The sequence below is a fragment of the Ovis aries genome, chromosome 10 (genome assembly GCF_016772045.2).
Source record: "Ovis aries strain OAR_USU_Benz2616 breed Rambouillet chromosome 10, ARS-UI_Ramb_v3.0, whole genome shotgun sequence".
Lineage (NCBI taxonomy): Eukaryota > Metazoa > Chordata > Mammalia > Artiodactyla > Bovidae > Ovis > Ovis aries.
Window position 1 is genome coordinate 24,587,705 of NC_056063.1, and position 72,089 is coordinate 24,659,793.

Genomic DNA, 72,089 nt, shown 5'->3' on the forward strand with positions numbered 1-72,089 from the left:
CTAATATTTCCAAAGTAGCATTTTAATTAGTTTCCACTTAGTAAGAACATTATTTATTCTCAGTTTTTGTCATCTTCCTCTTCATGGGATATTAAAATACAACACAAATGAATCACTACCCTTACCCGTTTTGCCAGTGCTCTTGTGTCCTCCTCTGAAAGTTTATTTTGGTTTCCATTTTTATTCTGAGTTATTTAATCAATAGTCATTAAAGTTAAAAAAAGTCAGTTTCAATTAAAAAAATCAAACTGTGAATCCAACACAAAAAGAGAATTGCCATATTTCACCACTTCTAAGAGGCACATATTCTTCACATTTTAACTTCCCTGAAATTCTGAAATCAAAGCACAGTTTGTAACTACTGGTGCCTTATAGACACTATCACTCAGGCAGCCCTTATGATAAAATTGTTGCTGCTTCATGTCTCACGTGTGTGACATTTATCACTCCTCATTTGAACCGCTTTGTGCTACAGACATTTCATATAATTTCCATTTAAATGTTTTCAAAGTATTACATTTATCTTTTGTCTTGTTTGGGTCTAGGAAGCAGAGAGGAAAAAAATTTGACATTGAGACAAATACCACTGTGGGAGAACTAGTGATAATTCAATATTTTTGTAAAACAAAAGTTTGTTGAGGATTCTAAATGAGGAAAATACCCTCAGTTAGAATCTTCACTAAATTCTAATTGAAAACAAAAGCAAGAGAAAGTGTCAAATTTCTGAGAGAGGTATATTGACTGCAAAGTTAACAAATGCTAAGCTGCAGGGTCTTTCTTTTGACTGCCTGTGTGCTCTGTGGCTTAGTCGTGTCTGACTTTTCATGATTCTATGTATTACAGTCCCCCTAGGCTCCTGTCCATGGGATTTCCCAGGCAAGAATACTGGAATGGGCTGCCATTTCCTTTCAGAACATCTTCCCAACTCAGGGATCAAACCCAAGTCTCTTGCATTGGCAGGCAGTTTCTTTACCACTGAACCACAAGAGAAGCCCTTCCTTTGTCTTTTGTTCAGTCGCTCAGTCATGTCCAACTCCTTGTAACCCCATAGACTGCAGCACATCAGGCTTCCCAGTCCTTCACCATCTTCCAGAGCTTGCTCAAACTCATGTCCATCAAGTCAGTGATGCCATCCAACCATCTCATCCTCTGCCGTCCCCTTCTCCTCCCACCTTCAATCTTTCCCAGCATCAGGGTCTTTTCCAATGAGTCAGTTCTTTGCATCAGGGGCCCAAACTATTGGAGCTTCAGCTTCAACATCAGTCCTAGTGAATATTCCAATGAATATTCCTCTGTCTACTACATCTACATGTCTAATCAGAGTGTACAAAAACACAGTCCTTAGCCCTGTGAGCTAAACTGGAAAGCTGTAGAATTCACTCTTTAGCCTAGAATCCATCTAGTTATCTAGACAATAACGAGACATTGAAAGATTTTACACAAGGAAGGTGAATAAGATCCACTTAAAGGTCACATTCTCTTGGAACTTTTGTCTGGCTCTTAAGTCATTCTTGGTTCCCTTGGTAATACTCCCATAGCAGATGCTTTACTATAATTACAGATGAACATGGGCATATTTTGAGACATTACTCTTTGTTAATTGTAATTATACATACATGTACACAGAATAAACAAAAACCAAATTCTTTCAGACCTAGAGAAAGAAAAGGGGTCAAGGATGGTTTTAATCCCCAAAACCTGTGAATATGTAACCTGACATGGCAAAAGGCATTTGACAAGTGTGACAAAGTTATGGGTTTTGAGATGGGAGATGACCCTAGATTATTATGACAGACTCAATATAATCACAGAGATTCTTGTAAGAGAAAGCCAAGAGGGTAAGTGTGAGAGGCTGTCCGTGACATTAGAAACAGGGGTCACTGAAACGTGGAGCCACAGGCCAAGGAATGCAGGTGGTATCTAGAAGGTGGAAAAGGTAAGGAAAAGATTCGCCTAGAATCTCTGGAGGAACTCTGATCTCTAGAACTATAAGAGGATACATTTGTATTGCTTTAAGAAAGCTGAGTGCCGAAGAATTGATGCTTTTGAACTGTGGTGTTGGAGAAGACTCTTGAGAGTCCCTTGGACTGCAAGGAGATCCAACCAGTCCATTCTGAAGGAGATCAGCCCTGGGATTTCTTTGGAAGGAATGATGCTAAAGCTGAAACTCCAGTACTTTGGCCCCCTCATGCGAAGAGTTGACTCATTGGAAAAGACTCTGATGCTGGGAGGGATTGGGGGCAGGAGGAGAAGGGGACGAAAGGATGAGATGGCTGGATGGCATCACGGACTCGATGGACGTGAGTCTGAGTGAACTCCGGGAGTTGGTGATGGACAGGGAGGCCTGGCATGCTGTGATTCATGGGGTCGCAAAGAGCTGGACACGACTGAGCAACCGAACCGAACTGAACTGAAGCCACTAAATTTGTGATACTTTGTAATAATGGCAGTAAGTATCCAATATACAGACCTTGATAAAATAAAAGGGTAAGTTACAAGGGGAGATAGCAGATGTAAACTATATGGGGTGGGGGTGTGAAGTCCATTTAAGTGGATGAAAGAAAAAAAAAACTAGGACAAACATTTGGAAAAACAAGATCATGAGGTCCTTTTTAATCACAGGAGAGACTGAGGTATGTTCAAAGGTGGGATGGAAAAGTGGAGAGGGAATTATCAAAGGTTATGAAGAGAAACTGTGTGAAGGGATGAATTTCCATGGCAACAGGAGAGAATACTATAATAAGCACAGTCATCATTGACTCAATGGACTTGAGTTTGAGGAAACTCCAGGAGATAGTGAAGGACAGGGAAGCCTGGTGTGCTGCAGTTCATGGGTTGCAAAGAGACATGACTTAGTGGCTAAACAACAACCATGTGCTTGCTCTACGACAGTCCTGTCAGTCAAAGTCCTTTCTACTTTATAGAAGCAACTTAACAAGTCCTAGAGTGCCTCATTTATTGATTAGGTAATTATGGTTGAGGGTGGATAAATAATTTGCTCAGACTATACATGTTATAAATTGCAGAGCAGGACCTGAATCCAAGTCTGCCTGATAACAAAGGCCAGCCCCTCAACCCTCAGAAGAGAGAGGAAACGTTACCAGGGCTCTCAAGCCCTGACTCCCAGCCCTTTGAGATGGGAGGGGACAGAATAAAAATGAAAGAAATTAATGTGCTTTCTATATAAAAGCAGAAAGATAAAAATGTACTTCATAAGATAAGTTTAATGTTTTTTATGAGCCAACTTTTAAAGCATGAGGTCAATATCAAAATATTTTTCACTGAATCACAATATTCAATCAATGTGTGACTGTTTTTATGCCCAGTTTTAACAACTACATGGTTGAGAGTCTTCAGTTCATAAAAATTTTTTATGTTTTTGCCATATATGAGCAAAAATTAAGTTAGGAATAAAATTAACATACCAGGGTATTCAGGTTGAATCTAAATCAAAATAAATTGTATTTCTGCTGAGTTTCAAAAGTAAGAGCTATTTTCCCACATCGCTGAGTGATGAATTTTACTCAGTGAGAACGTACAAATTACTTTGCAGAACACAGTGTAAATTGACTTATCTGAATGGTATTTTGTGTTTCTAATTTGGAAAGGTGCTTGGTTTAACCATTTGCATCCAAAAAAGGAAGAGAGACTACGATAACAATTGGGTAAGTACACAGAATCAGTTGTCGGTATGCAGATATTTTCACCTAGTATTTTCTTACTGTTGGGGCTTCCCAGGTGGCTCAACGGTAAAGAATTCACCAGCCATGCAGGAGATGCAGGAGGCGTGGATTGGATCCCTGGACTGGGAAGATCCCCTGGAGGAGGGCATGGCAAACCACTCCAATATTCTTGCCTGGAGAACTCCATGGACAGCGGAGCCTGGAGGGGCTACAGTTCCTCCCTGGGGGAGTCACAAAGAGTCAGAGATCACTGAGCCCCAGCACACACAAAATCTATACTTTCTTAAAAATCCAGGGCTCATCCTAAATTTTACACAGTTAGATCTGATTTATTGAATGAAAGTGAAAGTGAAGTCACTCAGTCGTGTCCAACTCTTTGCGACCCCATGGACTGTAGCCTACTACTCTCCTCCGTCCATGGGATTTTCCAGGCAAGAGTACTGGAGTGGATTGCCATTTCCTTCTCCAGAGGATCTTCCTGACCCAGGGATCGAACCCAGGTCTCCCTCACTGTAGGGAGACGCTTTACCGTCTGAGCCACCAGGGAAGTTTATTGAATAGTTGACTGGATTTGGGCTAATTTTGAGGACAATTTCAAAATGCAAATTGATAAAAACAATATAAGTTGAAAAAGTATTTCAAGTGAATGGGCCAGTTTGGACAGTTCATAGATGCAATAATAAAGATAAATTAAGGATTTCAAGGAAACTATTGCATAGTAGGAAAAAAATTTGGACTGAAATAGAATAGACTGTTATTTTGAAGAAATAAGACTGTGATGTAGAAAATAAGTATAAAATGATATACAAGACTTATACAAAAAGGGAAAAAAGCCCAAAATCAATAATATAAATGGAGGATGGAAAATGGAAGTGCAAACTAAGAATGACAGTGCTCCTGTAGGAAAACAGAGCAACTGAACCAGACTCAATAATTAACATACAGTGCAGAAAACATGCCCAAGTTTAAAAAACAGTACCTAAGCACAAAGATTAAGGTATTGTATTATATTCTAGGGGAAGGGCAATGAAAAAGATTCCATCAAATGACACACATCTTGGAAAACAGTCTATCAATAAGATTGAAAGTACACCTCCAAGCATCTATACAGAAACTGAACTTGCAAAAAATATGAGGATCTATTAAAGAACAAGGGCTTCCCTGATGACTCAGATGGTAAAGAATCTACCTGCAATGCAGGAGACCAGGGTTTGATCCCTGGGTAGGGATGATCCCTTGGAGAAGGGAATGGCTACCCATTCCAGTACTCTTGCCTGGAAAATTCCACAGACAGTGGAGCCTGGTGAGTTACAGTCCACAGGGTCACAAAGAGTCTAACACGACTGAGACTAACACTCTCACTTTCACTTTAATGCCTTGTCTCAACTGCAGCCTGGTTTATCTGGAGTGCTCTCATTTATTTTGCTTACAATCTGGCTCTCTCCTACTCTGGTCTTATTCTAGCCAAAGGCTGTCTGCTGGCATAAGTGGCAGGATTAAGTCTGTGCTGGTGAAGATGCAGGTTAGAACTCTTCACTTCAAGCCCTCTGTCTTCCTACAGCACCTGTATTTCTCCACCAGAGGACTTATAATAGTGAAGTACAGTATCTATTTAAAATGTTTGAATAAATGAATGGTAAGGAGTTGCTAGCCAGACATTATTTTAAATTTCGTTTATAGTTGACCGAGCCTTCAATAGTTTGAGTGCTATTTATTATAGAATTTATGCATCTGTTGCTCTTCATATAGTAATATTAAGCAATGTCCTAATTTGTGGGGCCACTTATGACCACTTTGTTACTAAAATTTATTTACACAGAGAGCCTTTCCTTTTTATTAAAAAATATTATATTCCTCATATAACTGACCCCTCTATGTGTCTCTTACATGCAGTATTAAAGTTATATATTAATAGTAGGGGTTTCCCAGGTGGCGCTAGTGGGAAAGAACCTACATGCCAGTGCAGGTAGACATAAGAGATGTGGGTTCGATCCCTGGGTGGGGAAGATTCCCTGGAGAAAGGCAGGGCAACTCACTCCAGTATTCTTGCCTGGAGAATCCCATGGGCAGAGGAGCCTGGCGGGCTACAGTAGATAGGGTCACAGAGAGTCAGACACAACTGAGTGACTAAGCCTGTACACAAAGTTTTGGTGACTTAATCCTGACCATGTTAAACGTAAAGGATGGGGGCACAATTAATAGATCATGATCGGTGTACAGAAGAAAGTAGACAGAGTTAGGAGTAGGCTAGTGCTGGCAGATATCAGCTTGGGAGAACCCACTGTTTCATTTTCAGGAATTTTAAGTGTTGGTTGTTAAAAATAGGCAGCAACAAAAATAAACTGTACAAACCCACAATTAAATAAGTTGCATTAAAAACAATGACAGTAAATAACCCAAACTCATCATTTTCTAATTCTTTATTACACTGTACAATTATCTGTACCTTTGAGTTTATTTGTATCTTTCCAACTCTTCACTGCCACCCACCCTTCTCTTGGTTCACATATTCAGCACTCATATATTGATTTCCATCATATTAACTTGAAGTTCATTTTTTTAGTCAATGTGGCTATTCACAACAAGATCTCAATTCACGGCTGAGTTTTTACTTGGTATCACCTCTATTGCACAGAACACATAATAAAGGCTGTTAGGCTTTCTTCTCCATAGGTATCAGTGAGGACTAAAACATCTCAGTATCTCTGAAGACTAAAATATCTTGAGTTCCTGTTCAGTAACAAGGAACAAAATATCCTGCTGAGCATAAAGACTCTGGTATTTGAAGTTTATGCTTCTTCACTATAGAGACTGCTCAAGCCCACCACTATTTTCTTGGTGGTTGATCCTGCTATGGTCTGAGATTTCCCAATTAGCCTGAAAAATCATATGAGGAAGAACTACAATAAAGAACTAAGAAAAGTGAGAAGCAAAGGACCACCCCTGGGAGGGATGTAACATGAGTATAACAAGGTGACTTGAAACAGGAACAGCAAATTAGAGCCTTAAAAAAGGGAGCTGGGAAAGGAACATACATTTTTAAATATACACATACCTCCAGAATGGGTCATTGGCTTTTCCACAAAAAGGAAGAGTGTTGTGTGCATCACTTCTACTTAAGCCACTGCTTTCTAACTCCCAAGCCTAAGCCAGTTACAGTAGGCTATCTCTTATCTCTTACTTTCATGACATTAAAACACATCTTGGCTCATGGCCTTCTTTTTATCTAAAATTTTACATATCTAACTTCGCTCCTATGGGTAGAATTTTTTTCTGTTCTTCAAGTTTTCCAAGTTTCTTCTCATTCTTTTCTAAGGCATCACACAGACCTTTGATTAATTTAGTCAGCAATCTGAATCATCCTTGCTCATCACCAAATAAAAAAATAGAATCTTACTACTTGTTGTAAGCTGACTAAGAGACACTGAAATTAAAACCAATTGGGTTTAGGCAAAAAGAATCAAATACCACAGATGCGTTTATAATTTGTTTATAATTTTAACATAATTTGAAAACAAAATATTCTCACAGTAAGAGTCTATGGATTGGTGGGCCATGGGCATCTTTGTATAATCTGGAAGGATGGAGAAGTTTTCTGTCTGCACAGGCTGAAGCCACTATATGAAATTCTGATATAAAAATCAGAAAAAAAGAAACTGCCTCTTGTCATTTTCTCACAGGAATATTTTTGTGAACTAAAGTCAGAGCTATTGGATTTTTTTCCATGTGAGTTGTGTTGGATTTTTCCCTCACTTCAACTTTTGCTTGCAACAGCCTGTACCTGGGATATTCTCTTTGCTTATGGAATGCCATATGTAGTATGCTTCAGATCTTGATAAACAGAGAATACTGCCAAGGTTGCATGTTGTCCACCAGCAATTAAATTTTAATTTACTGAGAACCAACTACGTGTTCAGCAGCGGCGGTAGGCATTCCAGGATAATATTAATAAGATACAGTCTTTAGTCTCAAGATGATTACATCAGGGAAGAGAAAACCATGTGCCAAACAGAAACTTTAAGTGAAATTGAAATATTTGGCAGAGAAAGAAAGTCTTTTGGGGTCTTAAAATTAACACAAAACTGTGAATATAAATTTTCTGTCATGATACATAGCTAGGGGGAGAGTTAAGGGAGCAAAAGAAAAAAAAAGACATCAGTGATTTGGTCACATAAGGCTCTGAGTTTTCTGCTCTCTGTGTTAAAAATGATATATTAAAGCAAAGAATTGGAAGTGATTCTTCCCAAGCACTGCTCGCTGCCAAGTACAAACTGTGTAGAAAGTCCGAAACTGAAAGGGGCGTCATCAGACAGAAAGGAACATGAGAAACAAGAAACAACACAGAATTTCCATGCTTACCACTCTATCCTAAGAAGAGGTGATAGTGGTTAAATAAGCCTAGAAAAAAAACATTTACCTACACCTCTTTAGATTTGGCAATTCCACCTTAACTTAAGAAAAAAAGTAAGTGGGCTGGAAGTCTAACCCTTTCATTTTTTTTCTCACAGTTTATCGTTTGTTTACAATTATCTTTAAAGGATATTTCACTCCAAACACTTTTCAAAATAGGTTATGTGTATTATTAAAATAGGGCTTCCCCAGTGGCTCAACAGTAAAGAATCCCATCCGCCTGAAATGCAGGAGACCAGGGTTCAATCCCTGGGTCAGGAAGATCCCCTGGAGAAGGAAATGGCAGACAACTCCAGTGTTCTTGCCTGGAAAATTCCATGGACAGAGAAGCCTCGTGGGCTACAGTCCATGGGGTCACAAAAGAGTCAGACATGACTGAGCTACTAAGCACCAATGAACTAAATAAAAAATCTCTCTAAGAATTAATTGTGCATTGGGGTTTTTTCAGATTTCGTTCTGTTATGTATAGTATAATGTTAGAGAATGTTGATTCATCAAATTTTAGGGAATCTGAAGAAATTTAAGAAAATTTTTAAAGAAGCATTTAACATGTTTACAACATTACAAATATTTTTACTAAAATGAGGAGGAAAAACTTGACATTATCACTTATTTATTCCTAAAGAAACCAAGAGAAAACATAAGGTTTGCTACATATAAAATAATACTTGTTTTTTACTTGGAGCTTAAGTAATGGGCTGGAATTCTGTAATGTTACTTTTTATATTTGATTACCGAAAAGTCAAGTGTTACTGAGAATTTTCCCTGGACAAGGAAAAAGCAACCCACTCTGGTACTCTTGCCTGGAGAATCCCATGGACAGAGAAGCCTGGCAGGCTACCGTCCGTAGGGTCGCAAGAGTCGGACATAACTTAGTGACTAAACCACCATCACCACTGGGAATTAGGTCTGTGTCAACATACTCTTAAATTTACTAAAAAGACAATCTGAACTTTGCGAGAGGTAATAATATTCACAGTGAGTAGAACTTTCTGTCCATGTTCAGTGTCTGACTATAATATCCCAAAAGAGTAAGACAAAAAGTGAATGAATAACCATTAACATCAATTTTGTTCTTGAAAGATAAATAGTATTCTTTATGGATTGAATTATTTCTGTAAGTATGTTTTATGCAATTTTCACATGTTTTTTAGTTAAGAAGAAAGCCTGAAGCAGTGAATATTAAAAGTTCTACTTTGATTCAGGATGTAGGCCCTAAATTAGCTATGAAGTTCTTTGTTAGTCATGTCCCTCCCTCAGATGTAGGCCGTGTTTTGAAACTTAGCTATCAAAATTTTCTGGAAAATGTATGATTCAGAGAGGAATTTTCTTAGATCATAGTGTCCTTACATACTTTAAAAGAAAACAATATCAGTTTAATAATCCTATTTTGTTTCAGGCTAGATGAAGTTAATGGAAGAGATACTAGAGAAAATAAACATTAAATATAGCTTGTTTTTCCTTAGTAGTAACAAGATGAAAGGGAATACTTTGATAAATAATCAGACAGTAACACAGTATTCAAATACTGTTCAGATGCTTGAAAATGTGTGACAGGCTACAATCTAAACTAAAGACAAAATCCTAATTTTTAAAACGTAAGAAGAATTCTATTTCGTAGATGTAATAGCCATGTTAACATACTAGAAAATAGAGGCACAGTTGGGTATAACACTATGGAAAGCTAAAATTGATAATTCAGATACAAATTAGATATGCAATAATTAGTTATAAATCTAACAAAGTGTGTATCAGACTTGTATACTGAAAACTATTGAGGAAACAAATACAGATAAAAGACATCAAAAAAGATATAAATAGACATACTATGTTGATTTCAACATAGTAAAATGTCAATTCACTTCATTGATGTACAGTCTGATGCAGCTTTTATCAAAATCCCCGCAAGAGTTTTGAATATATAAGCAAGATTATTCTAAAATTTACATGGAAAAGCAAAGAAACTGGGATACATAAATAATCTTCAGAAAGTAGAATAAAATGAGAGGTATCAGTCTACTTAATTTCAAAACATGACATAATTATAGTAATCTAGAATGTGTGGTATGGGGTGAAGTTATTGACACACAGGTCAAGGAAGCAAAATAAATAGGCTAGAAATAGATCCACAAAAATACATCCAACTGATTGTTGACAAATGTTCAAAGCAATTCAGTATAGGAAAGATAACTCTTCAACAAATGGCACTGAAGCAATTGGACATCCATAGGCAAAAAAGTGAATCTCAACCTAATTCTCATAATATATACAAAATTAACTCCACACTGATGATGGAATTAAACATGAAATATAAAACTATAACACTTCTAGGGAAAAAAGAAAAAAAGCTTAAGAGAAAAACTTTTGGAAATTCAGTTCAGTTCTGTTCAGTAGCACAGTTGTGTCTGACTCTTTGAGACCCCATAGACTGCAGTATGCCAGGCTTCCCTGTCCATCACCACTACCAGAGTTTACTCAAACTCATATCCATCGAGTCGGTGATGCCACCCAACCATCTCATCCTCTGTCGTCCCCTTCTCCTCCTGCCTTCAATCTTTCCCAGTCTTTTCCATGAGTCAGTTCTTTGCATCAGGTGGCCAAAGTATTGGAGTTTCACCTTCAGCATCAGTCTTTCCAATGAATATTCAGGACTGATTTCCTTTAGGATGGACTGGGTGGATCTCCTTGCAGTCCAAGGGACTCTCAACAGTCTTCTCCAACACCACAGTTCAAAAGCATCAATTCTGCCATGCTCAGCTTTCTTCATAGTACAACTCTCACATCCATACATGACCAGTGGAAAAACCATAGCCTTGACTAGATGGACCTTTGTTGGCAAAGTAATGTCTCTGTTTTTTAATATGCTTTCTAGGTTGGTCATAACATTTCTTCCAAGGAGTAACCATCTTTTAATTTCATGGCTGCAGTCCCCATCTGCAGTAATTTTGGAGCCCCAAAATATAAAGTCTGTAACTATTTCCCCACTTATTTGCCATGAAGCAGGGGCACACGAGGGCCTAGAGGATCTACTCCACGTTCAAGGTCAGAAGGGGCGGTGGTGAGGAGATACCCCTCGTCCAAGGTAAGGAGCAGCAGCTGCACTTTGCTGGAGCAGCTGTGAAGAGATACGCTACATCCAAGGTAAGAGAAACCCAAGTAAGATGGTGGGTGTTGCAAGAGGGCATCAGGGGGCAGACACACTGAAACCATAACCACAGAAAACTAGTCAATCTAATCACACTAGGACTTTGTCTAACAACACAAGCCTTGTCTAACTCAATGAAACTAAGCCATGCCCTGTGGGGCCACCCAAGATGAGTGGGTCATGGTGGAGAGGTCTGACAGAGCGTGGTCCACCGGAGAAGGGAATGGCAAACCACTTCAGTATTCTTGCCTTGAGAACCCCATGAACAGTATGAAAAGGCAAAATCATAGGATACTGAAAGAGGAGCTCCTCAGGTTGGTAGGTGCCCAATATGTTACTGGAGATCAGTGGAGAAATAACTCCAGAAAGAATGAAGGGATGGAGCCAAAGCAAAAACAATACCCAGCTGTGGATGTGACTGGTGATAGAAGCAAGGTCTGATGATGTAAAGAGCAATATTGCATAGGAACCTGGAATGTTAGGCCCATGAATCAAGGCAAATTGGAAGTGGTCAAACAGGAGATGGCAAGAGTGAACATCGACATTCTAGGAATCAGCGAACTAAAATGGACTGGAATGGGTGAATTTAACTCAGATGACCATTATATCTACTAATGTGGGCAGGAATCCCTTAGAAGAAATGGAGTAGCCATCATGGTCAACAAAAGAGTCCAAAATACAGTAGCTGGATGCAATCTCAAAAAAAACAGAATGATCTCTGTTCGTCTCCAAGGCAAACCATTCAATATCACATTAATCCAAGCCTATGCCCCAACCAGTAACACTGAAGAAGCTGAAGTTGAACGGTTCTATGAAGACCTACAAGACCTTTTAGAACTAACACCCAAAAAAAGATATCTTTTTCATTATAGGGGACTGGAATGCAAAAGTAGGAAGTCAAGAAACACCTGGAGTAACAGGCAAATTTGGCCTTGGAACACAGAATTAAGCAGGGCAAAGGCTAATAGAGTTTTGCCAAGAGAACACACTGGTCATAGCAAACACCCTCTTCCAACAACACAAGAGAAGACTCTACACATGGACATCAGCAGATGGTCAACACCAAAATCAGACTGATTATATTCTTTGCAGCCAAAGATAGAGAAGCTCTATAGAGTCAACAAAAACAAGACCAGGAGCTGACTGTGGCTCAGATCATGAGCTCCTTATTGTCAAATTCAGACTTAAATTGAAGAGTGTAGGGAAAACTAGACCATTCAGGTATGACGTAAGTCAAATCCCTTATGATTATCCAGTGGAAGTGAGAAATAGATTTAAGGGACTAGATCTGATAGATAGAGTGCCTGATGAACTATGGAATGAGGTTTGTGAAACTGTACAGGAGACAGGGACCAAGACCATCCCCATGGAAAAGAAATGCAAAAAACAAAATGGCTGTCTGGAGAGGCCTTACAAATAGCTGTGAAAAGAAGAGAAGTGAAAAGCAAAGGAGAAAAGGAAAGATATAAGCATCTGAATGCAGAGTTCCAAAGAATAGCAAGAAGAGATAATAAAGCCTTCCTCAGCAATCAATGCAAAGAAATAGAGGAAAACAATAGAATGGGAAAGACTAGAGATCTCTTCAAGAAAATTAGAGATACGAAGGGAATATTTCATGCAAAGATGGGCTTGATAAGGACAGAAATGCTATGGACCTAACTGAAGCAGAAGATATTAAGAAGAGGTGGCAAGAATACACAGAAGAGCTGTACAAAAATAGATCTTCATGACCCAGATAATCATGATGATGTGATCACTCACCTAGAGCCAAACATCCTGGAATGTGAAGTCAAGTGGGCCTTAGAAAGCATCCCTATGAACAAAGCTAGTGAAGGTGATGGAATTCCAGTTGAGCGATTTCAAATCCTGAAAGATGATGTGAAAATGCTGCAGTCAATATGCCAGCAAATTTGGAAAACTCAGCAGTGGCCACTGGGCTGGAAAAGGTTGGTTTTCATTCCAATCCCAAAGAAAGGCAATGCCAAAGAATGCTCAAACTACCGCACAATTGCACTCATCTCACACACTAGTAAAGTAATTCTCAAAATTTTCCAAGCCAGGCTTCAGCAATACGTGAACTGTGAACTTCCTGATGTTCAACCTGGATTTAGAAAAGGCAGAGGAACGAGGGATCAAATTGCCAACATCTGCTGGATCGTGGAAAAGCAAGAGAGTTCCACACAAACATCTATTTCTGCTTTATTGACTATGCCAAAGCCTTTGATTCTGTGGATCACAATAAACTGTGGAAAATTCTGAAAGACATGGGAATACCAGACCACCTGACATGCCTCTTGAGAAACCTATATGCAGGTCAGGAAGCAACAGTTAGAACTGGACATGGAACAACAGACTGGTTCCAAATAAGAAAAGGAGTCTGTCAAGGCTGTATATTGTCACTCTGCTTATTTAACTTATATGCAGAGTACATCATGAGAAACGCTGGGATGGAAGAAGCACAAGCTGGAATCAAGATGCCGGGAGAAATATCAATAACTTGAGATATGCGGATGACACCACCCTTATGGCAGAAAGTGAAGAGGAACTCAAAAGCCTCTTGATGAAAGGGAAAGAGGAGAGCGAAAAAGTTGGCTTAAAGCTCAACATTCAGAAAATGAAGATTATGGCATCTGGTCCCATCACTTCATGGGAAATAGATAGGGAAACAGTGGATACAGAGTCAGACTTTTGGGGCGAGCTCCAAAATCACTGCAGATGGTGATTGCAGCCATGAAAGTAAAAGGCGCTTACTCCTTGGGAGAAAAGTTATGACCAACCTAAATAGTATATTCAAAAGCAGAGACATTACTTTGCCAACAAAGGTCCGTCTAGTCAAGGCTATGGTTTTTCCACTGGTCATGTATGGATGTGAGAGTTGCACTATGAAGAAAGCTGAGCACCGAAGAACTGATGCTTTTGAACTGTGGTGTTGAAGAAGACTCTTGAGAGTCCCTTGGACTGCAAGGAGATCCAACCAGTCCATTCAGAAGGACATCAACCCTGGGATTTCTTTGGAAGGAATGATGCTGAAGCTGAAACTCCAATACTTTGGCCACCTGATGCGAAGAGTTGACTCATTGGAAAAGACTCTGATGCTGGGAGGGACTAGGGGCAGGAGGAGAAGGGGACAGCAGAGGATGAGATGTCTGGATGGCATCACCGACTCGATGGACGTGAGTTTGAGTGAACTCCAGGAGATGGTGATGGACAGGGAGGCCTGGAGTGCTGCGATTCATAGTGTTGCAAACAGTCGGACAAGACAGAGCAACTGAACTGAACTGATGGAACCAGATGCCATGATCTTCATTTTCTGAATGCTGAGTTTTAGGCCAACTTCTTCACTCTCCTCTTTCACTTTCATCAAGAGGCTCTTTAGTTCTTCCTCACTTTCTGCCATAAGGGTGCTCTCATGTGCATATGTGAGGTTATTGATATTTCTCCCAGCAATCTTGATTCCAGCTTGTGGTTCATCCAGCCCAGCATTTTTCATGATGTACTCTGCATAGAAGTTAAATAAGCAGGGTGACAATCAGCCTTGACGGACTCCTTTTCCTATTTGGAACCAGTCTGTTGTTCCATGTCCAGTTCTAACTGTTGCTTCCTGACCTGCATACAGGTTTCTCAAGAGGCAGGTCAGGTGGTCTGGTATTCCCATCTCTTTCAGAATTTGCTTCAGTTTGTTGTGATCCCCACAGTCAAAGGCTTTGGCACAGTCAATAAAGCAGAAATAGATATTTTTCTGGAACTCTCTTGCTTTTTCGATGATACAGCGTATGTTGGCAACTTGATTTCTGATTCCTCTGCCTTTTCTAAATCCAGCTTGAACATTTGGAATTTCATGGTTCACGTACTATTGAAGCCTGGCTTAGAAAATTTTGAGCATTACTTTACTAGCATGTGAGATGAGTGCAATTGTACAGTAGTTTGAGCATTCTTTGGTATTGCCTTTCTTTGGGATTAGAATTAAAACTGACCTTTTCTAGTTCTGTGGACACTGCTGAGTTTTCCAAGTTTTGTATCTTGGGACGGGGCAAAAAGTTTTTAAACCTGACAACAAAAGCATGATCCATAAAAATAAAACATGATAAACTGGTCTTCATCAAAACTCAAAACTTCTGCTCTGAGAAAGACCCCTTTGACAGGATGAAAAGGAAAGATACAGAGAGAAAAAATTTGCAAACCACTTATCTGACAAAGAACAAGTATCTGAGACATAAACAGAAATCTCAGAATACAGTAGTGATTAGTGAAAGTGTTAGCCACTCAGTTGTGTCCAACTTTTTGCAACACTATGGACTGTAGCCCGCCTGACTCCTCTGTCCATGGGATTCTCCAGGCAAGAATACTGTAGTGGGTTTCCATGACCTTCTTCAAGGAATCTTCGTGACCCAGAGATCAAACCCAGGTCTCCCACATTGCCAGTAGGGAAAAAAGCAAATTGAGAAATAGGCAAAAGACACAAAGAGAGACTTCAACCAGGAGGATGTCCAGTTGGCAAATAGACCCATGAAGAACACGATGCTGACTAGCATTCTAGATTTCAGGTTGTTCTACTGGTGTATATCCAACTGGCATAACCCTGAGAAGTTCATAAAAGAGATGGGACTTTGTCCCTTATAGCTACATAGTTCCTACCAGATATTCTTCATTTATCTACTCTCCACACTTTGGTAGTTACCCCTACCCTCTTTCTTTCCAGGTCTTCTTATAGCAGTGGCTCCTGTTCTTGCAGTCCCTGGAGTACTACCACCCTCATTGGTTTCTCTAACCCGTCCAATATCTTTATAAATAATCTCTTTGTAAACTCTCCAGAAAGACTTGGTCTGAGTGGCCATCTCTTTCTTACCAGGAGAAGACAAACAAATATATAAGTGGCCAATAAAGCAAACAAAGTTTTAGATCTGCAGTCAAATGAGTTATTAAATACTTTATTCTGAATTGGAATTACCCATCTGGCCCTGGCACAGCTGGATAAGTACAGGGTTCCCCGCCCCCAAGGACAGGATCCTTGCTACATGGCACAGAGCAGATCTGTGCACATGTCCTGCACTTTCTTCTCCATCAAAAAAGAGACTCAGAGAGGACAACACAGAGTATACTTAGATACTTCTCATTCCAAAATGAGATAATTCATTCAAGAGAGACAATAAGCAGTAGGCAAAGAGATCAAGAGTGTCAACTGCAAGGACATTTCATCACATTGAAGAATTAGACCAGAGAGGTGGAGTCCCTCTTCTAATTTGCAGCTTATACCAAGAAATCCTATAAGCAATAAGGAAAAGATAACACAAAACAGAAACTCTTCAAAGGACATGAAAAGGCAGTTCACAGAAGAGGAAACTTAAACTGTCAAGTAGATCATTCCTACCCTAGTGGACATCCAATATACTATTTGTTTTTATGAGATCACATTCATTATTAATTAAAATTAGTTTTCTGTTTGGTGTCAGACTAAATTTTTTGACATTGACCAAAGCAATCAGAGGTAACATGTAAGTCAGTTTCAAACTATAAAAGCTATTCTATAAAGGCTTAAACTTTTGTCTTCTTAGTTTAGGATTTTTCTTCTCCTACCTTGGACTTTAAGGCTGCCTTTAATGATGAAAATAATAATGTCACTTATAACTAGGGCTTGCAATAGGCCAAGCAATATTCTAACTGTTTCACATGGGACAACTAAGTTAACCTTTACAACAATCATGCAAAGAACATCATATTATTATTCCTTTTGATGAATGAGCAAACTGTCTCCCTAAGTTCAGCTGGGATTTGAACTAGGACAGTAGGGTCTCAGGGTCTGTGATGTTAGCCATATCATATTGCCTCTAATTTTCAACTTGTTCCTGGCCTGAGCAAAAATTCAACCTATTTTAATCATGTTTCTCTCCATGATCTGAGTAGCATAAACACTAACCCCTCCAAGGACAAGGAAAAATACAAATTTGTTGATGGTAAATGTAAACTGTGGTCTAATCCAGTGTGAATACCTTGAAGAAAAATGGTAGGCAGTAGATTAATATATTTAATTGTAAAACAACAGATATAATCACAGGGAGCCAACATTCCCCTCCATCTCTGAGTTTCCCAGTGTTTGGGAAAGGTTTAGAGAGACTTAAGGGTAATAGGAGGGGAATTCCAGGCTAGAAATAGAGCTGGGACTTGGCAGCCTATTTAAGGAGGCAGAAGTTGTGGACTGGACAGGATTTCCTAGGGAGATAAGTGTTGCAGACCAAAGAAGGAGCACTCCGGATACCGCTGAACCTGTGAAAGCATTTCAGCAAAAAACCAGGACCGCAGGAATGCAGCTTCTTCCCCAGACAAAAAGATGCTTATACTTTAAGCACAAACAGTCAAAGGTCCTAAATGGTAGTACTTAACTCATAAACCACTTTTCCCACCCTTTAAAATATTTACAAATTGGATTAAAACTGGCAAAAGAGGATTTAGGGAAAGAGGGAAAAAATACAAAATGCATATTACAACTACTTTTTAAAGATTCTTGGGAGAATGTTTTTTCTTTTAGCCAATATGGAGAAAGCCTCCATGAAAATATGTTCCATAAGGACTTTATTTGTCTTGTTTATTATTCTTTCTATCCTCAAGGCCTAGAACACTGCCTGGCATAAGGAGATGCTTAATAAATATCTGTTGAATAATTTAATTAATTGACAAAAAAGTGAACAAATGTTGGTAAACTAGGAACCACAAAATATTATTTTCTTTCTTATATATAAGCTGTATCCGTTTTTGGCTGAAATTATCAGGATTATATGAATGAAGATGGTGTTTTGACCCTAATGATCAGACTGAGCTCAGCTGATTAAAATGTTTACAGAGATATCAGACTTCTTGCCAAGAGTTCCATTTTTTTTCTTTCTCCATATACTTTATTTTTGTCTCATCACCCTTAGGCCTGCTGCTGCTGCTGCTAAGTCACTTCAGTCGTGTCCAGCTCTGTGCGACCCCATAGACAGCAGCCCACCAGGCTCCCTCGTCCCTGGGATTCTCCAGGTAAGAACATTGGAACAGGTTGCCATTTCCTTCTCCAATGCATTAAAGTGAAAAGTGAAAGTTAAGTCGCTCAGTTGTATCTGACTCTTAGTGACCCCATGGACTGCAGCCCACCAGGCTCCTCCACCCATGGGATTTTCCAGGCAACAGTACCGGAGTAGGTTGCTTTCTCCGACCCTTAGGCCTATTTTAGTTTAAATATGAGAACTGCACCAATAGGATAATTTCTCTCCCTCCCAATCTGCTCTTTCTCTCCCTCCCTCTCTCTTTCTCCCTCTCTCTCTCCTCCCCTGGCTCCCTTCCTCCCTCCCTATTTACTAATTAACTAGGACTGTGCTTGTAATCACTTCAGAGGAAAGATAATAATCAATCCATTCACAAACGCATGTGCTTGTTGAAATCTCTGCTTTCTCCTGCCAGGGCAAACATTCCACTCCACCAAATGCTTCCTTTAGTTCATCCTGATCAGAGACAAGCAAAGCATTCAAGAGCATCCCAAGGAGCCAGCCATCTGCCTGTGAAGGAGAAACTTAAAGCCTTCAGAGCAGTCACTGAAAACACCTTAAAATAGCACATCAATACATCTGAGATTCCTGTCCTTTCTAAACCCTAGAGCTGCTCATTAAAAGCTTATACTGTAAAGCAAAGCCATATGTTAGACCTTGTCTGTAGTTTTAGAATACTGTTTTGAATGTCTTGCTATCATCTCAGAGGTTTCCTACGGCCCTGCCAGTCATGTTGTGGCCAGCCAAAGGTAGGCATGTGGGGGAAGGGTTCATTCATTTCTGTTAACATTGCTTCTAATGGGACAGTAAAGATCTAATGTGGTCGCTCTAACCAGGCCAGTCCCTGGTTCAGAGCAGCTGTCTGAGAAGAGTGACACTCTTTCTCTCCCTCTGTTCCCTTCCCCATTAACACAACTCAGTCTCATCCCCCCAAATCTCCTGCTTGAATATCTTCAATTAATTATATATGATTGGAGTTGAAAATCAATGTTCTGGTTCCTTTTTATTTTCTTCATGCATTTTGGGGGCAGATGTCACTAATATATGTAAATTTATATAGGCTGGTTAAATATCTGGATATTGTGCTGTTCAAATAGGGGATGGAGGAGACTAATCTGTCATCATTTCCTTCCTGTTAATATGCATTAATCTTACATTTACACTAACACTCCAGTACCAACTAGCATAGCATCTTCTTTAGCCACATTTATGCATTTTCCTTCAAATTCTTCATGGCTTTCCTTGGGTCCCTGTTTTGAATGTTTTGAACCCTGACAGGTATCTCTACCTTTCATGATAAATGTATGGAACCTGGTATATAACTCTGTTCTCTGCTGTATTATTATCTCTTCTACAATCTATGTACTAAAACCTGTATTTCACTAATGTTTTGAAAGATTTTTAAGCACTCTTATATCTGTACAATTAACTGTGAAAATTTTCAGTCTTTTGAATCTTTTATGAAGTGATCAGTAGTTTATAAATCCCCAAAGCCAGAAACATGATTGAATAAGTTAACTACAGGTCCGCTTCTCTAAACATGGACTTTAGGTCAAAGGTTATGTAGGACTTCAAGGAGGGTAGAGGAGAGTGTGAAAACTGGAAAGAAGCAGCTTCTTCAATAAGATATCATGAGAAATTTCTCAAAAACTGAGCTGATTTATCCCCGATGTTTTGATCTCAATGTCTGTATACAAGATGTGTAAACCACCATATTCCAAGTCATATTCCCCAAATAAAATGTTGACTATGTAACATCTGGAGGCAGACTGGGAAGAGCCTGATATGAAACTCAAATTCCACAGGGAATATGCTGGAGAACATGAGAAGTTGTCTGCTTCAGCGCTTCTTCCTGGTTTTTACTGTTTATGACCTTTGAGACTGTCTGCACATTAGCACATCACACACACAGGCCTTAAGTAAAATTTTTCTCAAGAAAACCAGTTTCAATTAAACAAGAAATCCTGCCAATTTATTGTTTGCTTCCTTCCTATAATAAAAGAGCCTTAAACTGAATCTTGTTGTTGTTGTTTAGTTGCTAAGTCATGTCCGACTCTTTGGTGAATCTATGGGCTTCAGCCCATAAGGTTCCTCTGTCCATGGGATTTCCCAGGCAAAAATACTGGAACGGACTGCCATTCCCTAATCCAGGGGATCCTCCTAATCCAGGGATCAAACTCATGTCTCCTGCATTGGTAAATGGACTCTTTACAACTGAGTCCCCTGGAATGCCCAAAATGAGCCTAGACTAGCATTTATTCTTGGAAAACAGTTTCAGATAAAAGTTTACCGTATAACTGAATTATTTTACTGTACAGTAGAAATTAACACAGCACTGCAAATCAATTACACTTCAATAAAATAATTGTTTTTAAAAGTTTACCAAAGCAAAATCTAGACACAAGGTTTTGATGTCCTATCCCTATAGGTGACTCCACACAACCAAATTTCTTAAAATGCTTAGAGTTTAGATCCAGGATATTGTTAATGAGCTTAAAGAAATATTTGGATCCAGATTCAGATTTTTAAATTAACTTTTACAACTATCCTTAACTACAGACTTTGGAAAAAAAAATTACACATCTGTGGTAATGTAAAGGAAGAAACCATAATAAAATAGAAAAAAAGAAAGCAACATCTTTTCAGGAAAAGCCTCGTATTTATTTAGAATACAGACTTCAAAGCCAAATTAAAAAACTAATTGTGATGGAAAGATCCTGCCTTATAAAAGGCTGTGAGGACCTGCTCTGTACAAGAAAGGGTGAAGGATTTGAGGTCCTAAGGGGAAAAGCTTGGATAACAAAATAAAGGAGCACATGAGAAGGGACACAAAATTGCAGAAGAGAAGATAATGAAGAATACCCGTGGTAGTGTGATGGAAGTGAGTTTGCAGAAAATAAAAAAATCTGATGAAGAAGCAAGTAAATGGTATGAGATGTCTCTCTCATATAGAATCTTCATTTAAATCTATATTGCTCAATTAAGGTTTTGTTTCAGTGAATTTGAAATAAGAAGCCTTGAAAATACCCATATCCAGCTTTATAAGGAGGAAAAATCCACCCATTTCAATGCAGAAACCCAGGGTGGAGAGTGAAGCTTTAATCTGGGATACAATGAAATGAAAACTTATCTGATTAATCATTGTAATATCTGAACTTGATAAATTATATTGATCTTTGTTATAATCTCTCTATTCAATATTTAAACTTTCCATAAGCTACACAGTCAAAAAATGCAATCCTGTAATGCTAGATGTGTTACTAAGAGTAATAATATTGCTTCTTAGTGGGATAAACCATCCACTGTAAGTCCTGTTAGGTTCTTTTCATAATTATTTCATGCAATCCTCAAAACAACCCTGGAAGTTAATTATTCTCACTTTACAGATGAGGTTACTGAGAATCAGAGACGCTGGATGACTTGCCAAGCATCACAAAGTAAGAGGCAGCACTGGGATTCTAAATCAATTCTCCCTCCAAAATTCACAATCCTCTCCAATGCACCAGCTTTGTGAGGTTTAGTTCATCGTGCTTTGAAAAAATCTAGCTTGAGATTAGGTCTAACAAACTTAGAAACATTGCTTCATTCACAACAAAGCATGGATGTATTTGTATCTCCAAGATAGCTTCAGTGAAGTTGCTCAGTCATGTTCGACTCTTTGCAACACCATGGACTGTAGCTTCCAGGCTCCTCCATCCATGGAATTTTCTAGGCAAGAGTACTGGAGTGGGGTGCCATTTGAAGAAATTTGGAACACTGAAAGAGGAAACTGGTCAGCTTTATGAGTGCACTTGGAGTTAATGAAAACATACTTGAAGCCAAAGCTAAACAACCAAATAAAAACAACAGAAAAAAAAAAATCCCTTCCCCTTTTATTGCAAGTTAATGATTGAGATACATACAAACTGATGGACTGTTTCTGAGTGTTTGCTGGTATCTCAGTCAATCTCATTTCAGTGACCCTTTTTTGTTCATGTTTCACAAACCTTATTCTTGTTAATAAAAATCCTTTTGAATATTTTTTGCCAAAAGCATTTGTCAAGATCAAACTAAAAATCATTTCTATTAAGTTGGAGAAGCTCCTTTCTTAATTAAATGTAAAATATAATGAACTCTTTGTTAAGGAGGCCTGCCTTAAGTTAAAGATGTTGCTGAGGATAAGGGGCTTGAGCTGCATGTCTGCCTCCCTGTTATCAAGGCACCCTTTTGTTATGCACACACAACTCAGAATGTCTTTCCTTTTCCTTTTTTTTTTTTTTTTTTTACCATTTCCTTCTTTTAAAATTCAAGACGATGATGACTAAAAACATGGAGGTTAATAACACAATTCAAGCCAAGCATATATTTTGTGGGAAAACATTGAGATAACTAAGGCAACATGTGTATGTCTCAATTATGTGCGTTCTTGATCAGTTTTTCATTTTATCCTCAAAAAGAGGGAGACAGAAGGCATACAGACACTTGTAGAATCTCTGGGGTACTGAGATCATCTTTATTTCCTGGGCAAATATTAGCTTTGGAAGTGGTTCTCTGTTCAGCATTAATTGCTTATTTATAATGTGTCAGTGAGTTTCCTCTTACACTTAATGTGGGAAATAATACAAAATAAGCACTGTGAAAATATTTGGCAAATAGAGCAAAGAAGCAATTCTGTTATTTCTGTTTCCAGACAGGAACTGAATGGAATCACATTCTTATGCTAATAGTCATTAGTGGAGTTTCAAGGTGATTAAAGATTTAGGAAAGTAATATTCACAAATCTGTTAGCTTTTATATTCATCGAAGAAAACTATAAATTTCTGGCTTGGATTTATAAATAGAATTCTGCCATAGAAGTTTATAACTTTTTAAATCTTTAAGACACACAATATTAAAATATTAAATATTAAAATTAAATATTATTTGAACATCAAATATTAATGTTCAATTAATATCAATATCAATTAAATATTAATATTAATTATTAATTAAATATTAAAAGTTAAACATAGCTGTGAAAATAGAAAGTCAAAAGCAATAGAAAATACATAAAATGCGTAGAAAAAGATGGAATCTATCTTACCGAATGGAAGTGGACTTGAAATAAATGTAAAATCATTTAAAAAGAAAGAATAGTTACAAGAGACATACTTTATCAACTTATATGTCAGACTTGAGAGTTTTAACTGGTGATACTTCTATTAAAAATCAATATGCCCCATGGTATCAAAAAAAAAAAAGACCACTGATATCTTCAGGAGCAGTGAAAGAATACAGTGTATGAAAAAAATAAAATTATCATCCTACTCTGTACTACTCCTAATAGAATTTTTAATTCTCCCTCATGGTCAGATATCTATGGGTAAACAACAATACCCTGAAGGGCTAGCAACTAAGATGCTGCAGGAAACCGTATCACATGAAGAAAAGTTGAAGGAACTGAACGTAAAGCCTGGAAAAGAGGAGACTCAGGCAAATGCCAGGGAAAGAGAGAGGAACTTTCTCTAAGTGTTAGAAACGCTGTTATATGAAAGAAGAGCCACGCTTGTTGTGTGTCCAAAAAACCATCTGGGCTCCATATAGAGGAAAACATGCTGAAAGTCAAAACTGTATCATTATGGGATAGGGTGCCATATTAGTCACAGTTCTTTTGCTTTCAAGTTGGAAAATGAAAAAATAAAGACAGGGGTACTTATTGGCCCACACACTTAACAAACCCAAGGGTGGAGTAAGCTTTGGGAACAGGACATCAAGACTCTAACAGTGTCATAGTGCTCTTATTTCTGAGCATTCATCTCCCTGTGTTTGGTTTCTTTCCCAGGCAGCCTCCTGATGCATGAGACCCAAGACAGCCACCAGAAGTACAGGGTGTGCCAGAACTGGAAATCACAGGGAAAAGAAAACAGTTCTATCTCTCATCTTCTAATTTGTGAGTTATTAACGAGAACTGTGATTGAGTCTGCGTGGGTGCGAAGGTGTCACTTCTGGGACTCCTTACCAGAGACAGGGGGATGGATGCTCTGAGAGACTCAGCCCAGGGCAGTCATGTGCCTGTGGCTGAAGTGCAGGGACCGTGATTGACATCAGCAGAAACAATCTGAGTGGAAGAGAGGTCAGTAGGGAGCTGTGCCAGCAACAAATCAAATCAAAACAACTACGAATAAACAAACATAGACATTTAAAAAGAAGTAAAGATGAACATCACAGCTGCTTGGAAAGGTAATGAGTTTCTCATCACTGTGTTCAAGCAGAAGTTGCAGAACAGCTTGTTAGTACTAAAAGATCACAGAGGTCAACTGTGGGACCCTGAGCAAGTCATCCCCTATTTCCTTGTTTAGTCATAGATTTAGCACTGAGCACACACAGTGTGGCAGGCCATGCAGACCCAATGGTACACGAGACAGGCAGGGTGCCTGCTCTGGAGGAACTTACAATCTACAGTCTCTAACCTGTAAAAGAGATTACCTCCATCACATAGTGTAAGTGTGATTAAAAGAAAAGATGTGCCTGGAAACTGACAATTATAAAACAATATATGAATACAAGATAGGGCTTCCCCGGTGGCTCACTTTGTAAAGAATCTGTCTGCAATGCAGGAAACCCAGGTTCAATCCCTGGGTGGAAAAGATCCCCTGGAGAAGGAAATGGCAACCCACTCCAGTACTCTTAACTGGAAAATCCTATGGACAGAGGAGGCTGGGGGCTATGGGGTCTCAAAGAGGAAGACATGACTGAGTGTCTGAACACATCACAGAATAACTAATATTTGTGTTGGGAAAAGGGGAAAGGATTTAAAAGCAAACTTCTTTTTCAGAAGAATTTCGTCTACACATGCTATAACCATCCTGCTCAACTCCATGACACAGGGCTTGTGATCTAATCCCAAATGAATTATTTCCTCCAGTAAAGATCAAGGGTAAAAAACACTCAGCCTATGATTTAGGGATAAAGATTTAAGAAACAGATTATCTCATGAGCCATAAACATGGACACAGCTTCTAGGACTGGGGTCTGGCTGAGATCCATAGTAAGCTTGACCTGAGGGCTCTGTGAGCCAGCACAAGGCAGGACAACTTCTTAGAGTAGCTAGATGGTCTCAGCACCCAGCCTTTTTGGACACCATTGGCACTGGCTTGCTAAGCCAAAGCTTACAGGACATGAAACAACCTTAGAAGGTGGGTGGCCCCATCACCAGAGACTTACGTTAAAGAGCTTGGGAATAGCAACATCTTATCCAGCAATGTGTCTCCAGTGCCCAGGCACAGTGCCAAACACATCTTCTGTGTGGACAGTGTAATTAGTGACTGCTGCAGTCACTTTAGTCGTGTCCGACTCTGTGCAACCCCATAGACAGCAGCCCACCAGGCTCCTCTGTCCACAGGATTCTCCTGGCAAGAATACTGGAGTGGGTTGCCATTTCAATTCCAACTATACAGCTTTGGGGGAACTCTTCATGTGAGTCAGGGCTTCCCTCATAGCTCAGTTGGTAAAGAACCCGCCTGCAATGCAGGAGACCCTGGTTCAATTCCTGGGTTAGGAAGATCCCCTGGAGAAGGGATAGGTTACCCACTCCAGTATTCTTGAGCTTCTCTTGTGGCTCAGCTGGTGAAGAATCTGCCTGCAATAGAGGAAGACCTGGGTTCAATCCCTGGGTTGGGAAGACCCCCTGGAGAAAGGAAAGGCTATCCACTCCAGTATTCTCGCCTAGAGAATTCCATGGACTAGAGCCCATGGGGTCACAAAGAGTCAGACATGACTGAGCGACTTGCACTTTCACTTTATATGAGTCACAGTAATTTCACCTTTCTAAGCCTCAACTTCCCAATCTGAACTACTAAACAAATTTACATGATAAATAATAGAACGTGCTCAGTCATGTCCAGCTCTTTGCGACCCCATGGACTAGCCCACCAGGCTCTTCTGTCTATGGGATTCTCCAGGCAAGAATACTGGAGTGGATTGCCATGCCTTCCTCCAGGGGATGTTCCTGATCCAGGGATCAAACTTATGTCTCTTGCGTCTCCTGCACTGGCAAGTGGTTTCTTTACCACTAGTGCCACCTGGGAAGCCCCAAGTCCCTTTTACTAATTTTTAAAGGCTTTCCTCGGAGAAGGAAATGGCAACCCACTCCAATGTTCTTGCCTGGAGAATCCCAGGGACGGGGAGCCTCGTGGGCTTCTGTCTATGGGGTCCCACAGAGTCAGACACGACTGAAGCGACTTAGTAGCAGCAGCAGCAAAGGCTTTCCTAGGTGGCGCTAGTGATAAAAAAAAAAAACAAAAACAAAAACAAAAACAAAAAAACACACTTGCCTACCAATGAAGGAGACACAGCATGCTTGGGGCTGGTGCATGGGGATGACCCAGAAAGATGTTATGGGGAGGGAGGTGGGAGGGGGGTTCATGTTTGGGAATACATGTAAGAATTAAAGATTTTAAAATTTAAAAAATAAAAAAATAAAAAATAAATAAATAAAAAATTAAATTAAATTAAATTTTTAAAAAAAGAAATGCGGGTTTGATCCCTGAGCGACTTAGCATGCATGCTTGCCAAGGTAACCTAATACTATAATTTTATCGCCTTAAATGAGGGCCAACGTTTCCATTGAAATCTGTCTATTTAATGAAGACACTTTAAGATATTAGAATTTACTGTTAACCCATGGAACCCAAACACTTTTGATTCATTCTGAATGAAAAACAAAACAATCAGGTGGTCTTCTGGGGGTCAGAAGTGGGATGGGTTAAGGTTATTGGGCAATTTGAAAAAATTAAAGGTTCTAGCCACTCTCTTAGATTTTTCCCTGGTTCTACCACCCAAGTTCTTCCCAGATACATACATGATGGAGGGTGACAGCCCCTGATGTATGATAGGAAGTAGTAGGATTAAGAGAAACCTATAAATCAGTCAGTATTTGCCACAGCCTAGTTTCCAAACCATCTGAGCAGGAAGGTCTGTTTGGACCAGGATTAGATTTGGCCCACACAGGACCCTTTAAATCAGCCATTGAAAACCAAATGTGGAATTTCCTTTCAGGTCCAAAATATTGATGTCATATCTTCACCACAAGAATAAACCCAAAATAATCTGAAGCAATTTTCTTCCATCTGAGGGAGGAAAATAGGGTGTAGAAATTCTGCCCAGCTGACTCAAAGTGAAAATTTCAGAAGCAATTGCCAAATATCCACCTCAAAGGGGATATTTAAGTTGATTGAGGAACCCCATTGCTTGATAAGAACCAATGCTTTGGGATTGAAACACCAATGAAATAGCAAAGCATTTGTTTTCCCATTTTGAAAGGTAAATGAGACTTTTAGGTCAAACAAATTTTTTCAGATCTTAAATGTTTGGTGGGTACTATTGACCAATGGAGTGGGAGGTGAGTTTTACTGTTGGTGTTTTTTAATTTAATTTAATGTTTAATTTAATGATTGCATACTTTAGTCATTTGGCAATGAGAACATTAGAAGTCTTGTCAAAGGTCTGCTCCTTCCTTTGCTGTTTGTATTAATTTCAACTTTTTTTTCTGGTGAGAACAAGGGGGTGTGCATCAGGGGAGGTGTCTTCCTATATATGTCTATCTTTCACTTTGTCCTAAAAACAATACAAAGAAAAGTATCTTTTGGTTTTCTGACAGTCTCTGCAGCTCAGACACTTCCATTAAGAGACCCTGCCTCTTTTGAGATATTCTATTACCTCCTGGCTATGTTTTTCAGCATGTTCCCCAACAAATCACAAAGGGAACAGGTAGGGCTGCCTTCAGATGCAGGTGATCAGCTGTGAAAGAACTCCTCTCTGGTGATCAGAGCAGGGACAGCAGACACTTTGACTTTAGATACTCCATTGATAAGCAGCTCCCTCCAAAGGACGTGAAGTAGGCAATCTTTCTCAGCCATCAGTTCTGCTAAGATCACCTAACTTGTCTGTATCCCCTTAGGTGTTATAGACAAGTAGACAAGACTTACAGATTATAAGTTTTAGGTGACTCCACTTTATTTCTCATTGAAAATACTTTAACTATCAATATGTTTGGAATAAATTTCTTTTTTAATATAAATTTATTTATTTTCATTGGAGGCTAATTACTTTACAATATTGTATTGGTTTTGCCTGGAATGAAGTTCTGTATGATTCTAAACGCATGCGTGCTCAGTGGCTTCAGTCTTGTCTGACTCTTTGAGATCCCACGGACTGTGGTCCACCAGGCTCCTCTATTCATGGGATTCTCCAGGCAAGAATATTGGAGTGGGTTGCCGTGCCTTCCTCCAGGGGATCCTCCCCACCCAGGGATCGAACCTGGGTCTCCTGCATCTCCTGCACTACAGGTGGGGTTTTTTTGTTTTTTGTTTTTTTACCACTAGCTCCATGGGAAGCCCATGACTCAGTCTAGCTTTCCACAAAGACAGGTTGTCTGAATGAGGTGGGTCCCTCACCATATGCAGGCTGGAGGGACCTCTCTCTGGCCACACTGCCTCTGATAGGACTTAGTCCTAAATACTTTTGCTACCAGCCTCTGTGTGTGTGTGTGTGTGTGTGTGTGTGTGTGTGTGTGTGTACACGTGCGTGTGTGCTCAGTTGTGTCTGACTCTTTGTGACATCATAAATTTGTAGCCTGCCAGACTCCCCTGTCCATGGAATTCTCCAGGCAAGGATACTGGAGTGTGTTGCCATTTTCTATTCCAGGGGATCCTCCCAACCCAGGGATCAAACCTGTGTCTCTTGCATCTCCTGCATTAGCAGGCAGAGTCTTTATCACCGAGCCATCTTCTGCAATCAGGGGGCCTTGGTGAACACTGCCTGCTTGTACCCTGCAAGTGGAGAATCAAAACTTCCAGATTCATAGGATTTCTCTCAGAACTCAAGAATCTAGGCTCCAAGGTGGGGGAAAAGACAAAAGCAAGCAATTTGACCAAAGAAATAACATTCCAATGTCAAACACATCTAGAAGTGGGGCGTTGTAGTTTAAATTTGTGTAACAGAAATGAACTAGTGTTTACTGAATACTGGCTGGTCTTTGTCTAGCATGTCAGAAGATCCATCCTTACCGAAAAAGCACTTCTGTGCAAAGATGACCAGAGGATTTTCTCAAGAGTGGGGAAAAGAGAACTGGGTATTTGCTGGGCAGCGCTATAGTCACAGGGGAGCTTTCTATTCTTCTAAGTTTTGGTTTGCGTACAACAGTGATTTCAGAGGACTGAAGAGAAGAAATGGGAGAAAGCCAGTCATTAATCCTGCTAATTCTTTGTTTCTTTTTACTGCTTCTCAACAGTGTTGGGAGTGGTTGATTTAGAAAGTTTGCATTTAGAATACAAAAGCTCTCTTCCTAAAGCATGCTAGATAATATTGAACATTTCTGAGAAGTATTCTTTTTTAACCCTTGCAAAAAATTAACCTACAAGAATGAGGACGTGCTTTCCCAAAGCTTGTTCTTGCTGACCTATTGCTCTCTTTCATTCTCAAACGCTAACCCCATACAACTCAAGATTTCAGTGGATTTTACCTATAAATTATCACACTATCTTGGTCCATTTTTAAGTAGAAACAGACTTAGTTAAATTACTCTTTCAAAGTTGATTCTTATGGTTTAATGTTTGTGAAAGTTCTCAGTTGAAAGTTTTTCTCTTTCTCTTTTTGGTTTTTTGCTTTTTTTTTTTTTTAAGCGACTTTACCGTTAGTTGGTTTCATTGCTTCCCTAAGGGAAATGATGTTCTTATATTTTAAAGATGCTGGTCAAAAACTTGGAAATGCTTTCTCCTGTTTTCTTTCCAGCTGACTGCTTCCAGAATAGATTGCAATCCACAGTGAACCCACAAATGCCTTTTTTTTTTCGTATTAGACTACTGCTTTAATAAAAAAAAAAAAACAGCCACTACCATACAATTTTTACTAAAAAGATATATGATTATTGAAATGCTGATATAAGTATTCATGCCTTATAGAATTTGAAAAATAAAAATGCTATTACACACATATTCATTGAGATGGAGAGAAATAGAATGGGAATACATAGCTCCTGTCATTTATGGGAAAAGAAGAAAATCTCAATTAGTGACTATTTGAAAAATCTCACCCAAAAACTTTTATTTATCAGCTGATTTAAAATATACATAACTGGAGACAGAAGCAGAGCTCTCCCTGGTTCTTTGGACCTTGAAACTGAAAATTTTTAAGGAGAAAACTCTCCTTTTTTTTTCCCCCCAAATGTGACAATAGACTCAATTGTTTCCTACAATTCAAACAAGAAACTGCTGCCTAGAGACTCAGCCAAGCCAATGTTTTTGTATATATTCAGTGAAGTTCGTGTGCCAAGATTACTAAACAATTAGCAAATTTCTCCCTTGTGTCATTTGCACATATGTATGCAATGTATACATATGGATGTATGTAGAATGAAAGCCATTTTTGTGTGAGTAGAAAGTTCCTTTCTAGTGACTCCAAGTTTAATCAAATGTCATCTGCAGCAAAATATCTGAAATGAGCCATATAAAAATCAAAAGGTTGTATTTTCTCAGGTGCTTCGGCGGAGGAGAAAAAAGAGCTCTTTCTAAATGTCCAGTGCTGTATAGCATAGAGTCAAGAAGAGCTTAAATAATCCCAAACCTCTGATAATATCATTGTGAAATGTCATGCTCTCATGAAAATGCTGCTGAATGTAATTGCCAAAGGCTGACTACACTCAGGATGAACTGTTGTTCAGAATACGCATCTTCTTTTCTGAAGCTGAAATATAAAAACATGAAAGTACTATAAAATGTATGGAATGGAATACCACTTTCTCAGTGGGCTCCGTCAGCTTGAAGTTTCAGGAGAAACAGTATTTTGCCAGCTTTGGACTCCTTCGTAAATATATTTCCTCATTTTTATTATTGTTGTAGTTTTCAGGGTTTTTTTTTTCCTATCTAATACTGGGTACTTCTTTTTAGTATTTTTATGTCATCCGTTTTGTTTTCTGATCATTCTCCAGACAGTCTAATCATTACCAACTACCACTGAGATTCCAACTAGTTCATGATTGCATCATGAAAAGCCTGCTTTCTTGACCTATTTGAGGGCATTATTTAAAATTTAAATACTTCCTCAGTTCCGTAATTAGAGCATCAGATTCCCCCACTCAACCCTTTGCCCCTGCAGCATTGCTGTATCTAATAGTCTGCGAAAGGGAGCATTCGTCAGTATGAGACACACTGAGCTTTCTCAACAGTGTCTTTCCATTGTGCAGACATTTTCTTTACTAAAATGACGGGCTCACCACAGCTAAACACACCCATATGGCCTGCCCCAAAGGCTGCCTTTAATAAATTGGCCAAATGAAACACTGAGAATATCTGTACAGCAAGAACACTACTGTGCACTTTTTAGAAAATGACTGGAGTGTGGTTTTCTTGAAAATAATAGAGCTACAGAGAGACAGATACAGAGAAAAACCAGGCCTATTTTCATGGATGGCCAGGTCTCCATAGAGACACGCGCTGACCTCATTAATCCATTCTTTCCTTTCATAGTAATAGAAATTTGATCTGGATCACATGACCACTCAAAGACGAGCTTCTGTCCCTTTTGCAGATAGGATGGGGCATGTGACCTAATTCTTACTGATAGGATGTCTGCCGCTTGAAAAGGGGAGACGTGTCACCCCGTTCCTCCCCCCCTCCACCCTGGGACCTGGAGGAGGCATGGAAAACTTCGAGGATGAGGACACGGAAGAAATGGTACGGCCACAGAATATCTCTCGGGTCTCTGGAAACCCAGCAAATTACTCTTCTCGAGCTTTTATAGGCTGCAGAAGCAAATGGCAAACCCACTCCAGTACTCTTGCCTGGAGAACTCCATGGACAGAGGAGGCTGGTGGGCTACAGTCCATGGGGTCACAGAGAGTCTGACACAGTTGAGCGACTAATACTAACTTTTACAGGAGAGAGAAATGAAACACAATTTTGTGTCAGACGCTGTTATTTTGGGCCCATGGTATAAGTAGCTGAAGCTATGTGCTCATTCTTTCTGTGAACGGCCATGTTTTACATGCTAGACTTCAGATGTCTTGTGAGCCGCTGGGCACATAGCTCTGATAACTTTATGTTCTTATTGCTCTAAGGAGGAACTTACACTTTTCACTAAACCAGCTAACTTTAATTTTGAAATCTTTAAAATCTTGGCTCCAGTGCTGCCCTCTGGAAGCTCTTCATGGAGGACACAAGAAACAAGGAGATGGAAATGGGCCAGAGGCAGAGGATGGGTGCTGGACCAGAGTCAGTTTACAGACATAATCAACAGAACCAAGGTTGGACATGTTAATAAGCTTTACTAGCGAGAAAAGTCAAGGTCTCTTGACTAAACCTGGTACAGGGATCATTCTCCTGAGATCATCACATCTCTCATATGATTTTGCCTATCACATGTATTTTTTAAAAAAAAAAACTATCAGAAACTAAATATCAAGTGTACACACCTGGGCAATTTTTTTGTTTTGTGTGTGTGTGTGTTTTTTTTTTTTTTGCACTTCCTTCTTCTTAACTTTCCAGCTACTCATTTCCCTTTATCAGCTCTTGGTTTGCTACCCAACAAGTGAACATCTCTTCCACTGAAAAACTAGTTCCAGGACTCATGAGCCATGATTGCTGGGTCTGGGCTTTCTCTCACTTCATCTTTTGGGGAATGAAGCAGAGAGTGGTTGTCATTTTATTCTGAATTTCTCAAATCCATCACTGTCTCTACCACTGGCTCACTAAGGGGTCAGTGTTTCACTGTCAATAATTTTCTATTTATTTGTCACACCCCTGGGTCACTTTTAAGTTGATTCTTCTTTAGGCATCAGGGTGAGAGAGTGTCACATAGAAAGACAGCTTCTTACTATTTAAACCGTCATCTAGTCCAACCTCACAACGAGAACAAAAGACTCACAGCTAGTTACTAGCTGTGTATTTCAGCAGATCAGGTAACATCACTTTCTCACTTATAGGTCCAAATAAATATCTACATTATTCGGTTAGCATTGTTTCAATAAGAATAGTAATGACAGCCAATGATGTTAGTGCTTGATATGGTTATTGTTGCTAACAGAGTTAAGTCTTCTCTTGATTTCTTACAATAAAGCCTCTCTCACATCCTTCATAGAGGTTAAAATAGTTCGGTTACTCTCAGGGTTAAAGCAAAAACTCATTCTCTGTAACTTTATCCATCTGCCCTCGACCTTCCCGCAGGGCTTGGAGAATGAATCTACTCCGTCCACATGATACTGATTCTTCCCAGCAAAACTTTGATCCCTCAAGCTGAACATTTCCAGTGACTCTAATATTCTCAGATGTGATGGAGATTCCAGTGTTTTTCACAAAGCTGGCCTTTCTCCTCCAAATGATACTCAGTGTCCTGTGTTCCTTCTAGAGTACACAGACCCACAGCACACAGCTCAAGTACAGTGACCTGATTTGCACTTTTGATGGGGGACAGTGAGCACCTGGGCTTCCCTGGTGGTTCAGTGGTAAAAAAAATCCGCCTGCTAATGCAGGAGACATGGGTTCAATCCCTGAGCCAGGAAGATCCTCTGGAAAAGGAAATGGTAACTCACTACAGTATTCTGGAAAATTCCAAGGACAGAGGGGCCTGGTAGGCTACAGTTCATGGGTTGCAAAGAGCTGGACATGACTTAGCAACTAAACAACTGAGCAAATTCCAATATGTTCTCAAAAAAAAAAAAAAAAAAAACTCAAGCCAGAGATAAATCTTATTCACGAGTGGGATATTTTTGTCCAAGCTTCTATCCTGAAATTTTTCTCCTTGCTTCTTATTCATCTGAACTTAATCACTTTGCTATGATTCAGAGAAGAGGATTATCAAACAGATTAAGGATCCATGTATGGTTGTAGGTTCAGTAGTTTACATGAAGGGTGAACTTGAGCAATGCCTTGTTTTCCTCATTTGTAAAAGTCCTGCACTGTCTATTCCACTTGATTAATCCCAATGAAAATATGAATGGTGAACCACTGTATAAATTCTAAACATTATTGATAATAGTAAGAAAACTGTTCTTTCCTCATTATTTCTCATCTTTTCTGAGTCATTCTGCTTACAAAACGGGAATTAAAATATAGAATTATTTGAGGATCCATTGATGTAATATGTGTGCAATAGTGTAACACAATTCCTGGCACACACTGGTTATTCAGTGTGAATTTTGTAATGTACTGTACAGTTGCTGAATTCTGGCTCCCAAAATGATGCAGTCATTGTACCCACTGCACAAACGCAGGTCATTCTGCAATCATCTCCTTGAGGTGTTTTTAAGGAGGTAAAACACTAAATCTGAAAATAGGTCACCTGGAAACTATCACTCACATGATGGAAGAGTTAGATGCACCAAATTGTTTTCCTTGAAATGAATAACTAAGGCAGTCTCCTTCTTCCTCTGGCCATTAACAGCCACTGTTCCTTTAAGCATCACTCAGACACCAATCCATTAGGGAAATTGATTGAAATAAGATATATTGTCATTTAGGCAGAAATATCAAAACACGACTTAATCAATAGCACCTTGATTCTACAAAAAAGATAATCCATCTCTCTTGTTCAAAGAACTTGTTCTTCTAATGATAATAACTGGAGCTAGCTCATGGCTTAACCTGATCGAACAGCTCACTGTATCTCTTGACTCTTTTTTAAGTATAGAGGGTGTAGACAGCCATATAAATTCACTCTGTCCAATTCAGTATCCAATGTCTATTTGACGATTGTGAGGGGTTTTTTTATGGTGTCAATTATATTTTTAGGCCTCTGACTATATTCCCCTATACAATCCATATGCAGTTACTTTAAATTTTTAAAAAGACTTTTTCTGGTACAGTTAAAAAAAAAAAAAGCTTTTTAATTATACTTACAGGATTTTTCCATCATGCACTGCCTCAAATTTTGAGCTTAACAGAAAAAAATGCTGTGAGAAAAAGTTTAGAAGTCGAATTGACCTGCACCATTTCAGTTTCCAACTCTTCCTTCATCACACTGGAAAGCAACATTTACTCTTATTCCTTTGCTATATTTAATGTGACCATTTGTGTCTGATTCTTTGTGACCTCATGGACTATAGCCCATCAGACCCCTCCATCCATAGGATTTTCTAGGTGAGAGTGCTAGAGTGGGTTGCCCTTTCCTTCTCAGGGGATCTTCCTGACCCAGGGATTGAACCTGGGTCTCCCACATTTCAGGCAGATGCTTTACTGTCTGAACCACCACAGAATCCCCTGACCATAAGCTACATACGTTCTTAAAGATGTTCAAGCATCACCTAAGTCTCCATTCTCTACTCCCCCTCTTGTCTCTCAACTGTAACAATCTCATAACTGCATTGGAGGGAAAAGCAAGACCATCAGCTCGAAACATCTTCAACTGTCCATTTCAAACTAGTTTCCCTCATTTGTTTATTCATTCATTCAAGAAGAACCTCAGTTATTTTATCAGATATGTTGCTGAGTATCTGATCAGTTTAGGATACAACAAAATTTTACAATCTAAACATAAAGTAAAGGAACCTTAAATAAATTTTCAAGAAATTATGGTCTTCTAGAAGGTCCTCAGATATACACCAGAGAGTAAAGAGTATCAGAAAGAGAGATACAGTTAAAGCCACTAAAGAGAGAGGAGCAAAGACTTGAAAGCTCACGGCCAGTCTCGGATGGACACTGTGTGATCTGGGCCTCCACTCTAGTGATGATTTGGGGGAAAAAGAAAAAAAAAACATGTAAAGGGGGAGATTTCTCAGGAGAAAGGTAGAATTTGAACAAGGAAATAGAGGTAGAAAATCACACAAAATTGAACAAGGAAATGGAGGTAGAAAATCACACAAAATGTGCAGAGATATTATAATTAGTATAATTTAAACTGATTTGATTAATTTAGAGGAAACCTAAAGGAGAAGAGTGGGAAGAGAAACTAAAAAGACAGATTTGAGTCTTTATCAGACTGGTTTGCACACATTTTTAAAATTTGGAAATAGTGAGCCATTGATGGTTTTTTCAGAAGGCCAGAGATATTCAGGAACACTAATCTGACAGCTGTATCTGTGATGAACTGGAAGGGGAAAACTGAAGTGAGAGATAGCTTGGATATTCAATGACCTAAAATGGCAACCTACTCCAGTATTCTTGCCTAGAGAATCCCATGGACAGAGGAGCCTGGTGGGCTGCTGTCCATAGGGTCACACAGAGTCGGACACGACTGAAGTGACTTAGCAGCAGCAGCAGACAGTAAACAAAAGGACCCTGAAAGAGGCAATAGGAATAGAGTAGCAGAATGAGATCGGAGAAGGCGATGGCACCCACTCCAGTGCTCTTGCCTGGAAAATCCCATGGACGGGGGAGCCTGGTAGGCTGCAGTCCATGGGGTCGCGAAGAGTCAGACACGACTGAGAGACTTCACATTCACTTTTTACTTTCATGCATTGGAGAAGGAAATGGCAACCCACTCCAGTGTTCTTGCCTGGAGAACCCCAGGGACGGGGGAGCCTGGTGGGCTGCCGTCTATGGGGTCGCACAGAGTTGGACACGACTGAAGCGACTTAGCAGCAGCAGCAGCAGCAGGAGAATGAGATGGAGATAAGAGAAATGTAGAACAGGTAACACCTTGCAACTAACCAGATATGGCAAATGAGAGAGCGTGAGGAGAGAGAAAGTGTATTCCCATTCTAAACCAAGGTTATCCCTTTTTTAAAATTTATTAATTTATTTTAATTGGAGGCTAATTACTTTACAATATTGTAGTGATTCTTGCCTTTCAGTTCAGTTCAGTTGCTCAGTCATGTCTGACTCTTTGCGACCCCCATGAACCACAGCACGCCAGGCCTCCCTGTCTATCACCAACTCCCGAAGTCCACCCAAACTCATGTCCATCCAGTCTGTGATGCCATCCAACTATCTCATCCTCTGTCGTCCCCTTCTCCTCCTGCCCTCAATCTTTCCCAGCATCAGGGTCTTTTCAAATGAATCAGCTCTTTGCATCAGGTGGCCAACATATTGGAGTTTCAGCTTCAGCATCAGTCCTTCCAATGAACACCCAAGACTGGTCTCTTTTAGGATGGATTCTTGCCTTACATTGACATGAATCAGCCATGGGTGTACATGTGTCCCCCATCCTAAAGTTATCTTTTAAAATTTATTTCATGGATAATATTGATGCTCATTTATATTCTATTCTAATTTATATATTGAAAAGAAGTTGTTGAAATTCTGCAAAGGATTGGTAAAGAGAAAGGTGATTTTAAAAATGATACAGAAATTCACTGAGCCAAGCTGATGTGACAGTGATGATAAAAATAAAATGCAGATAAATGTCTTATAGTGGAATAGTTTTCTTAGGGCATAATATATGCTAGTTTTCTTTGGGCATAATATATGTTTATTATTATAAACTCTGAAAAGAGGAGCTTTGTTTACTGTATGAATAATAATGAAAAAGAAGAAACATATAAGAGACAATGAGCTTCAAATAAATATTCAGTGTGTATGTAACTGAGTCAAACCAATGATGCAGAATTGATTCTAGGCTTAATTTTCAGCTTTTATACTCAGAAGCCAAATGCTAAAAATAAGCAAAACATATATATATATATATAAATTAAATAAAAAATAATAAAAATTAAAACATCATATTATTTATTTAAAAATACTGAATTAAGCATTGTATTCTTTACAAACACTACACGTCCATGATTTCAATTCTTTTGATTTTTGTTCTCATTGACATATACACACCACTATATATAGATAACTAGTAAGAACCTACTGTATAGTACAGGGGACTCTACTCAATACTCTGTAATGGCCTACAAGAGGAAAGAATCTGAAAAAAAGAGTGGATATGTATATATATATAACTGCTTCACTTTGCTATACACCTGAAAGGATCACAACATTGTAAACCAACTACATTTAAATCAAAAAATTAAATATGAATAAAAGGGATTTAGCAGACAAAAACTAGTTCTGCTGTATAGCACAGGGAGCTATTTTCAATATCCTGTGATAAATAATAACTGAACATGAACGAGGAGATATATATATATACATATATATATATATATATATATATATATATATATAATTGAGTCACTTTGCCGTACAGCAGAAATTAACACAATGTTATAAACCAACTATACTTGAATACAACAAATCTTTAAAAATAATGTAGAAATTTTGGGTACATTGAACTGTGAACAAGGAAAAGTCCATAATCAGCTGCATTTGTGTGTGAAAGGAAAGTGAGTGCTACTCGCTCAGTCATGTCCAACTGTTCGTGACCCCAGGGACTGTACCCTGCCAGGCTCCTCTGTCCATGGAATTCTCCTGGCAAGAATACTGGGCTGAGTAGCCATTTCCTTCTCCAGGAGATCTTCCCAACTCAGAAATTGAACCAGATCTCCTATATTGCAGGCAAATTCTTTACCATTTGAGTCACCTCATTTATACTTAAACCATTCCTCAATCATACTTAAAAATAAGGAACTGTTCAGTTCAGTCACTCAGTTGTGTCCGACTCTTTTTGACCCCATGAATCTCAGCATGCTAGGCCTCACTGTCCATCACCAACTCCCGGAGTTCACCCAAACTCACGTGCACTGAGTCGGTGATGCCATCCAGCCATCTCATCCTCTGTCATCCCCTTCTCCTCCTGCCTTCAATCCCTCCCAGCATCAGGGTCTTTTCCAATGAGTCAACTCTTCGCATGAGGTAGCCAAAGTACTGAAGTTTTAGCCTCAGCATCAGTCCTTCCAATGAACACTCAAGACTGGTCTCATTTAGGATGGACTGATTGGACCTCCTTGCAGTCCAAAGGACTCTCAAGAGTCTTCTCCAACACCACAGTTCAAAAGTATTAATTCTTCAGCACTCAGCTTTCTTCACAGTCTAACTTTCACATCTATATATGACCACTGGAAAAACCATAGCCTTGACTAGACGGACATTTGTTGGCAAAGTAATGTCTCTGCTTTTTAATATGCTGTCTAGGTTGGTCATAACTTTCCTTCCAAGGAGTAAGTGTCTTTTAATTTCATGGCTACAATCACCATCTGCAGTGATTTTGGAGCCCCAAAAAATAAAGTCTGACACCATTTCCACTGTTTCCCCATCTATTTCCCATGAAGTGATGGGACCAGATGCCATGGTCTTCATTTTCTGAATGTTGAGCTTTAAGCCAACTTTTTCACTCTCCTCTTTCACTTTCATCAAGAGGCTTTTTAGTCCCTGTTCACTTTCTGCCATAAGGGTGGTGTCATCTGCATATCTGAGGTTATTGATATTTCCCCTAGCAATCTTGATTCCAGCTTGTGCTTCCTCCAGCCCAGCGTTTCTCATGATGTACTCTGCATAGAAGTTAAATAAGCAGGGTGACAATATACAGCCTTGATATACTCCTTTTCCTATTTGGAACCAGTCTGTTGTTCCATGTCCAATTCTAACTGTTGCTTCCTGATGTGCATACAGATTTCTCAAGAGGCAGGTCAGGTGGTCTGGTATTCCCATCTCTTTCAGAATTTTCCACAGTTTATTGTGATCCACACAGTCAAAGGCTTTGGCATAATCAATAAAGCAGAAATAGATGTTTGTCTGGAACTCTCTTGCTTCTTCCATGATCCAGCGGATGTTGGCAATTTGATCTCTCGTTCCTCTGCCTTTTCTAAAACCAGTTCAAACACCTGGAAGTTCACAGTTCATGTATTGCTGAAGCCTGGCTTGGAGAATTTTGAGCATTACTTTACTAGTGTGCAAGATGAGTTCAATTGTGTGGTAGTCTGAGCATTCTTTGGCATTGTCTTTCTTTGGGGTTGGAATGAAAACTGACATTTTCCAGTCCTGTGGCCACTGCTGAATTTTCTAAATTTGCTGGCATATTGAGTGCAGCACTTTCTCAGCATCATCTTTTAGGATTTGAAATAGCTCAACTGGAATTCCATCACCTCCACTAGCTTTGTTCAAATGTGGTCCACTGGAGAAGGGAATGGCAAACCGCTTCAGTATTCTTGCCGTGAGAACCCTATGAACAGTATGAAAAGGCAAAATGATAGGATACTGAAAGAGGAACTTCCCAGGTTGGTAGGTGCCCAATATGCTATAAGAGAAAAGCAGAGAAATAACTCCAGAAAGAATGAAGGAATGGGGCCAAAGCAAAAACAATACCCAATCGTGGATGTGACTGGTGATAGAAGCAAGGTCCGATATTGTAAAGAGCAGTATTGCATAGGAACCTGGAATGCCAGGTTCATGAATCAAGCCAAATTGGAAGTGGTCAAACAGGAGATGACAAGAGTGAACATCAACATTCTAGGAATCAGCAAACTAAAATGGACTGGAATGGGTAAACTTAACTCAGATGACTATTATATCTACTACTTAGGGCAGGAATCCCTTAGAAGAAATGGAGTAGCCATCATGGTCAACAAAAGAGTCCAAAATGCAGTACTTGGATGCAATCTCAAAAACGACAGAACACTCTCTGTTCATTTCCAAGGCAAACCATTCAATATCACAGTGATCTAAGCCTATGCCCCAGCCAGTAACGCTGAAGAAGCAGAAGTTGAATGGTTCTATGAAGACCTACAAGACCTCTTAGAACTAATACCCAATAAAGATGTCCTTTTCATTATAGGGGACTGGAATGTAAAAGTAGGAAGTCAAGAAACACCTGGAGTAACAGGCAAATTTGGCCTTGGAATACAGAATTAAGCAGGGCAAAGTCTAATAGAATCTTATCAAGAGAACACACTGGTCATAGCAAACACCCTCTTCCAAGGAACAGTAGGCCCCCACATATGCACTGAAGGTCTAACAAAGTGAACTTCATTGGTGGGTACCTTCCAGAAAGAGGGCAGTAAGATAAAACTTGCTGACTACAGTGATCTTTAAGGCCAGGGCTGACATGTAAAGATTGTTCTGTATTTGGAGAGATTCAGAAATGGAAGATTCAGAGAAGACAAATTGGGAATGAAACAGAAGCACAGTGAAACAAAATGATATTTAAAACAAAAACAAAAACAAAACAGGGCTCAATAATCTGAATTCATACACCTTATAAAATGAATATACAAAATGTTTCTAATGTAGATCTGAATATAAATTAAAATATTATAGCTACATACTTAGAGAATTATAAAAATTCAACACCAGAAGTGATCTTATAGGCACTCTCTCATAACTCTTGATGGACAAAAAAGTTGTTGCTGCGGAACAGGAAAACGTCAATCTTTTCTCCCTCTCTGGTTTTCTTGTTAATAATATCAGCATCATTAAAATCCACTTTATTTCTAAATTGCAACAGTCTGTACTTTAATAGAAAGAGCAAAGATGACCTGAATATGAACTAATCCTCTGGGATGTGGAGATCAAGCCCATTTCATGATTTTATTGATTGTGGGTGTCTCTAATGATTCAGCTGGGGTTCCCTGGTGGCTCAGTGGTTAAAAAAAAAAAAGACATCGGAAATGCAGGAGCCCCAGGAGACTCGGGTTTGATCCCTGGGTTGAGAAGATCCCTTGGAGAAGAACATGGCAACCCACTCCAGTATTCTTGCCTGGGAAATCCCACGGACAGAGGAGTATGGCGGGCTATGGTCCACAGGGTTGCAAAGAGTCAGACAGGGCTGAAGGGACTTAGCACGCACGCATGCACACTTGCACTAATGATTCAACAGTAAGCCTCTCTCTTGGCTTCTGTGCATTCTCCACGGCTCTGAGCTCTCTTTTCCACCCTCCGCCTGTGCATTGCTCACGTAACATGTGATCTGGGCACAGAGATCTGGCGGATTTTGAGCAAGGGCCTTTGCTGCAGCTTATGAGTATGTAAGTTGTTAGTTTACTAGATCAAAGAATGGAAAAACCTACAGGCCATACCCTTAATGTTCCACATCAAAAGCAAGTACATAAGAATGGAGTATGATGAGTCAGAAACAGCACTAACAGCACTCATTTCATTAAAGCACTGTGAACTGACAAAAGAGATTAAGTGGAGAATTCTTTCCAAGGATATAAAGGATCCTGGGGAGTACAAATACCTAAGATAGAAATACAAATATTCATTTAGAACTAGGATTTGTTGTTGTTTAGTTGCTAAGTCCTGTTAGACTCTTTTTGAGATCCCATGGACTGTAGCCCCCAGGCTCTTCTGTCCATGGGACTTTCCAAGCAAGAATGCTGGAGTGGGTTGCCATTCTCTTCTCCAGGGAATCTTCCGGACCCAGGGATTGAACCCACATCTCCTGCATTGGCAGGTAGATTCTTTACCACTAAGCCACTAGGGAAGCCCAGAACTGGGGGGGGGGGGGGGGGGGTGTGTTCTGGATATATTTATCGAAAATTAGGTGAAAATGAGTTTTGGTTATTTATCATTTATCATTAGTTAAAATGTCAAATAGCAGTACTCTTAATTACTAAACTCTGTAATAATGAAATATTTTTAGAAATGATATGCTTTTCTATTATTTACAGTTCAGGGCATCATTAAGAATAGCATATTTGGAAAATGACAACTGGATCTGGTTATGATATTTTTGCCAAACTTAGTGACACCACAACATAAATTAGACTTGACTTGTGATTATTGTAAAGGTTTTTTCTTTCCCCCCACTTTATTTCTGTTTAAACAACTGTGGAAAAGGAAAATTAAAATGTGTAAACAATTTATCCTAGAACACTTGTAGGAAATCTTTCTTAATGTTGGCAGCATTTTTCTGTTCATTTGTCCCATGAAATGCGATAGCAATGTTGGATAAAGAACTACATGTGTCAGTACTATTTTAGCCATTATGCCTTAGGTGTAATTAGATTTTCTCATTTGAAATCCATGTTATTATGTGCATTCGTGGCATGGCACTCCTGTGAGCAATCATCACTGAATATCTACAATAGGCTTATAATGAGACACATATTTATGTTAGCACAATAATTTTTTTTTCCAGTTGAAGTCACAGTCTCCTTTTTCAGAACTCTAGGCTGAAAAAAAGTCATGCTTTCTCCAAACATCCTGGATAATCCTAAAACACATCCCCATATGTTGATAGCAGATTGCTTGGATAAAGGCAGATCTTATAAGTGTTTATAAATAATCAGTGTATATGATGAGTAAGTGAATGAGAGACTGCCTCTACTATTTTTAAAAAGTAATCAAATGTGTATATGTCCACAAATTTCCACCATAATTGGATGACAAAACAATGCTTTTTGAAGTTGAAAGGTTTAAAATATCAATAGCAAAACACAAACAATTTAATTCAAAAACTTTAATTAAAAATTCACTGCCACTGCTGGGCATACACACCAAGGAAACCAGAATTGAAAGAGACACGTGTACCCCAATGTTCATCGCAGCACTGTTTATAATAGCCAGGACATGGAAACAACCTAGATGTCCATCAGCAGATGAATGGATAAGAAAGCTGTGGTACATGTACACAATGGAGTATTACTCAGCCATTAAAAAGAAGGCATTTGAATCAGTTCTAATGAGGTGGGTGAAACTGGAGCCTATTATACAGAGTGAAGTAAGCCAGAAAGAAAAACATCAATATAGTATACTAACACATATATATGGAATTTAGAAAGATGCTAATGATAACCCCGTATGCAAGACAGTAAAAGAGACACAGATGTTTAGAACAGACTTTTAGATTCTGTGGGAGAGGGAGAGGGTAGGATGATTTGGGAGAATGGCATTGAAACATGTATACTATCATGTAAGAAATGAATCGCCAGTCTATGTCCGATGCAGGATACAGCATGCTTGGGGCTGGTGCACAGGGATGATCCAGAGAGATGATATGGGGTGGAAGGTGGGAGGGGGTTCAGGATTGGGAACTCATGTACACCCGTGGCTGATTCATGTCAATGTATGGCAAAAAAAAAAATACAGTATTGTAAAGCAACATAAAGTAAAAATAAAAATTTTTTAAAAAACTTATTGAAGTCTGATTTATAATTAAAAAACCAAATTCAGATCAGAGGATCTGAATAGACATTTTTTTTTTAAGTAAGACATAGAGATGGCCAACAGACACAAAAAAAGATACTCAACATCACTAATCATCAGGGAAATGTACATTAGAACACAATCAACAGACTGGGAGAAAACATATGCAAAGCATACATCTGATAAAGGACTCCTATTCAAAAATTATGAAGACTTAAAATCAGATTGTTGTCATATTGTTGAGTTTTAAGAGTTCTTCATTTCACCAAAGAAGATATACAAATGGAAAATAAGCATGCGAAAAGATTCTCCATATTATATATCATCAGTTCAGTTCAATCACTCAGTCGTGTCTGACTCTTTGCGACCCCATGAACCGCAGCACACCAGGCCTCCCTGTCCATCACCAACTCCCAGAGTCTACCCAAACCCATGTCCATCAAGTCAGTGATGCCATCCAACCATCTCATCCTCTGTCGTCCCCTTCTCCTCCTGCCCTCAATCTTTCCCAGCATCAGGGTCTTTCCAAATGAGTCAGCTCTTCACATCAGGTGGCCAGAGTATTAGAGTTTCAGCTTTAACATCAATCCTTCCAATGAACACCCAGGACTGATCTCCTTTAGGATGGACTGGTTGGATCTCCTTGCAGTCCGAGGGACTCTCAAGAGTCTTCTCCAACACCACAGTTCAAAAGCATCAATTCTTCAGTGCTCAGCTTTCTTTATTACCAACTCTCACATCCATACATGACCACTGGAAAAACCATAGCCTTGACTAGACGAACCTTTGTTGGCAAAGTAATGTCTCTGCTTTTTAATATGCTGTCTAGGTTGGTCATAACTTTCATCAGGGACATGCAAATTGAAACAATAATATACCACTACACCCCAGTGAGAATGGCTGATATCCAAAACACTGACAACACCAAATGCTGGTAAATAAGTAGAACAACAGTAACTCTCGTACATTGCTCTTAGGAATGGAAAATAGTACAGCCATACTGGAAGACAGTTTCACAGTTTCTTACAAAACTTAATATACTCTTGCCATAAAATACAACAGTCATACTCTTTGGCATTTACCCAAAAGAACTGAAAACCTATATCCACACAAAAATCTGCACAAGGATGTTTATAGCAATTTTACTCATAACTGTCCAAACTTGGAAGCAACCAAGATGTTCTTTAACAGATGAATGGATAATAAACTGTGGTACAACCAGACAATGGGAATATTAGCACTACAAAGAAATGAGATATCAAGCTATGAAAAGACATGGAGGAACATTAAATGAATATTACCTGAAAAGGCTCCATACTGTATGATTCCAATTTTCGGACATTCTAGAAAAAAGCAGACCATGACAACAGTAAAAAGATCAGCAGTTGCCAGGCTTTGGGGAAGGAAGAGTAATGAATTAGGTCGGGCACAGAGGATTTTAAGGACAGTGAAAATACTTCCTTTGAAATTATAATGGTAGAATCATGTCATTAGATACTTATCCAGATCCATAGAATATATACCAAAGGTGAACTATAATATAAACCATGGACTTGAAATGATTATGCTTCATCAATGAAATTTCATCATTTAATAAATGTCCCAGTCTGGTGGGGGATGGTGAAAATGGTGGAAGCTATGCATGTATAGGGGCAAGGAGTATTTGGGAAATCCTGGAATGTCCTCTCAATTTTAAGGTGCTCTAAAACTACAAAGTTTACGAAAGAATAAAGATAAGGCTCCTGTCTTCTAGTTTCTGTGAGAGAGAAGTAGTCTAATTTCCAAAGCACCAATTAGCAAACACAGATGGCCTGATCACATAGACTACCCTCTTCAACATCCTCTGGTACTTTCTCAGTTGCTCACACCAGTGCTTAGAAACTCTCCTGCCCAGGACTTCGCTGGTGGGCAGTGGTTAAGAATCTACCTTGCAATGCAGGGGAGGTGGGTTCAATTCCTGGTTGAGGAATTAAGATGCCACAGGCCATGGAGCAACTAGAGAGTTTGTGTGCCAGAACTAGAGAGTCCCTGTACCACAAGGAAAGATCCTGCGTGATACAACAAAGGTTCTTCATGCTGCAAATAAGAACAGACACAAAGAAATAAATATTAAAAAAAAAAACTCTCCTGCCTTTTAAATACCATAAATTACTGCTACTGGTTCATTTAAATATGACTAGAATGATTTTGGAAATACCAGAAATTTTTACAGCATATTGGATACAATATATAGAAAAAGTTTTGTGTAATCCCTTTCAAAATTTATGTGTGTAAATTTGGTGTAAGCTGTGACGTAGCTAGGAAATATTTTACTAATTGCATGATAAAAATAATAATACAGATTTTGTCAGTTATTTAATTGACCAAATAATACAATTTAGTCAATTAAGTTTTCCCATAAGATATTTAACAGTTTCTAATGCCTATGATGCAAAGAAATAGAAGAAAACAACAGAATGGGGAAGACTAGAGATCTCTTCAAGAAAATAGAGATACCAAGGGAACATTTCATGCAAAGATGGGCTCAATAAAGGACAGAAATGGGATGGACCTAACAGAAGCAGAAGATATTAAGAAGAGGTGGCAAGAATACACAGAAGAACTGTACAAAAAAGATCTTCATGACCAAGATAATCACAATGGTGTGGTCACTCACCTAGAGCCAGACATCCTGGAATGTGAAGTCAAGTGGGCCTTAGAAAGCATCACTATGAACAAAGCTAGTGGAGGTGATGACATTCCAGTTGAGCTATTTCAAATCCTAAAAGATGATTCTGTAAAAGTGCTGCACTCAGTATGCCAGCAAATTTGGAAAACTCAGCAGTGGCCACAGGACTGGAAAAGGTCTGTTTTCATTCCAATCCCAAAGAAAGGCAATGCCAAAGAATGCTCAAACTACCGAACAATTGCACTCATCTCACACGCTAGTAAAGTGATGCTCAAAATTCTCCAAGCTAGGCTTCAACAATATGTGAACCGTGAACTTCCTGATGTTCAAGCTGGATGGCATCACTGACTCGATGGACGTGAATCTGAGTGAACTCTGGGAGTTGGTGATGGACAGGGAGGCCTGGCGTGCTGCGATTCATGGGGTCACAAAGAGTCGGACACGACTGAGTGACTGAACTGAACTGAATGCCTATGAACAAACTTAAAATTTAAGCTACCTGCCACATTGCTTAATTTTTAGTTACACATATATTGTCTTCTTTAAATAAAAAAGAAATATTTGTTCTTGATTAAAAAAAAAAACAACTCTGCTTTTTGTTTCAGTGGAGTTGAATTTACACTCTCTCTCCTTTTCCAGTAGTCTTCAATAACATCTCCCTTGCCTGTTTAACTTGTTCAGTGCAATTTTACATTGACAGATCTTATAGAATCTTCCCTCCATGGTTAGGGGTAACCCTTGCTAAGTACTGGTCAAGTGTCTGACATCAATCCTGTCTTGAATATAAGGAATTTAAGAAATCCTAGTTCAATAACTCACGTGAGTCAGCTATAGGCTTCCTTTGACCACATAGGTTTTAAAATGAAGGTTCTGCCTTGCTTTTGGAATTACATCCCACTTAGTTTCCATCCTGTGGGCTATGTGTGCGGCTTCTAAGAAAGTCTTCTTGCCCTACAACCTTCCTATTACTCCATATCTCCAAGATCTTGCCATCTTTTAATCCTACTAGGAACTAGAGCCCAGTTCATGCACCTTACAATTGCTATGTGACCACACCTAGAGGGACTTTTACTTGTTTGCCTGACTCCAAGAGCCTCGGAACCATTTTCTGCTGCTTTGCCTACTTAGAAACGTCAGAGAGCCTGCTGCTGGGGTTGTTCCATAATAGCATTGTCATATGCTCTGTAGTTGTTATTTGCCCTGCTAAACTGCTGTACCCCTGGAGAAGGAAATGGCAATCCACTCCAGTATTCTTGCCTGGAGAATCCTACGGACAGAGGAGCTTGGCAGGCTATAGTCCACAGGGTCGCAAGAGTTGGACATGACTTAGCAACTAAACCACCACCCCATCAAACTGCAGTACTGTTCACTTAGATCTTGCTAGGTGGGTGCCTAAGTCCCTGCCCTATCTCATGAGTGGCCCTAGATTTCCAGAGTGTGCTGTCCACTGGTCCAGCCTGGCCCAAGGCACCTCTCAAATGACAACTCAAGGCCATATTCTATTCTGGACAAAATGTTGTCGTAACTGCTAACACAGGGAATGGAGGTTTAGGTTCAGGTGGTGTCTGTGTTTTATTTCAGGCTATAGCGTGCAAATCATGCTTTAATATGTTGTGGTTTATTTAAAAAGTCAACTTAAGCATGTCATTTCAGAATAAGTTATGTTTTATGGTTTTATATTCAATTTAGGCATTTTTTTTTTTATTTTTGGCACATCAACTGAGAATATTATGTTTTGGAATGCCTATAGAATTCTTTGGAGGATAAAATGAAATTACATAAAAAGTTTCCCAAATGTTAAAAAAATATTTAATTTCCAAAGAAAATAGCAAATGTTGGAAAGATTAGGGAGGCATCTGGGGCTTCTAGAAATCAAGTAACAATACTGGACCCAAATCTCTTTCAGCTGGTAAGTACACTAGGGCATAGAGATAGGAACTCAACAGAAATAATAAAGGGAATAAAATCTTCCTATTTTTTTCAGATTTCTGCTTCAACTTGGTCTGCCCTTAAAGGAAGAAACAATTTCTTGTTTCTTCATAGACTGCATAGACTTCCTAAGGAAAATTTTCACTTTCTCAGAGGATCATCTACGGATGTGCTCTTGAGTATCAACTTATAACATGACCAAAACCATTCCTCCTGTTCTGCAGAGTAAGAACTGAATTCATTGAATTATTTTTATAAACAACTTGGTCAAACCACAACAGTGTTTGTGGAGGACTCTTTTCTACAAAAGTGTAGATAGGCTTTTCTAAGTGATCCCTCCCACCTTTACCCACATTAGTAAGAATGTATATTCTAAGGTGAGAGTGAGCTTATGTTATTTGCAGAATTCATTCCACGAAGATCATCTCTTGAAATCCAATGGTATTCAGACATGTTGGGCATGTCTAGTCAATTCATACTCAGCAATTGTACTCCGCAGGGGACATTTTTCAGTATCTGGAGACTTTTCACTGTTACAAAGGCAGACAGTATGGGGATTATTACTTGCATATAGTGGGTAGAAACTAGGGTTATTGCTAAATACCATACAGTGCTTAGGAGAATAATCTAAAGAGGAATTATCTAGTCGAAAATGTCAATAGTGTGGAGATTGAGAAATGTTGGACCATGCAGATGGAAGTCTTACTGCTTAAGAGCTGAGAAGCCTACTGAAAGAGTTTACTCCAAGATGAGAAAGAACCAGAGGGGACGGGAGTAGAACTAAGTATAGTGTTGTGTGCTATGCTTGTTTCCAACATAGTCACCTCCTTCCTTGACAGCATTCCTGTGTCCTGGAGAAAGCAGCCGCTGGAAGTAACCCAATGGCAAAGTTTCTCATGAAAACATCAATGCATCAGCATGATTTGGGAACACCTTCCCCAACACGAAGCACAGAAGAGAGAATGAGACAGGCTTTCACTTCCTGCAATGATCGAAAGCTTAGTACTTGGACAATTTCCAATTCTATCAAGAGGGAGTAGCCTCTTTTCTTCAAGGTCCTCCTTCTCACAACTAGAATCCCTGGATATAGCTCAACAAACAAGTATAGGAAGAACTTAAAAGGAAAACAAAAGAAATCTGACAGCCTAGGGACCCCAGAGTTCAGTTCAGTTCAGTTTATTTCAGTCGCTCAGTCATGTCCAACTCTTTGCGACCCCATGGACTGCAGCATGCCAGGCCTCCCTGTCCATCACCAACTCCCAGAGTTTACTCAAACTCACGTCTATTGAGTTAGTGATGTCATCCAACCACCTCATCCTCTGTCATCCCCTTCTCCCGCCTTCAATCTTTCCCAGCATCAAGGTCTTTTCAAATGAGTCAGTTCTTTACATCAGGTGGTCAAAGTATTAGAGTTTCAGCTTCAACATCAGTCCTTCCAGTGAACACTCAGGACTGATATCCTTTAGGATGAACTGGTTGGATCTCCTTGCAGTCCAAGGGACTCTCAAGAGTCTGCTCCAATACCACAATTTAAAAGCATCAATTCTTCTGTGCTCAGCTTTCTTTATAATCCAATTCTCACATCCATACATGACTACTGGTAAAACCATAGCTTTGACTAGATGGACCTTTGTTGGCAAAGTAATGTCTCTGCTTTTCAATATGCTGTCTAGGTTGGTCATAACAATTCTTCCAAGGAGTAAGCATCTTTTAATTTCAAGGCTGCAGTCACCATCTGCAGTAATTTAGGAGCCCAAAAATATAAAGTCTGTCACTGTTTCCACTGTTTCCCCATCTATTTCCCATGAAGTGATGGGACCAGATGCCATGATCTTAGTTTTCCGAATGTGAGCTTTAGGTCAACTTTTTCACTCTCCTCTTTCACTTTCATCAAGAGGCTCTTTAGTTCTTCTTTTCTTTCTGCCATAAGGGTATTGTTATCTGCATATCTGAGGTTATTGATATTTCTCCCGACAATCTTGATTCCAGATTTTGCTTCATCCAGCCTAGCACTTCTCATGATGTACTCTGCACAGAAGTTAAATAAGCAGGGTCACAATAAACAGCCTTGATGTACTCCTTTCCAAATTTGGAACCCATCTGTTGTTCCATGTCCAGTTCTAACTGTTGCTTCCTGACCTGCATACAAGTTTCTCAAGAGGCATTCAGGTGGTCTGGTATTCCCATGTCTTTCAGAATTTTCCACATTTTATTGTGATCCACACAGTCAAAGGCTTTGACATAGTCAACAAAGAAGTATAAATGTTTTTCTGGAGCTCTCTTGCTTTTTCCATGATCCAGCAGATGTTGGCAATTTGATCTCTGGTTCCTCTGCCTTTTCTAAATCCAGTTTGAACATCTGGTTCATGTCCTATTGAAACCTGGCTTGGAGAATTTTGAGCATTACTTTACTAGCATGTGAGATGAGTTCAATTGTGCGGTAGTTTGAGCATTCTTTGGCATTGCCTTTCTTTGGAATTGGGATGAAAACTGACCTTTTCCAGTCCTGTGGCCACTGCTGAGTTTTCCAAATTTGCTGGCATATTGAGTGCAGCACTTTCACAGCAACATCTTTTAAGATTTGAAATAGCTCAACTGGAATTCCATCACCTCCACTAGCTTTGTTTGCAGTGATGCTTCCTAAGACACATTTGACTTTGAAATCCAGGATGTCTGGCTCTAGGTGAGTGATCACACCATTGTGATTATCTGGGTCATGAAGATCTTTTTTGTATAGTTCTTCTGTGTATTCTTGCCACCTCTTAGTCCATACCATTTCTGTCCTTTATTGTGCCCATCTTTGCATGAAATGTTCCCTTGGTATCTCTAATTTTCCTGAAGAGATCTCCAGTCTTTCCCATTCTATTGTTTTCCTCTATTTCTTTACACTGATCACTGAGGAAGGCTTTCTTGCCTCTTCTTGCTATTCTTTGGAACTCCGCATTGAAATGGATATATCTTTCCTTTCTTCTTTTGCTTTTCGCTTTCTTCTTTTCACAGCTATTTGTAAGGCCTCCTCAGACAGCTATTTTGCTTTTTTGCATTTCTTTTTCTTGGGGATGGTCTTGATCTCTTTCTCCTGTACAATGTCATGAACCTCTGTCCATAGTTCTTCAGGCACTCTATCAGATCTAATCCCTTGAATCTATTTCAAGAGACCCCACAACTTGAAGATAAAGAGAGAAGTGAGTGGGTTCCTGAGTTTTCTCACCATCTCAAAGAAGTGGTCTAGAAGCTTCCAACCCTGAACAGGCAACACACAGATAAAATAAGTTCCAAGAAAAGTCTATTTCCCCTAGCCAATAAACTAAGGAAAAGGGTAATCTAAAAATTTCAGTAATAATTGCTTTACTACAGCAGTTTCAGTGATCAAGTGGAGAGTGGATCCACACCCCAAATACTTGGAAGCAGGGTCCATTCTCCCATCCGAGGAGGAAGGTTATCTTCCATCTGCTTCCTAGGGGAAGCAGTTGGTGCTCCAATTTTTCTGCTGTGATAGTGTCAGAGGGGCTGAGCGGGCAGATGATCTTCCTACTGTTCTCTCCTTCTTTCTCTGTTGCCTTTTCTTCTAGTTTTTTTTTTGTGCAATTTGAGATATTTTCAAGAATAAGAACTCAGAAAATATATAAACATATCAGGTACCACAATATATGTTGGTGGGTATATGTGTGTTAAATGTAGACACAAAATTCAGTGTAAACCTGATTGTTCACTGACCAAAAAAAAGAATATCATCCCATAAGATCTTGTCATTAAATTAAAAAAATTATAAAATACTAAGAATACACAAGGCACTTAATCATAAGTAAAACATTTGTTTGCCACATATTGCATATAAGACATTGCTACAGAAGATAAATAATTCATTATAAATATGCAGTATTTTACAATTTAAAAGCCATTGGTCCTGCCTTCTAGGGGTTAATGATCTTATCAGAGATTAGAAACACAACTGACATCAGAAACATTTTTGTTAAGCACAACATGATACATGAATTTACCATGATGTTTGTTATTAATTTTTTAAAATCATTACTACTATTGGTTTATTGCTGTCTTGTTTTCTTTATAATCCTGGCAAAAATGAAAGTGACTATTTGCAACAAGCATTTAAATTCTACATAATGTTGCCTTTAATGGTTCACAGAGAAGCAATAACTCAGCTATATTTCTCTCCCTCTTTTACACATACACACATACTTACACTCACAATTTGAACCAAGGATTAAAGGATTTTAAAATTCTTCACTACAAGCAGGGATTTTACTTTAACATATTCATCTTGTCCTATTTAAGAACATTAATTACCTTTCTATGCTGTCCAAATATAACCCAACTGAAATGTGATAAAACATGGTCATTTCTTTCCAAAGATTTCCAGACTGTTTTTCATTTTGAAGAGTTCTATCTGGCAGGATCAATCCCCGGTCAGGGAACTAAGGTCTCACATGTCATGTATTGCACACACACACAAAAGAATTAATTTTAATAGAAACAGTTCTATCTGTATTCTACTGTTCTGCTCCTTATAACAAGAAAACTAATATAATATGGACCTTGTTCCTTCCTACATGTTAGAGTCTGTTGGTATTAGGATATGAAAAAAAATAGAACAAAAAAATCCTAATTCCTTACCAAGTTTTTCAAGGCTCCATACCATATGGCCCCAGGTTAGTCCTCCAGAACTTCCAAATCTATTCCAAGGATAAACACTTGGAATAGAATGAGAACAGGATTTGTGCTGGGAAAAGGCTACAAGCGGAGCTGCTTCTGCTGCTGCTAAGTAGCTTCAGTCGTGTCCGACTCTGTGCGACCCCATAGATGGCAGCCCACCAGGCTCCCCCATTCCTGGGATTTTCCAGGCAAGAACACTGGAGTGGGTTGCCATTTCCTTCTCCAATGCATGAAAGTGAACTCTTTCAGTTGTGTCTGACTCTCAGTGACCCTATGGACTTCAGCCTACCAGGCTCGCCCGTCCATGGGATTTTCCAGGCAAGAGTACTGGAGTGGGGTGTCATGAGGTGACTAAAGGGCAAATTAAATACACAAGAGACTAGAAAAAAACCTGGGAAGTAAGATCCCATGAATGGACTACAAAGCTTTGTCTTTCATAGATGAAGTCATTTTAGGACTCTGTAGAGGTAACACAGTTCACCCCCTGCACATAAGAATCACAAGGAAATAAACATAAGTGGTTACAAGTGTTGTTGATGGCAAGAACTTTGGAAAGAAAATGGCAATCTGTGAATATGATGACTTAGGGCCCAGTAAAGCCAGTTTCCATAAGATAAGAAGAGGCAGACTGAGATGAGATTGAGAAAGCACAGACAAAATGTTCAACAAAACTGCTTACAAAATAGCACAGTTCTCTGAGGTTCCAGATGGTATACTATTATTAGCCTGAACATACTCTTTATTAAGCATCACCTTGGTATTGGCCATTTGCTTACTTTTCAACATCTGCATTAATGTCTTTCTCTTATGATATTATGTTTCATTCATATAGTTTGCTTCCCAAAAACTAGAAAGAATGTTTTAAAACATGATCTTAATGTAATGGAAACTACTATATGCCACTGAGTCTTCCCCCAGGATGTTGATTCAAAATACACACACAAACAAACTTAACTGAAAGAGCATTGATATTTGAGCTGGCATTTTGAAACACTCAGCAATATTGACAAAGCCTTATGAGACTAAGGAAAAAAAGACTCAAGTAACAAATTTCAGAAACAAGAGGAGATATCACAATTGATGCCACAGAAATAAAAAAGATCATAAGAGATTACTATAAATAATTACGCAATAAAAAACTGAATAACCTAGAAGAAATGGATAAATTCCTAGAAACACACAACCTATCAAAACTGAATCATAAAGAATAAAATTCAAAATCTGTACAGATCTAAAAGTAATACACATGTTGAGGCAGTAATCAAAAATCTCCCCACAAAGAAAAGCCCAGTATCACATGGCTCCACTTGTGAACTCTACCAAATATTAAAAAACATAATTAAAGGCAATCCTTCTCAAACTTTTCCAAAATACTGTAGAGGAAGAAACACTTCCAGACTCATTTAGTGAAGCCAGCATTATCTTGATACAAAAGTCTAATAATACAAGAAGAGAAAATACTATGAAGCTAAATTCAGCAGCTCATTAAAGAAATCACACACCATAACCAAGTGGATGTATTCCTAGAATACAAAGAAACCCACACCTGTAAATCAATGTAGTACGATGTACTTAAAAATGAAGTACAAAAACCACATGATCATCTCCACCCACACAGAAAAAGCCTCTGAGAAAACTCAACAATCTATGGAAACATTCAACAGACTAGGAATGGGAAGAAATTACCTTAATATAATAAAGGCTATATATGAAAAGCTCACAGTGGACATAATAGTCAACAATGAAAAACTGAAAGCTATTCCTCTAAAAACAGGAAAAAGGCAAGGATGCCCACTCTTACCACTTCTGTTTAACACAGTACCAGAAGTCTTAGCCAGAGCAATTAGGCAAGAAAAATAAATGGTATTCAATTTGTAATACTGTTTCTTTCTTGAAAAGTGCTTATTTTTGAAAACTATTTTTATTTTTAAAAAAATATTTTTTATTATTTGGAAAACATTTATTATTTGAAAAATAAAAGGTATTCAGTTTGGAAAACAGAAGGAAAATTATTTCTGTTCACATAAGACGTGATCTTACATGTAGAAAACTCACATCAAAAATTGCTATAACTAGCAAGTCAATTAAGCAAAGATATGATATAAAATATCAGTGTACAAAAAAACCAAGGTATTTATATCCGCCAACAATGAATAATTCAAAAAAGAAATTATGGGATTGAAAATTATCTCATTTGCAATAGCATCAAAGTGAACAAAATTCTTAGGAATAAGCTTAACCAAGGAAACAGAGGACTTGTACACTGAAACCTAAAAAACATTTATTTTTTAAAAAGATATAAATAAATGGAATGACAGCTCATGTTCATGGATTTGGAAGACTTAATATGTTAAAATGTCCATACTACTTGACACATAATACAGATTCAATGCAACCATCATCAAAATCCTAATGGCATTTTTTTCAAAAATAGAAAAAATTTCCAAAATACATATGGAATCTCAAAGGACTCCAAATAGCCAAAACAATCTTGAGAAATAAAAACAAAGCTAGGGGTCTCATTCTTCCTTATTTCAAAGCATATTATAAAACAACAGTAATCAAAACAGCATAGTACCGGCATAAAGCCAGATGCAGAGGGTTTCCCATACGGCACTAGTGGTAAAGAACCCACTTGCTAATGCAGGAGACATAAGAGACCAGGGTTCCATCCCTGGGCCAGGAAAACTCCCTGGAGAAGGACATGCAACCCATTCCAGTATTCTTGCTGAAGAAACCAACAGACAGAGGAACTGGACAGGCTACAGTCCATAGGGTCACAAAGAGTTGGGCATGACTGAAATGACCTAGCATGCATACTTAGGCCAATGGAACAGAATAAAAAGCTCAGAAGTAAACCTTTAGCTTATGACCAAATAATTTTCAACAAGGGTTCCAAGACTACACAGTGGGGGAGGACCATCTCTTCAACAAATGATGTTAAGAAAACTGTATATCTACATGCAAAAAAAAGGAAGGTAGACACTTATTTTGCATCATACAACTCAAAAAGTAACTTAAAATGGATTAAATATCTAATTTTAAGATCTGAAACTACTAAAAGCCTAGAATAAAACATAGATGAGAAGCTTCATAACACTGGATCTTGCAGTGATTTCTTGGAACCAAAAGTATAGGCAGCAAACACAAAAATAGACAAATGGGACTCCACCTAACTTAAAAACTTCTCTGTAGCAAGAAAACAATCAAAGGAGTGAAATAGCAATCTATGGAATGGGGGGAAAATTTTTGTAAAACATATATCCAATAAGGGGTTAATATTTAGACTCTAAAAAGAACTAAAACTCAACAACGACAACAAAATAACCCAGTTTTAAAATGAGCAAAGGACTTGAACAGACATTTCTCCAAAGGACTATACACATGGACAGCAAGCATGCAACAAGATGCTCAACATCACTAATTATCACAGCAATGCAAATCAAAGCAATGAGAGGACACCTTACACCCACCAGGATGGCCACTATCAAAAACAAAAATTGCGTTGGTGAGGATGTAGAGAACCCTTGTGCACTGCTAGTGGGAATGGTCATACTGTTGGTGGTAAAATTGTGCAGCCGCTATGGGAAATAGTATGGTGATTCCTCAAAAAATTGAAAACAGAATTACCATATGATCCAGCAAGTCTTCTTCTTGGTATGTATCTTGGAAGAACTGAGAAGAGGATCTCAAAGAAATATTTGTACAAGCATGTTCACAAGAACCATTATTCACAGAAGCCAAGAGGTACCAGTGACCTAGATGTCCTCTAAAGGATGAATGGATAAAGGAACTGTGTTATAAACATACAGTGGAATGTTTTTCAGCCTCAAAAAAAGAAAAAGAAAGAAAGAAAATCCTATCAAATGCTAAACGTGGGTAAGCCTTGAGGATATTCTGCTGAGTAAAATAAACTAGCCACAAAAACACAAATCCTGCATGATTCCACTTAAAAGAAGTATCTAAGTAGTCAAACTTTTAAAAATAGAAAGTCAAATGGTGGTTGCTAGGGGCTAGGAATAAGAGAAAAATAGGAGCTCTTCAATGGGTGTAGTTTCGGTTTTGCCAGATGAAAAGGTTCTAGCAATCTGTTGCACAATAATATGGATATAGTTAACACTACTACACTCTACACTTAAAAAGTTTAAGATGGTAAATTTTATGTTTTGTGTTTTTTACCACAATAACAAAGTGTTGATTTTGAAGACTCTAACTGGAAATATTTTGTATAATTTGAACGACAAAAATAATAAAGGTTTAGATACTAACTTAGAAGAAAGTGAAGTCACTCAGTTGTGTCCAACTCTTGGCAACCCCATGGACTGTAGCCTACCAGGCTCCTCTGTCCATGGGATTTTCCAGGCAATAGTACTGGAGTGGATTGCCATTTCCTTCTCCAGGGGAATCTTCCCAACCCAGGGATAGAACCCGAGTCTCCCACATTGTAGACAGACGCTTTACCATCTGAGCCACCAGGGAAGTACTAATTTAGGGAGGCCATAAATAAATACAATAGTTGAGAGACTGAGGGAGAGAGAGGGCTCTAATGTATGTAGAAAGATTGAAATAACTTTTTAAAGATGGATTTTTATAACCTATGATACAATAATTGACTCAGCAAGGATATAAAACTAATGAAAGTTTGTTGAAGACAGAATTGTAACATGAACTCAAGAATGTTGTTGTTTACTCGTTCAGTTGTGTCTGACCGTTTTGCGACCTCATGGACTGTAGCCAGCCAGGCTCCTCTGTCCATGGGATTTCCCAGGTAAGAATACTGGAGTGGGTTGCCATTTCCTTCTGCTGGGGATCTTCCTGAAGCAGGGATTGAACCCACGTCCCCTAAACTGGCAGGCAGATTCTTTAACACTGAGCTACCAGGACTCAAGGCACCACTTGATAAATTGCTTATATCTAGAAAGAGTTGGTGATGGACATGGAGGCCTGGCGTGCTACAATTCATGGGGTCGCAAAGAGTCGGACACGACTGAGCGACTGAAATGAACTGAACTGAACTGAGAAAGGAGAAATCTAGCATTCAACAACTTACCCAAGAGACAGTTGAACATCTGGTCATTATGCAATAGCATAAAAATTATATAGCATCATCTAGAATTCTTGCCAAGAAGGTTTAACCTTAATCTAATCATAAATAAATGATCAGATAAGCCTAGAATGTGAGACATTATACATGATAACTTCCCTGAATGTCTCAAAAAGTTAATGTCAAAAAAAAAAAAAAAGTTGCTGAGGTCAGGAGACAGTTTTAGGTGGAAAGATACTGTAGAGATATACAAATGGAAATTCACAACATGAATCTTGATTGGATCTTGGCTTTTAAAAACCACTACTAATAAAAGAAAACTGGGGGACCATTGAAGAAATTTGGTTATGAAATGTATATGATTTGACATTTTTTAATTACTGCTAATTTTCTTATGTGTAATAATGTTTACCCAGGATAATCATTATTCTTAGAAGTTACATGGTAAAGTATTTGGAGTTGTACATTCAAATAATTCACCAAGTAATATGTGTGAATGGAGAGAGAGGGCCACATTTGGCAAAATCATGGAAACAAGTGGGTCTATGTAAAGGGTACAATTGACAATTGCTTTAATTTCCAAAATGAAAAACCAAGGAACATTAAATAAGCACAGATATCTACACTAATTTGTTTTGAGGAAATAGAGAAGGGAAATAAATCAGAGTCAAGCTTCCCAAATACCTCCTTTATAGACCCCTGTTCTTTCACCCAGTGTCTACTCCCTACTGCATCTTCCACTTTCTCTTTATCATCCTCTCTCCTGCTCTCTCCCTCCCTCCATCATTCCCTACAAATACTCACACACAGAGACACAACGACACACACATACCTCAACATACATCTCTTATAAAAATCCATCCAGATCACTCACTGCCATCTACAAAATAAAAGCTAGGTAATCCGCCTGGCATTGTAACAAAGGACACATATTTCTTTGAAGGGAGTTCGGTTGGAAGGGTGAAGAAAATGATGCATTCGCTCCTCTCAACAAAGATGGCGACATGACTCCAAGGGCAACATGAGGTTCTTGCTTTCTCACTCCATCAAGGACAGTCCTGAATGTTTGGCAACTCAATGGGAGGATCTCTGGAAACTACTTGGGATTAGGTGGAGGTTGAGAAGGTTGACCTTCCAATGCTGCCAAGTCCCTGGCCAGCCGAGTTAGGAACAATTGCAGTCTAAAATTTTTCCACAGTAGCAAAGCCGTCAAAGAACATAATTGACTTAGGGAACTCACAACACAAAAAATTAAACCCCCAAGTGGCACAGACTGTTGCTAAAATCACCCCTATGCTAAAAGGGCAAAATGATAAATGCTCAGTCACACCTCTTACACTCTGCATCCCTTGTGGGATGTCTAGATTCAGGGGAAAAGCAACCCCACTGTGGGCAAAACTAATGATTAGGAAAGTGAAAGTGTTAGTTGCTCAGTCATATCCAACTCTTTGCAACCCCATTGACTGCAGCCCACCAGGCTCCCTGTCCATGGACTTCTCCAGGCAAGAATACCAGAGTGGGTAGCCATTCCCTTCTCCAGGGGATCTGCCTGATGCAGGGATTGAACCCAGGTCTCCTGCATTGCAGGCGGATTCTTTACCATCTGAGCCATCAGGGAAGCCCAATGATTAGGAAGGAATAGACTAAACAGTCTAAAGATGTTTGGTTAAGAAAATACTAGACCTTAGTCAAAACTTTTCGTGATAAAAGTTTACCACAACCTTTGTTTGCAATGCTCTTTCTCCCCTAACAATTGTCAATAGGACTAACGGGTAAAAGGCCAAGGGTTTTATATATTTGTTTTTATTGGCCTTGAAACATCCACATTTATACACATGAGACCCAGAGGGTCATGCAGAGAGTTGGAAATTATCTTCTGTCCTTGTTGGATTTCTTTCACTATGTGTGAGGCAATGCCAGACTTCTTTTAAAGCTACTTTACTCATCTAGAAAAGAATGGGGTGATGAATAGTCATTTTCCTCTAGTAAACCCAACTCTGCTGACCTTCACGGGCCAAACCCTTCATGTGAAGTACAAAGTAGTCAAGGCTATGAAAGTGAAAGTCACTCAGTCGTGTCCAACTCTTTGTGACTCCATGGACTATACAGTCCATGGAATTCTCTAGGTCAGAATACTGGCGTGGGTAGCTTTTCCCTTCTACAGGGGATCTTGCCAACCCAGGGATCAAACCTAGGTCTCCCGCATTGCAGGCAGATTCTTTATCAGCTAGCCTCAAGGGAAGCCCAAGAATACTGGAGTGAGTAGCCTATTCCTTCTCCAGGGGATCTTCCCAACCCAGGAATCGAACCAGGGTCTCCTGCATTGCAGGTGGACTCTTTACCAACTGAGCTATCAGGGAAGCTATCAAGGCTGTGGGTGTCTCCTAATATTTCCAGCATGAGTATTTCTCACAAAGTGCTATCGTGACACAATGCAATAGCTTATGTCCTAAAGTAGTAAACCATGATTGATATAAGGACTGATTATTATTGCTCTGCATTCTCAGTGTCTCTGTGGTCATGGTTGCCTGTTTATTCTGTCCTAAAGTTGCTTCTTTATGGCTGAAGAAATATTTACAGAGTGGTCCCTTCAGTTGCCTTAATGGAGCAAATTAGCAATAAGTTCAAGCAGGCAGAATGTAACAGATATCTTACATACATATAAAACAACCAAACAAAAACAATGAGAATAAGAAAGAAAATGTAACTGTGCAAAATGAATGTAAAAATAAAATTATCACCAATTAGGTCTCAGCAGAACTAAATGACTTCTAAGATGCCAATTAGGGAAAACTTCCTCTTGTTGAAAATAAAAGCAAACATTCCCAAGGGGGAGGAAAAAAACACTTGATGTTAATGAGAATCATGTTGGGCAAAAACTAGCAAGAGGTTGGTGCTACCCTGCAGAAAGGAAAACTTGACACTTGACTTCCTCCCAACAATATGCTTATTTTAAAGCAGTGCTTTATGTGAAAAAAAAACAATTTTGGAGAACTGCAATTCTTAGGTTAATATGCTCATCCTAAATTATTTCAATTATCCAATTTATTTACAGAGATATATTGAGACAAGTCACTCTTTGAGTAAAAGTCATTGTGTTTTTAGAGATCCAAAAATGTAATTCTGAGCTTTAGAACACAGCACGCTGCATTTGAAATCGTGTTTGTTAAGATGTCTCTTAACAAAGCAATTAGCAAGATGTGTTTGGGGAAATGCAAAAGCATTACAAGCTATTATAAAGAGTGTTAATTTTTTCCAAATCCTTAAAGCAATGTAATTTAAAACATATTTGTGACATCATCTGCTTTGTAATAGGAGGGTTTTTTTTTTTAATCAAATAAATTAAATGTGAAAGGCTGCAGTTCATTTCACTAGAGCTGCATATCTCCAGAACAAAAGCCTCGAGGCATGTTCAAATGAAAAATGTTCTTTGGTCAAATATGGGAGGAATTCTGGCTTCGTGGCTGCAGGACTCCTGGGAAAATTTTCTACAATATGTCATAGGGCTCCAGGTATGTGGTCATAATGCACTTCTCTATGGAGCTTCTCCAGGGACCAGTGTTTGGAGGTACACACTTTGGAAATCTTCCTAGAAAACAATAGGCTTCTAATGGTGGTTGAAATCCTACATGTGGTAAGAGGGTGTATTGGTTTGCCAGGGCTGCTCTAACAAACTAACAAAGTGCCAAAGTACTGTGAAGTGAGTACCCTTAAACCGCAGAAATTGAATGTCTCACAGTCGTGGAGGCTAGAAGCCTTAGATCAAGGTGTCAACAGGGACGGCCCCCCTCTGAAGTGCTAAGGCTCCATTCCAGGCTTCCACCCTAGCTTCTGGAAGTTCCTTGGCTGTGGCTGCACACTTCCACTCTTCACATGGAGTTCTCAAGTGCCTGTCTCTGTCCAAGGGTCTCCTTTGCATTTTATTCATTGCAAGCAGTTCTATTGTTAACTCACACTTCAGTTTAGCTTTTTCAAATTTTAGAGTGGAAAAGAAACCACTGTTACTCAAAAGAAATGTCAGCAGTATTTCTTTGTGATGGCCTTAATATATTCTAGTGAACTGGAAACCAGAGATCCTGATGCATCTATTTTGTTACATGTCCAAGTAAAAGGAGATAGATGAGCTTCCCAGATGGTGTTGTAGTAAAAATTCACCTGCCAATGCAGGAAGTGCAAGAGATGCAGGTTCGATTCTTGGATCAGGAAGATCCCCTGCAGTAGGAAACGGTAACCCAATCCAGTACTCTTGCTTGGAAAACATGAACAGAGGAGCCTGGCAGGCTACAGTCTATGGGGCTGTAGAGATTTGGACATGACTGAGCAATTGAGCATGCATATATAGATAGAAAGATATAGATATATTCCCTTGTGCTGCTGTTGCTGTTGCTAAGTCACTTCAGTAGTGTCCAACTCTGTGCGACCCCATAGACAGTAGCCCACCAGGCTCCGCCATCCCTGGGATTCTCCAGGCAAGAACACTGGAGTGGACAGCCGTTTCCTTCTCTAATGCAGGAAAGTGAAAAGTGAAAGTGAAGTCGCTCAGTCGTGTTTGACTCTTAGTGACCCCATGGACTGCAGCCTACCAGGCTCCTCCGTCCATGGGATTTTCCAGGCAAGAGTACTGGAGTGGGGTGCCATTGCCTTCTCCTCCCTTGTGCTATGTTCCAGTAATTTCAATAAGATTATAGGTCCCTAAAGAACAACAGTATATTTCATATCAATTTTATATCTTCAGTATTGCTTAGTTTAGAGCTCAATGCAAAGTACCTGCTCAATAGAAACTTAAGAGATTAAAATTATTGCCTACTCGCCAAAGAAATATCAAATAATCATAACTAGCAAAATCATCCAGAATTCTACCCTGAAGAAAAGAAGACTGAATCTTCTCCCCAAGCTTTCTCTAACGATAAAGCATATACAAAAGTTAGGACTTTTCATTGCTGAAATGTTTGTCACCCCTTGGCTCCTGCCTGCTCTCCCCCCATACTTTCCAATGACTATTTGTTGGTTTTCTCAACCAGTTCGTATCACTGCCCCCTGACATGCTGGCATTCCCTGATGTTCTCTGCTTGACCTAGTTCACATTTTTAAGTTATCTCCCTGGACGACATTCACAGAGTTCAGCTGTCAGTTCCAGAGTAAATTATGCTTAATTATGCTTCTCCAGCTCTGATCTCTTTTCCCAAGCTCAGAGACAAATGTTCAGTTTACAATGATACCCCGCTTGACTCATTATCATCCCTAAAACCCATCAATCCTTTCTTCTGTAACCTGTATTTTGGGGAAACAAGAATATACACCAGTTGCCTTGTTGTGTTCCTCTCTTTCCTCTCCTACATGCAAACCATTGTAAAGTGCTGATGCTTCTATCTCCATATACCAGCTATCCTGCCCTTTTCCCTCTCTTCCATTGTTATTAATGCTGCTCTGGGTAGACTCAGGTCCTTTGCTCCTACTACAATCATTTCTCTCATTTCCTTGACTGCCATCCCCATTCACTTGCAGCTCTGCTAAATCTCTTCCTTTTATCCCTTTAAATCTACTCTCCACCCTTCTCCACATTGACCTGTCCTTCTGAAAGCTGAAATATGTGGAATATGTCAACCAGAGCTCTTGTCCTCTAGCTTCCCACTGGTTTGACGCATGGGAAATGATGGTAGGTGATCACGGAGCAGACAGAGGGCACTCAGGTCTTTCACTGCCCTGCTGTCTTTGATCCTATCAGGCGGCCCTCTGTACACACCTCTCTCTCTCCAGATTGTATCATCTAGAGTTGTGGATGATAAAACACTGAGCTTAGTTTCAGTATTAAGTTCTAAAGGTTGTATTCCATTTGATTTTCTTTTCCAGAATTTTGCTAATTTCTTTTCCAGAATCCCTTTATTAAACTCTTCTCCAATTGCTTGAGTTGAATGTATCATCTGTCTCCTAACTGATGGCAAAGTTGTTTATGAAAAACAAAAAACAATGTCACTCTATTTTAACAAAATCTTAAAACTTTTTTCTATTATCTAAGTTTCAGAGTCTGTAGCATGGCATTCAAAATCTTCCACAGAAATTTGCTCTGGTCTTCCTCTCCCACTATAATCACCCCACTTTCCATCACTGGTGTATGCTCAGGCTCTCTGTGGTTTACCCAGTTCCCTTAAAAGTCATATATTTGCATGTGCTATGCCCAGAAGTTACTTCTACTCCTCTATCTGGTAAGATGCTATTTCTTTTTAATGCCCAATTTAAAATCCTGTCCTTCAATAAAGACTTCTCAGTTGAAATCATCTCTTATTTCTTTGTTCTTTTAAATATATTTCATTATATTTTGACAATGATATTTGGCTTAAACTGTGTTAAGAGCACTATTTTAAATAATGCATGCTTGCATGCTCCGTCATGTCCAACTCTTTGCAACCCCAAGAACTGCAGCCCACCAGGCTCCTCTACCCATGGGAATCTCCAGGCAAGAATATTAGAGTGGTTTGCCATTTCCTACTATAGGGGATCTTCCTGATCCAGGGATCAAACCTATGTCTCTTGTGTCTCCTGTATTGGCAGGTGGATTCTTTACCACTGAGTCACCCAGGAAGCCCCATTTAAGTGAAGGACTATGTAGTAATATTTGTGTGTATTCACATGAAAATGTTTCCTTTTTTGACATGGGTTTGGTTTTGTTTTGTTTTGTTTTGTTTTGTTTTGTTTTGACATCAGAAGAATACCTCTCTGTGTTGGCCAAAGTTTCTAGGGAGCAACGCAACTTGAGCTGGATGCTACACTCAACTGTAGCTCCGCCACTCATGCAAAAGCCACTGTATCCCCAATCAAACAGTAACTTGTATGCAATTGGGCATCATCAGTAAATGAAGATATTAAGAGGTAAATACAGATGGCACAACTTAAACAGAGGGCTTACGTATTGTTCTTGGTGAAACAAAAATAATGTGCGACAAACGTAATTCTTAGAATGATGTCTTAATTTCAGAGGAGCGAAATGTGGAGACAAAAGCAAGGGTCACAGATGGAGCCAAGTTAGAACATTCTTTTATGCTTTGACTCATAACTCTGTGAACCGGGAAAGGAAGTCGAGAAATTTCCCCAAGAGAATCAGGGAATTTCTTCCCTGGTTACGCTGTCCTGAGAACGTTGAACAAACCCTAGCCCCAAATTTTCTCATTACTAACATCCAGATTTATCTGACTCTTCTGGTCCACAAGTAAATTTGAGGCACAGATACCAACAACTGCAAAAGAAACTAACCCTAGAGGACCTGGTTTCTATCTTAGGCTAGAGTTAAATGCAAATCAAGTTGAGCCAATGGAACAAAAGTTCAAAATACATTTAAAGACTTTTTTATAAGCAATCTTTACAAGTGCTTACGTTACTTGGATGGAAATGGTGAAACTGGACAGTGTCTATTCTGCACTGAATGATGAAAGCAAAGACTTAAGAGGCAGTCTTGAGTTTAAAGGTACATATACTGAATGGGTCCAAACCATAGGAAAGGAAAGGGGGCAGAAACAGCCCACTAGGCAGGTATTTGGCCTATAAGATGAACTACAATTAGATATTTTAAAACAATAAAAGTAAAAGTATCGACAAAACATTTCACTTTTTAGGGGCTTTCTTCGTGGTCTAGTGGTTAAGACTGCCCTTGCACTGCAGGGCACGCAGGTTCGATCCCTGGTCAGGGATCTAAGATCCCTGACACTATATGGGCACAGTTCAAAAAACAAAAAAACTTTTTCACTTTTTGTGAAGCTGTTAAATGTCTGTATACACCAAGTTGAAAAGGCACTACTTCAAATCAGCCTTGAAAGAAGTGGCATTCTCAGCCACACACACTGAGTGTCCTATTGGACATCTGGCTTCTCAACCACACCTACGGGCAGAAGAAATAACGTGAAGGGAAGGACAGTGGGACAGAAAGTATCAGCCATGTGCTCGGAACATCAGAGCTCATCTAGAATTTCCCTTGAATCAGTCTTTTCCTTCAAGTGAGGACCAGGGATCCAAGGCTGTGTGGGGGTGATGAGAGGGCAAAGCCCAGACCAAGGAAGAAAACACACACGCCAGACAGGATTGCCCATTTTACCAACTCATGCCACTGCCATCTCTAATTTCATGGAACTCTTTCTTGCCTCTCTGTGCATTTCTCTTCCCACAGTCTCCACAGTTCCCACAACCCACAGCCCTTTCTCACTCCCCACCCAACCCACTGTTGGCAGGACACATGGTTAGCTTGAAGGCATTCAGATGCTGAAGTCAGAGGCAGCCCATCACGGAAGTGACTCCTTTTGTTTCCATTCTTTCACAACCCTTTAAACTAGAGGGGAATATTTCTTTTGAAAATAACAACCAACAAAAGATGCCCAGAAATCTAAATTATTTCTTTGTACTTAATGGGAGCTCAAGCTATTGTTAATTAGTAGTCATGCTTATTTCTGTAAGTTGGATTTGAAAATCACATTATTCGGAAACCTGGGTTGTATATCCTCCTTGTAAATACAAAATTATAGCTTCAACTTGGAGGCAACACCTTTGTTTTAGAGAAAGAAATAAAAGTGTCCTTTAGTTTGAAAGTATATTAAAAAGTCAGTTTTCTGAACATCTGCTATATTTATAAAATATTTTTCTTAAAAGCTATTTTATACCACATTTTATACCCACATGTTATTGATCAAAACAGCCCCTTCTTCTTGGTTTGTTTAGAGTTTGATTCACTACACAACTAACCTCAACATGTTATTAGTACTTTTATTGGTGCAAGAAGTCAATGCGTGTTTAAATTAAAAGAAACAAGAGCCAGAGAAACTGTGTAGTTACTTCTTTTCTCACTAAACCAAAATAAAACTGCTTTGTTTAATCAGAAAGAAATTCTGTATTGAAGTTTTGATCAATTATCTTTGTCTTTGTTTCCCTTAAAGTAACATTACACTAAACTAAACTAAAATATATGGCCTTTTTTCCGAGGTCATCACTAAAATATAAAGCATTATAATACCAACCTAGACAGCATATTAAAAAGCAGAGACATTATTTTGCCAACAAAAGTCCATCTAGTCAAAGCTATGGTTTTTCTAGTAGTCATGTATGGATATGAGAGTTGGACTATAAAGCAAGCTGAGCACCAAAGAATTGATGTTTTTGAACTGTGTGTTGGAGAAAACTGTTGAGAGTCCCTTGGACAGCAAGGAGTTCCAACCAGTCCATCCTAAAGGAAATCAGTCTGAATATTCATTGGAAGGCTGATGTTGAAGCCGAAACTCCAATACTTTGGCCACCTGATGGAAAGAACTGAATCATTTGAAAAGACCCTGATGCTGGGAAAGACTGAAGGCAGGAGGAGAAGGAGACAACAGAGGATGAGATGGTTGGACAGCATCATCGACTCAATGGACATGAGTTTGCATAAGCTCCAGGAGTTGGCAATTGACAGTGAGGCCTGGCATTCTGCAGCCCATGGGGTTGCAAAGAGTCGGACACGACTGAGTGACTGAACTGACCTGAACTGATAATATTTTGGAAAGAAAATGTATTTTCCATGAGCAGTAGCTTTGTGTTAATTTCCAATAAAATTGAATGATTGACCTATCATATTAAGTGTATATATGAATTTTCTACTTTATATTATAATAAGAAAATTAGTACCTTGCCTGGAGAATTCCATGGACAGTGGAGCCTGGCGTGCTACAATCCATGGGGTGGTAAAGAGTAGGACATGATTGAGCAACCAAGCACACACGTACTCTCAGGATACGGGGCAGAGAGACCAGTCACACTGTCCAAGATGGAGGGAAGCATAAAATTCTGAACCCCCAAATCCACAGCAGGATTATACTGATAGAAAGAAAGTGTCTGAAATTACAAGGTCTTTACCTGGAAGCCAGCTTCATAAACACATATCCTTTTTACACATGGTGAAATTATTCAACACATAGGCAACTATAAATATGTACAAGAGACCGCTTCATCTGGTCTTGGTCTTAGTGCACCTCATGATATCAGAAATTTGCATTAAAATCTGTGACTGCAGTGTGGTACAATATCCTTGGGCATCAACACAGTTCTCTTTGATGACATTCACCCTCCCCAGACTAACCCAGACTTGGCCCAAGGGTATATTGGAAATCAGGGGTACGGTACAAGAACAACAGTTAGTTCTCTCTAAAATCTTTGATGACATTAACCTCGCAGGAGAGGAGAATAATCAAGGAAGACAACAATGCCAAATTTTCACATTGAGAAGATAAAACAGAGAAAGACAACTATCTCCACATTATTGACTCTGGCCTCATGTACTAGGTACATGTCTGTCATTCATCTCAATAAATATTGAGTACTTGCTTTATGCCTGGTACTATTTCAGGAGCTGAAGAAAGGATGATGTACAAAGGAAAGTTTCTATTCACATGGAGTTGACATTCTACTAAGGTTATCTTCTGTGTGATACTGAACAAGACTGCTGGGAGACGGACCCTGCTTGTGAGCTATTCCAGGCCCAGTCTATGTTTACTCAAAGTTAATGAGATGTGGCAGAAGAGGACAGACTGCCTGGAAAACTATCAAAGTTATGAGGAGTGAACACATGAGTGATGAGAGTGTGTTCTGGTACAAACTTTGGACCTTTCCCATGGGCCCATTTGCTAACTTGTGCTAAATTTCAAAGCAGAATTGACCCATGATATGGAAAACATCATGGGTAGGGGAGAGGTCATTAGCAAATCACTTAAGGTACAGAAAACATCATGTTTATGTCTACAGGATGATAACCATTCTTAAAATAATTATTCTTTAATTATGACCTTTTGAGGAGTCCCTAGAGTCCTTCTTGAATGGAGTCATAGGTCATAAGTAATGTGTGTGAATGAAGAAAAAGACAACAAGAAGTGAATGATAGAAGCACACAAACTTATTTTTAAGAACACTTGCATGTGTGCACGCTAAGTCGCTTCAGTCACACCTGATTCTTTGTGACCCTATGGACTATAGCCCACCAGGCTCCTCTGTCCATGGGAATTCGCCAGGCAAGAATGCTGGAGTGGGTTTCCATGCTCTCCCCCAGGGGATCTGCCCCAGCTGGGGATCAAATCCATGTCTCTTACATCTCCTGCACGGGCAAGCAGGTTCTTTACCATTCTCTAGTGCCGCCTGGGAAGTCCTTTAAGGACGCTATACAGGCTAAATTTAGCCCAAAGGCTGCCGAATTACAACGTCTGCCATAGCAGTATGAAAAAGTAAACTTTTTAAATTACAAAAAATAATCATCATCTTTACTGTCATTGAAATATTATCATTTCAGCACTCTTATTTTTGACATTTTTGACACCTAGAATTTAGTCACTATTCCTTTCTTAATCAAAATCCATTCTTCCTTCAGGGCAACCAATCTTTCCTCTATTTTCTGACTATGTGTTTTGAATGAGTTCCCCTCTACCAGGAAGAGATGCAACATTTGACCTAGCATAAGTCAATCAAAGCATTATAATCCCCCAGAAAGTGGTTGGTTTTGTCATAAGCACACGAACCAAACAGGCCTGGTACAATGCAATAAAATCTTCCTGTTGTTTGTAGAAAACAGATTTTTTCATTTTGCACATTAGGTGTAAAAATGAGACATTATAAGGTCTGGAGCATGGTACCCATCATCATGTGACCAGGAGGGTAGAGCCTGTCTGACCACAAAACTCTGAACATAGCAAGGGGATGCTAAACATTTATTGACCAAATGGGTGATTAGCATTAGAGTGTGCAAATATGGGTTGCCATGGCAGCTTAACATCTCTGTGGCACAATTTCCTCAACTCTAAAGGAAAAGCGGTAGTTTTAGATTGGAGACTTACACTACCGACAGAGAAGAACAAATACACATCTAAGGGCCCCACATCCTTGTAGTCAACCAATCCTTAATCAAAAATATTTGAGGGGAAAAAAAATTCCAGGAAGTTCCAAAAAGCAAAATTTAAATTTGTGGTGTGCCCATAGCTATTAAAATAGCGTTTATGCTGTATTTACAGCTATTCATTTAGGATTTACATTGTACTATTATAAGAAATCTAGAGAGGATGAAAATCATACAGGAAGGTATGTGTAAGTTACATGCAAGTACTACACCATTTTCTATAAGGAACTTGTGTGCCAGTGGACCTTGAGGTCTTGGAGGCAATTCTCCACAGATACCCAGCACTGGACAGCAATCACCCCCAGGTGAAGGAGTATAAACAGAAAAGCTTCTCACTGGTGAAAATGTTATCCAATTTTTGTTTTACTAAAGTATAGACATTGTTGTATTTTCATAACATTTATTTTATTATTAATAAACAAGCAAAAACTGACATCCCAGGGAAAAGGGCATGTTTATTCTTTAGCTTCAAAAACTCCTTGGGACATCACCTCTGACCTAGAGGTATGAGAAACACGGGACCACACTGTTCAGAAAGAAAATATACCACTAAAAATCTGTTTATTTACATTTCTGAGTACTTGAACTTCAAGACATCCTCTTAACAATTTACAAGCAAAAGAGCAATATTATTGAGCTCCTATAATCCAAGTTAAGAAAACATTTCCAAACAAGTAGCTCTCAAGAACTAGATTCCCTTCTTCTGTTCACCTACTTCTCATCACCACTGTTTACAGATTACCACTTGTCTTCCCCTGTTTCAGCCACCAAAATTAGAATATGAATTTAAAGATTGCTACTCAACCAATGTAAGTAAGCAGTCCTGCCTCTCCTCATCCAAGATGTAAATAACGTGTCAAGGGCTTTACATAAAAAATAAAAGATATTTTTAAAAGATCAATCTCTTTGACTTTTACACGTCAATAAGATCAATTTTCCCACCTCAGTTCAACCAAAAAAGAAGAGAGGATGATAAACAATTTCTTAACTCCATGAGAACTTTATTTCAATGTGTCCAGGTCTACGGATGCAGTATGAATTCTGTGAGGCAAAGTGGTGCCCCAAGTCCTGAGGACATTCTGTAAACTCGAGCAGTACTTATGGAAACAGCATGCTATGGAGACATTAAAAATAAATCCTGAATTTTCCAACAATAATGTACATTTGCTGGAACACTCACTCTTCCCCAGGCAGAAGTCAGAATGTTTATGGCTTTCAGCCTCACTGTTTGTAAATGGAAAGCTGGACTCAGAATTTATAATCACTGATTAAGCTGCTGTTTTTTACCCAAAATCGGGGGAAAAAAATAGTGGGTTCTCTCATACTGAACCATAAACACATGTTATGTTATGTGCAATAAATTCCCTAACATTGCACTTCTTTTGAAGGGAAAGATGAGGGATGTAATTGAATATTTTGAGCTGAAAGCTAAAAGAGTTTGTCTAGTTGGCGTATCAAGTTAAAAATGAAAAGAAATCCCTATAAATACTGCACCGTATGTATTTCATAATTTTATTTTTAAGTGTCAGCATTAATATTTGGAATCCTGAAACAAGAAGGACCTCACAGATCACCTAATCCAATCTCATCTTTATAAAAGCAAAATCTGAAAGATTTTGAAGCAAATTACTTAGAGTCATAGAGTGTCAACACAGAGAACAGAATGTATTCCCCCAGCTTCTAATGTAGCATGACTTTCCTGCATAAAGGATTG